We start from the raw sequence: 72,089 nt of genomic DNA on the forward strand, positions 1-72,089 counted from the left end.
TGAGGATGTGGGAAAAAGGCACATGCATACATTACTGGTGGGACTGCAAATTGGTGCAACCAATATGGAAAGCACTATGGAGTTTCCTTGGAAACTGGGAATGGAACCAGCATTTGACCCACCTATCCCACTCCTTTGTCTATACCCTAAAGATTTAAAAACAGCATACTACAGTTATTATGAAGCCACTTCAATGTTTACAGTAGCATAATTCACAATTGCTAAACTGTGAAATCAACTTAGATGCCCTTCAATAGATGAATGGATAAAGAAAATGCTGTACATATACACAAGGGAATATTACTCAACATGAGCATTTTCAGGTAAATGGGTGGAGGTGCAGAAAATCATGCTAAGTGAAGTAAGCCAATTAAAAAACAAAAAACAAACAAAAAAACAAAGGCCAAATGTCCTCTCTAATAAGTAGATGCTGACCCATAATGAGAGGTGAGGTATGGGGAGAATGAAGGAACTCTGATTGGGCAAAGGCACTAAAGTTAAGGGGAGGAGGCATAGAAGTAGAATAGATGGTGGAATGAGATGAACATCATTACCCTCGGTACATGTACAACTGCATATGTGGTACACATCTATATTGTGTACAACCAGAGATATAAAAAGTTTGCTCCATTTGTGTACAATGAATCAAAATGCATTCTGTTATCATTTATAACTAATTAGAAGAAATTTAAAACAATAAAAAATCAATAAAAAGGTAAGGAAAATATAAACACAATATTGGTGTGTTTTTTAAATTATGTGTTAAATATTTAATGTAGCTGAATATATGCACAAACATAAATATTATAAATAGAAGTAATTTCTGTCTTGAAGCTCTGGGTAGGCCAGGAGACAATGGAATACAATATTCTAGTGAAAGGACACACACACATACACACACATACACACACACACAAATTGCCTATATCCCTCACTTCCATCTAACCTACGAAGAGTATTTAAGCCTCACCCACATGGTCGTTGAGATTTATATGTTGTATGATTGTATATAGTAAATAAATATGAATGCAGTTTTCTCCTTTTAATCTTTCTGTTGTTATGTTGTTTTAGAAGATGTAACAGTGGATACTTCAAAGAAAAAATTGGAAATTAAATACAAAATTTAAATCTACAAAATTTCAGAAAAAAAAATAAAAGTTTCTGAAACCAAAAACACAATGTAAAAGAAAAAAAGGTTGTAGGGCATGGTCGCACACACCTGTAATCCCAGTTGCTCTGGAGGATGAGTCAGGAGGATTGAAATTTCAAAGCCAGCCTCAGGAAAACGTGAGGTGATAAACAACTCAGTGAGACCCTGTATCTAAATAACAAACAAAATAGGGCCAGAGATGTGGCTCAAAGGTCATGTGCCCCTGAGTTCAATCCCTGGAACCCTCAAAAAAAAAAAAAATTTGGCCCAAGTTATTCAGCAACCACCAAGGACTCAGCAGCTCCCCCTGTGAAACACCCCTCCTACAGTTCATTTTGACAGGGGAAAGGGAATCCTGTAGGTGTCTGCTATCCAGAATAGCCATTCTTTTGAATTTTTTGCTATACAAGTGTGGGTGATGGCCTGCTTCCATTTGTCACTGAGGATTGTGTTCATATAAGAAATTAGCAGATGAATGGATAAAGAAAATGTGGTACATATACACAAAGGAATATTAGGGGAACTCAGTGCTGTCCAATGTATTTCTGGCATGTATGATATGAAAGAAACCAGTGAAGTTGTTTAAGAAATTAGTCTTCAATGGCACTATAATTGAGCATAGCCACTTCCATAGAGAACCAAAGTTAACCACAAAAAATAGAACACATCCAAAATATATAATCAATAAAAGTTTAAATACTTTTTAAAATTATAAAGTATACAATAAGAAAGATGTTTAAACTAGACAAAGTATTTGGAATAGACATTTCACAAAATTATGTAAAAAGTAAATATGGTTTTGAAAAATGTTAAGCAAGAATATTAGTGGACAGAAAAGTGAATGTAACACCACTATATATATTAATAAAATAAAAATTTAAAAAATTATTAGTGCATTATTGTTATACATAATAGTTGGGCTCATTTTGATATAATCATACATGTATGAAATTTGATTTTCTCCGTTTCAAAACCCAGAGCCTCCTATTTCTCTCCTCTCCTCCTTCCTGGTGTCTCTCTTCCTCTACTGGTATTCCATCTTTTTAATCTGTAAATTATTTATTTTTTTCTTTTCAACCAAGGTATTTATTGGGGGGCTGCCCAAAGGAGAAGAAAAGGAGAGGCAGAGAGCAGAGAAAGGAGAAGAGGAGGGCAGAGAGAAGGAGAAAGAGAGCAAAGAGAGGAGAGAAAGAAGAGGAAGAGGGCAGAGAGCTGTAAATTTATTTTAGTAGGTGCTTTATACATATACATTAAAGTGGCATTAACTGTGGCATTCTTATATATGCACATAATATAATCTTGTGAAATTCATTCCACATTTCCTTTCCTTTTCTATTTCTCCTCAGTTTTCTTCATCCACTCCACTGTTCTTCTCTCTATCCTTGAAACTCTCCCCTCACCCATTCTTTGCTCTAGAGTCTAATATAAGCCAAAACATTTGACTCTTGTTGTGCTGTGTCTGGCTTATTTCACTTAGCATTTCCATTTACTCCTTTTCCATTTATTTACTGGAAAATGCCATAATTTTATTATTCTTTATGGCTGAGTAAAATCCCAGTTTGTATTATATACCATATTTTCTAATCTATTCATATGTCAGAGGGCTCCTTCTGTTTCCATGACTTTGTTATTGTGAATTGCACTGCTATAAAGGTTGCTGTGGCTTCATTACTATAATATGCTGATTTTAGTTCTTTTGAATAAATATCGTGGAATGAGATAGCTGGGTCATATGAACTTACTGTGAATTATTTCAAAATTATTACTGATGTTATAATTACATGGAAAATAATGATATCCTTAATTTAAAGTAAATGGTTTTGGAATGGTAGCACTTACCTGTAACCTCAGTGACTCAGGAGGCCAATGTAGGAGGATTGTAAGTTTGTGGCTTCCCTGTTTTTTTTTTTTTTTTGTTGTTGTTCTTTGTTTTGTTTTGTTTTGCTATAAGTTTGTGGCAAATAAGTGAGAAATGGCTGAAAAATTAAAAAAATAGAAAAAAATCCCTGAATATACAATTCCATGGTAGACTCTCTCAGGGTTCAACACCCTGGACCTAAATAAATGCATAAATAAATAATATAGAGCAAATGTAAATGCACAGGATTCTATTCACTATAATATAGACCCATGAATTTAGAGTTGTTGATTTTCTTTTCAGTTTGCAAGGATTTCACATAACAAAATATCAGAGAGCAAAGTACCCACAGAGCATGAATATGAACAGAAATATCTTTCCTGAACAAGTGCAGGCTTTATAATTTAATTGTATTTACACTGATGAGTGCACACAAAGAAAAATCAATTTGTGGGAGTTTATTTCATTGGTATTGAAATTGTATCTTCCTTGATAAGCTTGGCACAAAGCACATAGTTTGTCTCCCAAGTTCATTAAATTACAATTTTACTATATTCTGTGGTGTTATGCAGTTTTAGATAGTCTTGCTACTGAAATGTTCAAAATTGCTTTTCCAAACTACAGAATATTAACTTCCAATATTTACCCCCAAAATCTCATTTATTATAAAGTCAAAATAAAAGCACATGAAATGAATACAAATATACAATTTTTCCAAGATTCCTGAAGAATCATTTGAAAGGTATTAAAAATAAGCTGAAAACCTGGGCTTATAGCATTGATTATTTTCTCTACTAATTTAATAATACCATTAAAGCTTCCTCAATATGCATTTAAAAACAAGCAAAGTTGTATTTTTCCATAAGTATGCTTCAGAAAGTCTGGAAGGAAAAGTACAAAGCATTTCTAAGGTGTTCATCCTAACAAGACAAAATTAGCACCTGTAAGTCAATCAATCCCTGTAAGTCAATCAATCAATCATCAATCAGAAAGTAACCATATGTTCCCTCTTCAACCTTTAAATGCTTTTCTATCATGAATTTGATTGTTCCCTAAGTTCAGTTCTTTAAGAGACTCCTTATCCTCCCAGTATTCTGCATTTCAGATTCCAGAGGTAGAAATTTCTGCTTACTTGATCTTTATGTTTTGTAGAAGTTGTTTGTTGTTCTCCATTCAAGAGTCAAAATACTCTTTTTCTTAAGCACATGAAACTATTTGTGTTCTTTGATAATGAATTTATTAGTTATACTTAGTAAGAAGCTTACATATTACTTTTCTGTACCCACCTCTAAATTTCTAGGACCCAAAGTTATACATAATTACATTTTCAATTTGTATGACTGTTTATTTCCCCTTTGGATAAGTCTTTCTTTCTCAGGATCATCTCATTTATTAGTTATTTCTCATTACTTAAAATACTACCCCTAACCTTAATTTATCAAAACAATAAACATTCATTATGTCTCTTTCTTTTGGACTGGATTTCAAGAAAGCATTACCTATGTCTTGTAGCTTGGGATTACTCATAAGGCTGCATTCAGGAAGTCATCTAAAGGCACAACCCATGGAGGATGAACTTCAAAGTCACTCATGTGATTTTAGATGTCAGGTACCTGCCTAATGTTGACAGGTGATACCGTTCCTATCTGGAGTTCCCCAATGAACAACTGCAGAATGTCAGTCGATTTCCCTTAGAATGAGAGAATAAGAGAAAGTAATGGCTTCCAAAATGGAAGCCAAGGTGTTTGAACAACCTCAGAAATGTTATTCATCGCTTCTCACATATTTCTGTCTTACAGAATTGAGTTAATAGATTCAGGGAGAACTTAAGAGTAGGTATTCCTTAAGGGCATTAATACCAAGAGGTAGAAATCACATGGTAGAATTAGAGATTGCTCATCAAACCTCCAAAATTTAAACAGTAATTCCCTTTTCTGTAGTTTCATTTTGTATGATTTCATTTACTCATTCATGGTCCCAAAACAGCAAATAAAAAATTTCATAAACATTCAAAAGTTTTCAATTATGCACCATTCTGGTTGACATTATAAAAATCTCTTTGTCTAGGGTGCTCCTATTGCATAGGGTACTCACTCATTATCACTTAGAACTCTTCATTTCAGATTGCTGGCACAGTACCCCAGTGCTCAGGTTCCATAGACCATGATTTAGTAATGTTGCCAAAGTATAAGAGCAATGATGCTAGCAACTCAGACACACGAAAGGGAACCTTTAAAGTGCATTTATTTGCGAGGGGGTTGGGGAAAAGGTTACCAAGTATTTAACTCAGAGGCATTTGAATACTGATCTACATTCCCAGCCCTATTTTGTATTTTATTTAGAGACAGGGTCTCACTGAGTTGCTTAGTGCCTACCAGTTGCTGAGGCTGGTTTTGAGCTCTCAATTCTCCTGTCTCCATTTCCAGGGGCCACTGGGATTACAGGCATGTGCCACCGCACAAGTCTAAAGTGTATTTTTTTGTGTGTGAAAAGGAAGTCAGTTCTAATATAAATTGAGTTCCCAGATCCAGTTAAAGAATACATGCGACTTTCCAGCCAAATTCTTGACACCATCTGAAAGTGAACAATTTACTCACATGTTAACCCCCACCTTCAGCATTTATAACTCTAAAAAAGGCTTATTTTATGGTTTTAATAGTTTTGATAGGATAGTTTTGTGTGTGTTTTAAAACATTGTTGGAATTTCTCTTTTCCCCACATACAATTTTTTCTAAAAATAATATTTATACCAGATGTCTGTTAAAATTTTTTATTTAGGACCCTGGCAATATAATAGAAAATGTTGCAATAAGGAGTAGAGATTGAACTTAACTACTAACATGGTAAAGAAAATGGGGATTTATAGTTAATGAACTGGGGTTGGTGGATAAAACAAGATTCAAGATTCAATTATTAAGAGTGAGGAATTTCTTTAAACTGAATTCTTGCTAAAGGCAGAGCATAACCAAATGTCAAAATTAAGGACATTTTCGATAAATTGGCTTATCATCATTATTTGCTAAAAAAAAAGGACCAGAAAGCCTAACTAAATTTTGATCAAGGAGCAAGTATTCTCTACTTTAAGTGGCCACAGAACAGGAAAGCTGGCTAAAATGAATTGTAGAATGCTGGCAATAAACTCTACGGAGATTGAAGAGTTTCCCAAGATAATTTTTGAAGGAAAAGTTGTATTTTCTTTGCCTCTCCTAATGTAAAATGATTGGCCTCTTGCATCTTCAATTACAAAAGAGAAAATAAATTGTTCAGTGTTTCTATCCCCATTCTTAAAATTATAAAACGTGTTGTGACATTCTGATAGCAGTATATTCATTATCAAACTATGCATCCAATTAAGTTTATAATAATTACATTTTGTATGATTTTACTACATATGCAGATAACTTCATTAAATGGTCATTATTCTGAGGGAAGAAAATGGGATGGGCATTGGTAACTATACATTTCTGTTTGAGCTGAAATACTGATATTTTAATATCTTATTCAAAATGACACCTTTAATTTTTATCTAATGATTCTAAATAAAGAATAAATAGTTGTAAATTAAGATATTCTAACTATCTTGGGTATAACATTAGGGATATGACAATGTAAGTTGCTCTACTGTGTCCTATTGGTGAGTCAAATAAAAATAACTATAGTAATATTGCCATTAGCCACATGAGTTTAAGTGTTCTAAGAATTTGGAGATTTCTCTAATGTAAGGGGATATTTCTTATTTTTAATTTACACATGGTTGCAGTCTTGGAATTTTTATTTCATATTAAATTATCCAAAGAATCATAAAAATTATTAATATTTTTTGCTAAACATTTACAGATGACTGTCACTGTGCATAGCATCTGACAGGGAACACTGCTGCTGTAAGAGATCTAGTATTGCTGACTCTCCTCATAGGGAGACTATTATTTCTCTTCCATCATTTTGATGACTTAAATGCCCAGGGATTTCCAAAGAGAAGCTGGTATTGCCATACTTAATATTTAAGATTTCTGGAGGGTGCATGAAGATTCTAATAAGATGGCAGTTAATTGGAAAAGACCATTAAAATAAAACCAAGTGTTATTCAGTTGTACTATGGCCTAAATAGAAAGTATATATGGCTGCAGATATACAGTATAATATTTAAACATTCTGTTGATATTTTCTACTAGATGTTTATTACTTCAATATTCTTCCTGAATGAGTCTTTCACACCTTCATGTTAACTTACAAAACTTGTGATAAATTCTTACTCAATGTCTGCTAAACTGTAATATTTAAAATGAGAAATAGAGAGAGGGAAAAATAGCATAGTTTATTCATAGATTGTGCAATAAATATGTTGGCCCTATTTAATATAACTTTTCTCATTGAATGCTTATTAAAATTTTAATTAACTGTATCAAAACCTCTCATAATGAAAGATGTGATATATATATATATATCACATATATATTAATAATATATATAATAATATATATATATTATTACTGAGTATTGAACTCAAGGACACTCAACCACTGAGCCACATCCCCAGGCCTATTTTGTATTTTATTTAGAGACAGGGTTTTACTCAGTTGCTTAGTGCCTAGCAGGTGCTGAGGCTGGCTTTGAACTTGTGATCCTCTTGTCTCAACCTCCCAATCCCTTTGGATTACAGGTATGCACCACTGCACCAAGTGTGTTTTTATAATTTTTGACATGAAACTCTTTTAAAGTAATTATATATTATGCTTTTTAATTCTTACTTAATTTTCATATTATTTTTAGGAAACAATTTATTTTGGTAAGTAATTTCAGAAATATATTGGATTTTTTTCTTGTAAATGGTCACTGAGCACATGTCTAAATACTCCTTCATATATAACTAATTCAGTCCTTATATAAGTAGGTCATTCAGTTGATTAATTATGTAAAAATATAAATTACTAAATCCATGAAATATGTCTAAAATTTTATTTTAAAAGGCCATGGGACACCCAACTACTCTCTAAGAGGAGTAGTTCTAATACTAAAATAACTTTTATTTAATGGGTACTTATTCCATCTATTTATCAAACTAATCAGTGAAGACTTGGCAGTGGTTAATGAATCTTTAGTCAATTATTACTCGAGAACAAAATACTTAAATAATTGAAATGGGATAATTTGTTCAGATTCTCTCAAAGAAGTATTGTTTCCATGATCAAACTTTCTTCTCTTTTTGAACTTTACAGCCAGGTAAGATATAACTCTTAGAAACTTCTGGGAGACTTAAATTGATGTAAATTTCTAGCTTATAATTTTGCACAGATTTTGACATGGACCACAGATTCATGATTTTTATCTGACCAGCTCCACTTCCACCTCTCTCTACCAAGCGTGAACACATCTTATGTAGCATCATTAAAAACCACAGTGGATTAATCATATTAATTCTTTTGTTCTTTATGGTTTTAATGAAAGTCTGAGAAATAAAAAGAGCACCTCTCTCATCTCCTCACTCATATTGGGTTACAGGTTGTTTCACTCTTCTTAAAGAGGAAAAATTAACTAATCTTAAATAGGAGAAAATGGTGTTGTGCCCACACAGAGAAGATGTGAAGTAGAACCATAGTTGTGGTAATGTCCTGTCCCCAAATTCAGGTGTTAGGTCCTCTAACATTCTCTGCCTCCTAGAAATCATACTTTGAATATTAGATGTCTTCTGTATTTTCAAAACAAATTCTCAGACAAAAGTGTAACTTGATTTGAGGTTGTCAAGTGAAAGAATTTTGACTAAAAATGTATCCCTGCTACACCAGTTACTTTAATTTTAATTCTGGTTGCATCATTAGGTAGCACATTTAGTGCCTAAAATGTAGTAAATATGCACTAGTTGTCAAAGCATGATTCTGCAAGTTAGGTATGAATTGCAAAAGAATATTGTGAAATTTCCAGCATTTATACTAAACATGTAGCTTGGCATAAATAATAATGAGATAAACTGACATGAGTCTTCTGATGTGGTAAAGAATGTATCATTCAGGAAAAGTTCTAGAAAAAAAAAATGTATTGCTTCAAGTAGTTAAGACAAAATATTATACCCACAATATATAATAGTGCAAGAAATGCAGGCACTAATGCCAGGTTACTTGACACCAGCAGGAAGCAATTGAATGGATTCAAGATGTAGAATAGTGTACACAATAGTAATTGATTTAGTGTCTCAAAAAGTCAATATCAGTGAGATTGCTATAGATAAATACACAAAAGAATATAACTACCTAACAGCCAATGTGAAGTATGGAATTGATTAAGTACTTATTATTCTTTTTAGAAATCTATGAAGTAGAATTTTAAATAACCTGTAAAAGATAGATATGGCCTAGCTATTAGATAATATTTTAGAATGATAATTATGAGTTTATTATAATACTATAGAATTACTAATAATTATCTTGATTCTCTAAATTAATGTTAATGTTTTCACATCATTAGGTATTGAAAGAACTCACCAGCCCTCACAAAGTATGCTTATATTGGGCTTTAAAAAAAAAACAAAAACCACCATATAAAATAACAAAAGAAAGCAAGAGGAAGCACCCCAAAACCTAAAAGATGTCCAAATTTCTAGGAGCTTCCTCAAGGCTATTTTCTTCTCCCTGTCCCCCATAGGATATATTTAATTTCTTCAGTAGGAATAGACAAACTTTTGAAAATATTATTGGCTTAGGAAGAATATTCCAAAAATTTCAAAGTGAATCTTTTTGCAAGCTGCCTTACTGGTTATACCAGATGTAACCCATCAATAACCAATATGCCATGGTGCCACCATAGGAATTTCAAACTTTAAATGACATATTTTTAATCTCGACTTTACCTTAGTCAAGAACCAGTGCAAGTCTTTCAAAAGTTCCAGGATAGAATCACAGAGCTGTCTAAGTCCAGAGGTAAAATAACCATCTCACCCATTAGCAATATTTCCTAAGGTGTAAATATCTAAACATCTTTCTCCTGAGCACTTTTAATAATAAATTTGATTTAATACTAATTTTTATGCTGCATAATTGAAAATACAATAAGACTGAAGTAATTCTTAGAAAACAAAATTTACAAGGTCTGGGGATGTGGCTCAAGTGGTAGCGCACTCACCTGGGAGCGTGCGGCCCTGGTTCTATCCTTAGCACCACATACAAAGATGTTGTGTCCTCCGAAAACTAAAGAAAATAAATATTAAAAAAAAATCTATCTCTCTCTCCTCTCTCTCTTTAAAAAAAGAAAATTTACAATATTGATGGATGAGATCTAGAGAAAAAGATAATAAATATGATGATGTGTACACAAACTTTCTCCTTGAAAGTTGAGGAAAATGTGTTTGTGCACAGATGAGCCAGAGAAAAATAACAAGAAAGGAAAACCTTACAGTATGACTCATGGATTGGACATCTGGAGAAAATATTATTTGCAGAAAATATTCAAATTCAAAACTTAAAAATCCAAAATTTTCCCAAACAGAACAAGTTAACTATTATTCCCTATGTTGAAACTCGTAAAAATATTTCTTATACTACCATGAAGTTTCACAATGTGAGAATTTATCTTTTGATACATAAAATCACTTTTTATAAAAAAATACTGTAAGCTAAGACTCTACAATAATATGTTGAGAAATTTATGAATATCCTTTCTTACAAGAAAACAAGAGCAGGGATAACTAGATGTATAATTTAAATTTACAGAGGGGTACAGTTCTAGAGTAGATTGTAATTAAGGCCATCAGTCAAAATGTAGCAAGGAAGACCATCAGTCAAAATGCCCCAGGTAATTCATTAAATATCTTTATTCACTCTTTTGCAAATATTTATTAAATGCTCTCTTCCTGCCAGACACTGAGCTGGCATAAGACTTGGGGAGAAAAAAAAAATGGCACTACCTTTTTGAACTTAAGTGAGAAAATACACACATCTATAAAATTATTTCCAATTTTGAAAAGTAGTTCACAGGAAATAAACAAAGTCCAACAATATCATCAACAACAACAAAAACCCAGCTTCAGAAAATAAGTAGAGAAGACTCTTAGAAAGACAGAGTAGTCTTTGAGGCTGGGCCATTAAACAAAATCTCAATTTTGAGGTGTTAGCAAGGAAAAGGCAAAGAAAGACTTTGAGGAAATTGTGAACAATTTATGAAACAGTATAAAACTTGACAAACTTAAAGAATTAAGAGTCTTTGCCCCACCATAACCTAATCAATGATTCTAGAAAACTGAGAAACACATAGCTAAAACCACACAGGGACTATTGGACTGAAATGAAGAATTGGTTGATTTCTAAGAGACATAAAGATCTGTTGAATGACATGTAAAGTGAAATGACATAAGCAAATTTTCTCCATAACGAGAATTGCAGACGGGATGATTAATGGGGGATAAGGTAAATTAAGTAAGCAAGAATTAATTTTCACATTGATTTTCCTCAGACATCCCTTCCTACCTGTCCCTAAATTTTCTAATTTCAGTGGTGATGTCATCATTCTTCTTATTGAAACCCGGAAAATAAGCATTGTCTGTCTTTCTTATTCATTAAGGCAGTAGTAGTAAAGATAGAGAAAAGAAGTCATGTTGTATAGTATTTCAAAGGTAAAATCAATACACTTGGAGTGCTCTCAACATAGCACACAGGAAAATAAAGAGTCAGCTGGATGCTGTCTTTACCTTCAGTATGTGAGCAATCAGTGACTTCCTGGTGCTGTAAAATGTTAGTAATGCATGATACTTAATAGCTGCACAAACATGAGGAAAACTAAAATATTGTTTTTTAATTATAATGATGGTTGTGGGTTAATAGATTGATTTCTTTTAGAAATATTTGTAATAATTGAGGATCCCTAGGAATTTGCTCTGTGCATTATTGATTAGGCAACAAAACAATAAATAACTTCAAGTAAACTCATCTGGATTTGGAATGTGTCGGAAGAAAGAAAAAAAAAGGAAAGAAATTCAATTCGAAGCAAGATAATATAGAAAAAAAGCAGAACAAAAAACAAAAGGAAAGAAACAAGAGTGAAAACAAAACAAATAGAATTGAAAATTTATGCAGCAGAACAAGAACTTTATCATGATTTTAACCTTTCAAAAACCAAAAATAATTATTCTTTGGATTGTTTTCTTTAATTTAAGCAGACTCTAGCAATAAGTCTATTAGTATAACACTAAGAATTAAAACTAATTCTTGAATAAACTACCATTTTAAAAGGCCAACATTCTCAAATAATTATCCAACCATTTATTAAATTAGCAAGTCAGACTATGACTGAAATATTTCTTCAGAAACAACTGGTCATTTTTTTTAAACAATGGCACATTAACAAAGCCTGTAGGTGCCAAAGGCATTCCTTGACCTATTTGGTGATGCCGCAATATGGCATGTGGTACTGCAATGGGCAGATGCTTTCTGGCCCTGTCAGATTTCTGACAGTGGAGATTACCACATGGGGAGGGCTCTGGCATTGGCTGTAATGTCCCACAATGGAGGTGTTTTGGATGGAGGCCCACATTGCTGACTAGGGAACCTCAGTAATATGCAGTATTCCTTTCCTCTGTCTTCCTTTCTGGCAGCTGGCTGCGTGGTATGGGGTTGATTCCTCCCAGGACACTGGGCCCCGAAGTGTCTCATTGATTGTTTATACAGTCTTTATATCTCTAAGCTTCTTGGATGGTGATTCCATTCCTTCATTATTTTAGGAAAATGTTCAGTTATTTATGTTATCAAATATTTATACTTCCCTTTCCTTTTCATCTTTGAGCATTTCAATGACATATATGTTAGACATTCAGAGCGGTGCCACAGCTCTTAGATACCATCTTCAAACATTAATCACTTTATATTTCTTATTTGTGTTTGAATATGTCCAATTTCTCTTGTTAAATCTTCTACTTTGGGGCTGGGGATGTGGCTCAAGTGGTAGCATGCTCGCCTAGCATGCATGAGGCACTGGGTTTGATTCTTAGCACCACATAAAAATAAAATAAAGATATTGTGTCTACTTGTCTTTTAAAATTCAAATCCAAACAAATTATTTAAGTTTGGCAATTGATTTGTTTCATTCCACCATATTGCTTTTTTGCCTAAATAATTAATTTAAGGAAAATCTGTAATATTGTATTTGAAAGATAAATAGTCCTTTTTGTTCTTCCTTAGCCACATTTGTGAAAATATGGAGATAGGGTTGTGGAAATTACTATAATTGCCTCTAACATAAACATATTCTTTTAATATGAAAACATGAATTTTTGTGTAACCATATATCAGTACTTTATATTCAATTTTTTGTATATTTACATATATCCTATTTAGAAGGAAATCTCATATAGTCAGTCAACATATATACACACAAAAATCTTATTTATAATTCTAGTAAATAAGTATGACTTTATTTTATTTTTTAGTGATAACATTTATTGAATATTTTATTGTTTAAATTGTTAATTGGGATAAATGTTTTACTGTCACCTGATAGAAATGGTCATCTAGAAAATATTCATTCACGCTTAAATCCTAAAGTTGTTAAAAGGATATACAGGATTGAGAAGCTGAATAGCAAGAAAACACTACCTGCAAGTTAGCATTCCATTCTCTCATAAACATCGCTGTGTAGACAATCCAGCCATGAACTAGACACTAAGTAAACCACAAGGCAGCGGCTATGCAAATGAATAAAGTACTGGCTATGTTACAATGAAACCAAAATTGTTAACAGCCATTCTTCACCGTTTTTTAAATTTTTTTCTTTCAAATTGTATTTTTTTTTTCCTTAACACAGTATTTACAACGTGGGAAGTATTCAGCTTCACATCTATGGAGGTTACAGCTCATCAGGTTTACCTGATCTTCCCAGTCACCCAGAGCTTATTCACAGTAACATTGGTCAGACTGGCAAGATTCAGAAGTCACTAGCACATAGCCTGCCCTCTTGTTTCTTTTAGTTTCCTTTTTCTAATTCCACTTAGGCATAATATTAGATGTAGCAATTTCTCAATCAACTCTTTATAGTTTAAAAATTAATATACCATGTTAATTTCTAATGAAATATTGATAAATGAATAATTTTTTTAACCAATAAGATATTGAACATCCAATGCATACTATATGAATTGAATTGCAAGTTTTTCAATTAAAAATATAAGTTGGTTTTTCAGTTTTGAATTCTTGATTATTTATAAAAGCACTATATAAAAATACTTGATATGCTTCTTGCTCAGGATATTTCAAAACAATCCTTCCTGTTTCTACTATTTATTTATAAAAATCAAACAGAACGATCTGTCTTAAACAAAAATGGAAAGACCAATCAGTGTGTTAACTTTTTTGATCCATTCTAAATGTCCCAGTCAACACTCAGTAAAAAATATATTGACAATAGAAAAGCATACCAAGTTTATCTAATCAGAGTTTCACAGGACCTGGGATCCTTTAGAAATGAAGACTGCAGGCACAGAGAAAATTATCTGTTTTTATCCTTAGGTTATTTAAAGAATGGACATCCAGATAAAAATGTGATTGAACAAAAAGTGTAATAACTAAAGGTAATACAGACTGAGGAGTCCAACAAGGCCCAACTGTCCAGAAATTTCTTGAACTCTCTGTGCACCACTCCTCCTTCCTGGATAAAGGCAGGCCCTTCTGGAGAAAGATCATTTTACCTGGTGTCTCAGAACACACGCCTGAGAATTTCATCTTTATAGACAGGCAGGGAGAGGTTAGAGCAATACTTCTATTGTCTATGGCTGGCTTTCTAGGGGAAGCATTGAATTTTCTATGACCTTCCTTGGGGAAGAGGAATTCTGTTTCTAATGACAGGGGGAGAAGAAGGGTGAGAGAAAGGAGAACAGGAGAAGTCTGAGAGAGACTTAAATTGCTCATTAAGTCACTCATCTGATTCAGTGTGGTGAAGAAATAAAGATAAACACATGCAGGTTCATGTGAACAACCCACATAGTTGTCCTCATAGCTGACTTTCTGTAACTCTTACTAAGAAGTAACGCCTTTCATTTGGTGTCACAAACATTTAGTCACTATGAATTTGATGTTGTTTGATCTAGTTTTCAATATTACGATTACACTTTCTTAACTTTGCTAATATGTAGTCAGAACAGAAAATAATTTAATTAAGAAATATAAGGAAAATGATTCTTCTAAATAGTATTATTTAGAGACAAATGCATTCTTTAAGAGCAAAGTGTGACATAAAAAAAACTGAGATGATCTCTTAAAATTTTGTCTTTTTTTCCATTTTATTTACAGATTACATATTATCCTTTGCTTGTTTCAGTTGCTTGGGAAAAATACTTTCATTGAAATAGACTGTGTCTTAGGAAACTTGTCTTATTCTCTAAAAATAAATATAAAACTTCTGTCTTCAGATAAATACAGAAAATGTAAAATCCCTTGTTCAGTCTATTTCTAACTTATAAATATTATAAAAATGACTAAGTTATTTTGAATAGCCTGACATTAAGCAGAGTGCAAAAGTAAACCATAATCCATTTTTTGCAAACCATATATATGACTTCAATAACAAGGAAATAGGTTTCTCAGATGTGGCAGTTAAACACAGCAACCGTAACCAAAGGATCGTCTCTACACCATTACTCGCATGGAAACTGTGTTATTATCAATTTACACAACTGCATAATTTTAGAGCTTAAAATATTTAAAAGTGCTTCAGAATTGGTCCTTCATCAATGGGCAAAGATAAAGTTGCTTTTTTTTACTGGCTTCCCTTTTCTTTTCTGTCCTGACTAGCCATTTTTTTTTTTTTGGGGGGGGGTTCCTTCCCCATCTCAAAAAGACACCCCTCTTACCTTGTGCCCTCTCTGGACACAAATCTGCTATTTTTCGTTTCTCCTTTGCAGAAAAGTTCCTTGCTGAGCATTAAATGAGTTGTTCTTAAATATGTACTAAAGATTTCCATTGCTGAAAACTATTTCCACATCAATGATTCTTGAAGAATTAAATCAGATACAACCTCTGCATCAGCACAATATTTCAAGGTGGTGAGGGAGTACTGGTGCTGGATTTGTCCTCAGTTAATAACTTTATTAATGATGTGGATGATTGAACAAATATTATGAAAGGAAAAATTCCTCAGTATTAAATATGTAGATTCTGCAGAAACAAATAGGCTGGAAGGAGATGCCTGTAGGATGACCTAGAGAGGTCAAAAAGTTAATATTTATTCTACTTTTTAATAAAACAGGCCATTTAACTTATAAATGTAATCAGAAAAGAAAACCTAAACCATCAGAGTTATACCAAGTGTTAACGAAAAGGGAAAGATCATATGCTGCATTGTTACATAGTACATTAAAATATTCAGTATTTGATGAACATTTCCAAAGCAATGTCCTTTAGTTCATGAATAATCCAAATTAACCTAGTAGTTCATTTGTTCCTTGCTGAAAGGATGAATTATTTATGTAGAAAAGCATATATAAGCTTATACAAATAGCATGCATAATCTTTTCATTGTGAAGATATTTATAAAATTTATAACATTCTAATAATTTAAGATCTTATGAACTCTGCATCTTCATTAATTTTTCTCAATAATTGACATGCATGACTCAGTTTGCTATAAATTATCATCTAATACTGAAAAAGGAAAACCATTTCCTTTAAACTTCATCTGTCCTAAGCTGCATTTATAGGTTCTACATTAAAATTAATTCTCATTCTTTATACTTTGTTTTGAAACATTTTCTGATAGAATCATATCATTCTATCATCTATAAATTTTGGAAAAATTTGATCACTTACATCTCAGGTTTATAGTTTAATTCCTTTTATAATCCAATGTAAAAAATATTTTTACTATGTTACTATGTTTAAAAATTCAGTCTGCATCTATCTATACTATATGTGTACTGATACAGCTATATGTACACACCTGCTATTTATGGAAGAGAGAGAACTTTAAGAATAAATAAATTATAGTCCTTTTTTCACATAATATGATATTTATGGCACTTTTATTTTTTATCTTTAATCTAGTTAGTGACATTTAATTGTCTTTCATTAAATTTTACTTGAAAAAGGAAATGCATCATTTACAGTATCATAAAATAGGCAAAACACTAAATGCAATGTCTCAGAAGGTAATCATGAAGTTTTATTTCCTGTTTAGGGACAGTTAATTAAATCTGTTTCCAATAGTATTTTCCTCATAATCTAGTTTGAATGGAATCTGCAAACATTTTAACAAGGTTAATACAGGATTCTGCAGTGTATTCCAATTAGGTATTCATCTGAGTCTGTTTTTTTTTTTTTTTATATTTTTAGTCTCTGCAAAAGTATGAAAACATTTTAAAAATGATGGTGCTTTCCTAACTTTTCCTGCCTAGCCAAATAAATACTAAAAAATCCTCATTCTTTCCTCAGTAGCACTAAATAAAAGTACAGAATTCACTCTCTATTTTTTTTGTTTCAATTGTGTGTTATGATTAGAATTTGAAAAATTTGTAGTTATAATCTTTATTTTTAATAATTTCATTTAAAATTAATTGATAAAGCAAAATTTTATAATACCAAATAATCTCTCCTTATTCATTTATGAAAAACCTCCTCTAATCCATGTGGCACTACCCTCTCTTCTGTTATTAAATAACCCTCTCATGGTTTTGACACAAATTCATCCAGTTTTCTAAATGTTTATCTTCCTTCAACATTCCCATGATGAGATTGTTTACAGTGTCCAAACTGCTATAATGCTGTAATGTATTATCTCTCTCTCTCCACATCTCACAATGTAAGAAAAAAAAATTTTCCTCATCAAGAATAAAGTTAGCTTGTACCTTGATCTTAAAATTCCAGATGTAATTACTGGGATGTAATAGATTTATATTTTTACATGAGTGATAGATTTATACTTCTAACCTACCCTGTTTATTTGTTATAATAGCTTGAACTAATTAATATACAACTTTTCCTTAAACTTAAAATTGTTATATTGTTGGATGTCATACCGTCGTGTCTTCTTTCATTTTACAGTAACCACTATAAGACATGGCAGGATCTTTCCCTTTGCATTTTGTGCACTGTTAGTATCTACACAGTCTGACTTGAATGGGAAGGTCACAAACATTATTATCTTTAGAGAGTTTTGGAACAATTCAAGATAATAGTGTGGCTTTCATATTTTCCTGACCATAATCCCAACAATCTTCAAGTTCCATTTTAAAATTTCTTTGTTCTGCCTACATTAGCCCTCAACTGCCTTTATCTCTGCCTCTTTTTATAACTACAGTTCTAGGTAGGCACAGCTGAATCTCCTTGTGCATATCTGTAGATAAGACTAACTAGAATAATAGTTTCTACTTACTTGTTTTTCTGTTGTTATACAAATTAAATTTGGAACTCTTGACCAATAGAGTTAATATATGATTTTTTCCTGTACATTAAAGATGCTGATTGTTAGACAATTAATATGTTTTCATCAATTTATAATCATATGCTTCCCAGTATATTTGTTTGTTTGTTTATTTATTTTCACTAGTAGGGATTGAACCAAGGACCTCACATATGCTAGGAAAGTGCCCCACAATTGAGCTACGTCCCCAGCCCTTACCGGAGATTTTAAAAGACTTAAGCTGTAATGCTTTTGTATTCTAAGGAAAGAAATTGAGAGACAAATAGGTGAGAAATTGCAGGGGATATTATATGGAGAATGAATTGTGTCTGAAAGATTTTACCAAGTGATTTTAAAGGACTTAAGTCATAACACTTTTGTATTCTAAGGGAAAAAAAATGTGCAGAAAAATCTTTGTAGGGGATTATGTATGGAGACTGAACTATGTGAAATCTGAAAGACTGAATATCATGTCATTGCTTTGTCAAAGTAATTAAACAGGACTTTTAATGATATGACTTAGATCTTACAAACAAAATGCATAACTACTCAGTTTATCCTTATAAAATGACTTTGAAATCCTCTAACTCAAATACAATCTCATGAAATAAGTATTTGTAAAAGAACATGAATATGATTTATACCTTGATTATGAACAATAAAAAGAGAGAAAAGAACAAGGTTTTATTTCCAGTTTAAAACTCTGAAACCTATATAGATCATTTTTATTATTTCCAGGAATTTTCCCCTAGGACTCCTTTAGTAGTAAAATCAAAGTCAGAAGCATAGGCTCCCGTAAACACAGTTTAATTGTCTCCTCCTCCCCCCCTTCTTTTTTTCTGGATTTTCCTATTTTTTTCTAAACAGACCCATTCTTCACAGGCAGTAGATGGCTATGGACATGTCCCTTGTTTTGAATCAGAGGATCTTATGATGATGATAATTTTTTTTAACTATATGGTGAAAAATGTCTATAAAGATGTGCTATTATGACTGGGATATATAAGATGTCTCCCTATAGCTCCTGTGTTAATGCAGTAATGTTCAAAGGTGAAGTAACTGAACTGTAAAAGCTATAACAAATCAGTCCATCTTAGTTTGAATGGGCTGAGTGATGTCTCACCTTTGGCCCAGAGCAATGGAGTTGGCTATCTATTAACTAAGATCTCCAAAACCAACAACCCTAAATAATTATTTCCTTATTTGAGCTGTTCTTTTCAAGTATTTTGGCCACAGTGATGAAAAGCTGCCTGAAAAGTAGGACATGATGAAAAATAATGTAATAATATGATCTAACATGCTATTTGATAAGTGCTAAAATTCTTTAGGTTAGCACAGATTTATCCAGATCTTATACAATTAGTTGGCTTTGCTTTGATAATTAATAATGGAAAAATGATCCTGACACAGGAGAAAAGGTAGTTATTGTACAATGAATCTCTCATTTCAGTACTTCTATTTTCATCTTCATAATGGATTTCTTGTCACAGTAAACAGAAAAGAGGTCTTATAGAGAAACTGCCAATGTTTGGTCATTCAGATGATCAGTACTCTAAGTATCATTGGGCAAGCGGATGGAATGTATTTTTACAGTTAGCATTCATGAAAGTATATTTCTTATTTTTGTTTATTAAAGAAAAACGAAATAATTTGATGAAGCTACCACATTTTAGAGTTTTTAAAAGAACTTATTCATATAAACCATAACTTATATTATCTTTTTTAATAGGGACTTCCAAGTGTCTCACATTGCTTTAATTCAGGTGGCACCATTTTAGTATAATTCATTTCATTCCCTGTTGCATTTACAAGAATATACTCCTAGTAACAAATGATATATAGCATGTGGAACAGTGTGGAAAGATGTAGAATAGCCATAGGATAGTTGTTGGAATGTTTATCAATACCTCTATGATGTGTATGTTACAATTCCATTTTAACAAACTAGCAAAAATGAAGGTTGTAATTATAGGGAGATAATTTACATTATTCATGAAGAAGTCATGAAATCATAGTAAGTAGTGTGGTCTTTAGCCATTTAGTGAACTTTAGCCATCAGACAACCTTTGTGACAAATAATGCAAATAGGAATGACAAACAGAAAAGGGATAAAACAGATTCAGCACTGATTCAATCAACAGATATTGATAGAAACCATGTTAAAATTTTAAAACACATGATTACAATCATCATACATAAGTTATATGTATTTTTATAAAAATTACATGTTTCATGATTTCTTCTTAGTGGTTGAAAGATTGTATTGTATGTTTTGCTTATAAGAAAATGTAATATTTTATAAAATAATATCTACATAGAAAAAATGAGGATGTGAGCAGAATAAGCCCATTTGGGGAGATGGATTATTGAAGGAGACTCATGTTGGTGTAAGGGGCATCTTCTGCATATTCATATAACCAACACTTAAGTCTTTATTTCTTGGACATAAATGTAATCACCATTACCAACATTCATTTTGAAGGCCATAGGTTCAGGAAACCTATAAGCTCATAGAACATTAAGTATGTTAATAGCAAGAGGAATGTGGTTTTGAACGTGTTTGTGTAATATAAGTTTAGTATGGTCTCCCTGTTATCAAAGTTAGATTTTGGGAATCTGAGGCAGAGCTTGGTTGTTCTTCACTGAATTCTTCTTCTTCCTAGATACAACCTTGGGTACATTTCCAAATGACTGAGTCCTAATTCATGTGCACTGTTTCAAGGACTGATACATATAAATTTCTGAGTCCTCCTCCAGTTCTTCCTACATTTGCCAGTTGAATATGGAGAACTCACTGGCCCTAGACAAAAGTTGCAACTACAAAAATGAAGGCCAATTTTCTCGATTACCACATGGAAAAACTTACCTACTGACCAGGAATGACCTAAATGAATGTTGTTAATTAGAAATAAGTGTTAGCCTTTTAGCCACATAAGTAAGGATTATTTGTTATACCAGGTAGTATTATCCACACTGTTACAAGAGTCTGCTAAATAATAGTCCATTTCTTAAATTCAGATTGAACTGAGATACAGGCATGGGAATTAAACCTATTTTAAGAAGTGTGGTGTAGCATTCAGAGCTGATCGAATGAGCTTCCATAGACAAAAGATTAATGACCCTTATTCTCGTTCCAAAGCTCTGTTCCAGTTCTAAGCACACAGATAAGCGCTGAGCCAGATCTTCTACCCTGCAAGGGCTGAGGATGATTGATACGGCTTGCTGTTATGCCTGAAGTGATGACATTTACTGTGTCCTGCAGGCACATTGCATATTATGTAATTATGATAACTGAAGTCCACCAGACCCCAGTAAGCAAGTCTCTGGAATCTGTCCAAACAAATCTAAATCAAGAGTGATTCTAGCTGTATTGCAAAGGACCTTTGACTAGGGTCAATGCAAATGTGAATTAACCCTTGTTTTCTCAGAAGTTATGATCTACAGTGATGGCCTCCACTGGCAAGGACACTGCTGTCCATCCTTTTGAAACATGTTTTTCATAAAAGCATTCATCACTTTTTCATGAACTTGACCATCTTTGTTTTCTTATATAAGTTGTAGGTAAGTAAGCTTTGATTTCAGGTGATGTCAGTACCTGGTCTTTCCATGAGTTTCAAATTACTATTTAATTTGAAGGAAAAGAAGGCACTCACAGGCAAAGAAATTGCCATGTCTTGCATTAGAAGCAAATGGACTTAAAGTTCTTTGTAAATAATTAACAAAGTTATTTGGTTTATATTTTAATAAAGTGCTATGATAATGAAGAGTGGTTAATTTAACATTTCTGGTGTTTGTTAATATTATTAACAAGCAAAATAAATTCTTTATAAAACTGATATCAATAATGTGGATAATGAAAAGTGGTGAAATGGTTACTAATGTGTCAGATCTTGTTACTATGGAAGGGGAGTCATTTGCTTTAGAACACATAACTTTATTTTCTGCTCCTCACTTTAACTGTCTCTTATCAAGGTATAAATAAATGCCTTTGCCTATTTATCAGCAGTTTGTTTTTATATAATATGTTTTTAACATTCTCATAATTTATTTGAAAGAGTAGCTGGTTGACACTGGGTGCAAAATATTCTTGCAATTTTAACTTGTCTATTTTTTCCCCATTGGAATGGGAAGAATAAGGTTAAAACACACACATACTGAAAAAACTTTAAACAAAAAGCAGCAAAAACAACAAGTATAATTAATTATGGGACACAATCTCTAAATGGTATTCCATATAGATTTTCCACATGCTATTCAGATTTTTATGCAATAGTCAATCCATTAAAAATCACCTTGGAATATAAGCAAACAAAATAGAAACTAAATGAGATAGTCACAGAGAACACCAAAGATAGTAATTTAAGTTACGATCAAATAAAATTTTGTTCAGTGTATTTTTAGTTCATTGAGTTCTCTTTAGAATTGACTTCAGTTTATATATGCATTTGTATGTAGGAGTGAGGTATAGAATTAATTATCCCAAACAAAAGACATTCACTTCTTTAATATTTTTTTCATGTTAACATGAACATCTGTTATCTTCATTACTGATACTGCATTCAAAAAACACCACAATTACAGACCATTAACTCTATGCCTTATAATCAGCAAATTTTCACAGGTCTTATATATGCAGCTGTAATATATTTGTATTTCTCTCACACTTTCATTAACAAAGTGTCAAAATAATTTTTTAAATTTTATTTCTATTTATTTTAGTTTCCACAAACTACCTGTTAGACCACATTTTTTTAATCTACATTTGCTTTTCCTCTCATCTTCCTATTTTTTTTTTTGAAATTAAATAAAAAACACTGTTAAGAAACAGGAAATTCAGTTTTGTATCTTTTTTCTACAAGAAACAAAACAAAATTATTCATGCAGGCTGAATCACTCTGAAAGACAAAGGACCTGAGGCTTCTATTTTGTATTTATAGAGCACATGAGTAAAGAATAGTTATATCCTAAGGTATTGAATGCTCATTACACTAAGAAGACCAGTACACACACACACACATACACACACACACACACACACACACACACACACACACATATATGTCTTATTGATTGGTTTACTAAAATCCAGCTTCCTTCAACCTAATACTTTGTGGATGTACAATTTCATATATACATTTTGTAGTAATGTCTTAAGTGTGGTGCTACAATTGTAATAAAAGATAGTTTTACTCTATTTGGTTGTATTTGTATATTGGTATAACTGCTCATAGAAATCACTCTGAGGCATAAAGATAAATTGTAAGCAGGCTGGCATATAACTATTTTAAACTTTCTGAGGTTAGGGACTTGTGTTCTTAAATAAGTTCATTCTCTTTTATTAGTTGACCTTTAAGAACCCCAAAAAACTTTATTGGTGCATTGGGTAAAGCAGATAAGGGAAATATAAAGGTTATGGTTTATCTCACACAGGATAGCTCACGTGTGAGACAATGTGAAAATTTTCAGAGGTGAAATGATTTAATTGAGAGGTATAACCTAATTGGTGGATTAATTCACCAATAAGAATTAAATGGGTGGTCACTGCAGGAATATAGGGTGTGACTGGAGAAATTAGGTCCCTGGGGCATCCTTTAGGGTTCATGTTTTGTCCCTGGTAAGCGGAGATTTCTGTTTGTTGGTGCCATGCCCTAAGTAGCTGTTCTCCACCATGCCCTTCCACCACAGTGCTTTGCCTCATCTGGGACCCAGAGCTATATAATCAGGACCATGGACTGAACCTCTGAAACTCTTACCCAAAATAGTTTTCCTTTTCTACTTTGTTCTTGTCAGGTCATTTGTTCACAGCAACATTAAAGCTGACTAAAACAATAGATGACTTTTGTTCCATGCTAAGGAAAACCTCTCAGATAGGTCTGTGACTTCTTTTCTTCTTCCTCCCCAATCCATTCCACATAAAGCAGCCACTGTGATCATTTACAAACACATATTGCACAATGTAAACCCTGGCAGACTTCTGTAGGTTCTTAGTTTTAAGCAAAATATGCTAGCCCCTGAGAGAACAGGAGAACCTGGAAATATTGTAGATAGTCAGATACTTTTAACATAAATGAGGTAAGATAGAGTATACAAAGATGGGTAGAAAGGAGAGAATATGAATAAGGAAAGATACTACTACTCCAGGCCAATAACTTCCCAATTTTTGACAAATCTTTCTATCTTAGAGTTACTTTAAATTCGCTCATTTCTGAAAATTGCTTTATTTTGATTGAAGTTTACATACACTGTTTTCCTACACATTATATCATCTGATTATTTGAAACAAATGAAATATATTTTAAGAAACTTATAGGCTTATTCCAAAAGTTATATCGATAGAAGAGACAATGTCAGCTTGAGGAACCTGAAGAGAACAAAACCACCACAAATGAATTTCTTGTGATCTATGATAAAAGAACTGAGTTGATCAGGCAGAAATACTTCCCAAGCATCTTCCCATGCCCAGCCCTCACAAAGTTCCCATTAAAAGAAGAACCCAAGACCCAGGAGGGCACATCTGGCTCTCAAGATTGCCCCCATTATTCTCTCAGAATTCACATCTTCACATTTCCCCTTCAAATAAAACTGTTCTCTTTGCTAAAACCTGAGGCATCTTTAAATTCTTTTCTGTGACTTGTTAAGAACCATCTGATTAGAGGTTGCCTTGACCTCTGGAAAAGCCTCCTAGTGCTTCTTTATGGTGACAGTACCAGTATTTCATAATCAAATTTAAATTAACTCTTGTTTAAGTATTGGTATTATCCTATCAACTTTTCCATTTCAAAAGGATCTTTCACCAACAGTTTCTTTCTTCAGAAGAGAAAAAAAATTTCTCAACCATCTTTAACTTTCCTTTGGTACTTAGTCCTTGGGTACTGAAATCTTCAGGATAAAAAACAAAAAGTCAATTAAAATATTCATTTTCATTTTTAAAAAGTAAGTGACTCTTATGACTCCATAGCAAAACCTTTTGCAAATGACTAGTTTTTTAGGTTATTAAATTTTTGCATTGCAAACATTTGAAGGAATATCTAATTGAGTTGTCAGGGGCAGCTGAGTATAAATGAGCTTTTAAGTATATCACTCTATGATTTTTGTTATAATTCTGTAAATGATTCAAATAAATGAGTGATATTGTTATAATAAAATATTTCAACTCCCAATTACTTATTTCTGAGAACAAGATTTCTTGGTGTCTTGATCTATGAAAATATAGGAATGAAGTGCACTCTCCTGCATTCTCACAAGATTGCACTGTGGGGACTTTGTCTCAAAAGGAAAACAGCTTTAAGGGATGGATTTTCAAAACAGTGTTTCTTAAGTAGTTACATTTAAAAGGTATACAATGTTTATGTTTTGATTCAGAATTTAATAATTTAAAAACACAATTCAGGGCAGGGTATCTAACTCAGTGGCAGAGTGCTTCATACCACGTGTAAAGCACTGGGTTTGTGAAGCTAAGGAGCTCCACAGTAAAATAAAGGCATGCTCTCCATTACTGTCCATCTATAACTATAAACAACAACAACATCAACAACAAAACTCAATTCAAAGAGAAAAACATCCCATACTAAAAATCAATGTTAAAATATTTAGTCCATATAATCTATAAATTATTTTTGTAGTCTTTTTTAACTGAGAATTGAACCCATGTGCACCATACCACTCTACCACTGAACTACATCCTCAGACCTTTATTATATTATTATTATTATTTTTATTATTTTGAAACAGGGTATTATTGAATAGTGAAGGATGGTCTCTAACTTGCAATCTTCCTGTTTGAGCCTCCTGAGACTTTTGGATTATAAGCATATGCTACTGCACCCTGCTAATGAATTACATTTGTTTATAGGTAAAAACTAGGCAGAGAAAGTAGAAATGAAATTCAAATAAAAATGCAACATATTACATATGTTTATATATTTTGTGCATATATATGTATATCATGTATGCATAATATTGAATACAAATTAGCAGTGATACCTAGATTCTTTTGGAAACACTTCAAGGTACTGTAACAGAATTTTATTTTCAATTTTCATCATTTTAAATATGTTGGGAATGATATCCATTTGAAACTTTTTAAACTCATTATGAAAAAAAAAAATAGCTACCACAAGAACATATGTGAGGGCTGGGGATGTAGTTCAGTGGTTCAGTGCTTGCCTAGCATGCATGAAGCCCTAAGTTTAATCCCCAGCATGGGAAAAAATCTGAAAGGATTATATATATTATAAAGTATCATACTGGTGGAGGAGAGTGGTCCTCATTAATTAACAGAAGACAGTCTTCCCCCTTTCCTATTCTAAGCCCAATTTCTCAAGGGAATTTGCATTGTGTGTCCTGCCTATGTCCCTATGACATGCATGTGAAGCTTTTAACAAGCTACATGACCCTAATTCCTGAGTTACATACAACCCAGTGAGATCAGAAAAGACTACACCTAAATTTTGCTGTCTTGGTGAGAGTTTAGCTTTGCCACTGTTCTAGATATTTGACTTTTTCCTTGGATGATAACAAATAGCTAGAACTGATAGCTACTCCAAACACCATATAAATTTAAAATGAATTAAGAAAGAATTCATAGCAAATCAATGTGTCAAATCCTTTTATATGAAGACAAGTCATCACTTATTCTGAGAATGTGCACATAATATATATCTGATGGTTTGTATAAAAAGTGAGTATTCTTTATGTCTGTGTAATCTGTTTAGTGCATCACCTGTGACACAAATTAAAATTTATTTAAAAAATTACTCAACAATGAAATTGTTTGAGGGGATTTTCTGGGTTGGTAGGAACATCATTTTTAATTTTTCCCTCAATACATAGAGAATAAGGAGAGATTTGGGGGTAGGTATAAAATGGAGCACAGGTGGATTCAGAAGGGACATAGAGAAATGACTGTCTTATAGCTAGTTAAAGACTTTGATTTATTTGAAACTTACAAGATAATGCCTTGAAAGTGAGAGTTTTGGAAAGGTAATTTTTAACCTCTCTAATCTCAGTCTCTGTATGTCTAAAACATTGAACTATGCTCTGAAAAAATGAAAAAGAATGGTCTACATTGCTAAAGCCTGAGGTGAAACTGCTTCCCATCTCCTCAAATCTAGATATGCCTCCTGAGATGCAAATTAATACATCTATATTTCTATCTATCTATCTATCTATCTATCTGTCTATCTATCCATCTACCTAATAAATAGGTGAAGAGGGAGGATTTTCTTCCAAAGTAGAAATTGTTGAATTATAGGAAAATTGGATAATTTTTAAAGTGAATATGGAATTTGTTTAGAGAATATTATTAATAAATAGCAGACATTGGCATTATCATAACTTCTATAAGAGTTAAAAAACACATCATTGATGGGAAATGCTGTATATTGATGTCTAAATACTTCATAAGATGGTTTACACAAACAAACCCAATAATAAGGAAGGTCAGATTGCTAAATAGCGAAAAAAAAATGGTGAAAATATCCCTTTGCTTACACACAGATTAGATGAGGCTGTGTAAGGAAGATCCAAATCAGTAACCATGTAAACACTGTCTTAGTCCACCTCTCAAGGGACACTGAGATGAAAAGCAGTGTTTTAACAAGGAGTACACACTAGAGAGAGAATATGGCAATATAATTGATTGAGTCAATAACCGTGGCTGTTTTCTCCAGCTGCTGAAATTGAGAGGTGATATTTACCAAAGAATGAGAAGTGATATTTTCTCCTTCTTCCAAAAAAGGTGATCAGGGATTTGTGTCTTGGACATGGGATCCTAATCTGCATTAGGAAGAGAAAGTCAAAAGACCTTTGCAAACACAATAAAGTGATTTTAGAGCTAAAATTGCGGTAGGAGGAGTTGGCTTAAGAGGTTAATGAGCAGAGGCTGACTTCAAAGGATGGGAAATGGCTGGTCACAGAGGTCTGATTCTTTTTTCACTTTTCTTGCATTCTAAAGGCAGCAAGACCTCTGGAAGTGTTGGCTGTGGAAGGTTTCCAGTAGAAAATTGAATGGTTACATAGTGAGCACTACAAAATTGTTTGATGTTATAGCAATGAAAGAGTATATGCCTTGAATTCCAAATCTGCTTTCAAATAGCCCATGAAGGTGGGTGGATATGGTGTTAATCTCTGGAATAATAGCAACAGATAACAAAGAAAATGCTCTTGCTCCGTTTGTTTTAATTGTAAGCTTCTGGGATTTTTTATAACATAGAAAGGAAAAGAAAGGGTTTAAAATCTAGATCTAATTATTTTTAAAATAATTAAGTACAGACAGAGTCAAATCCAATTATATTCATAAGAATAAGTAATGTACACCTTTTTTTCACTTGAGCATTATGAAGAAAATGCTTAACTCTTAGCATTGACATTGCCAGCTTTTTCTTATACTGGCAATAATGACAAACTTAGAAATGATGGCTACATCTTGTCTTAGTCCATTTCATGTTTCTATAACAGAATGCCACAAACTGTATAATTTATAATGAACAGAACTTAGTTTCACAGTTCTGAAAACTAGAAGGAAGTCAAAGATCAATGGGCTGCATCTGGAGAAGGACTTCTTGCTTCATAGTAACAAGTAGAAGGCTTCCCATGGGGGTGAGAAAGAGGGAAAGGGAATGATAAGGAACCCACTCATTTGAAACCTTATTAATGCATTCATGAGGTCAAATACCTTATGAACTTGATACCTTTTAAAAGTATAACCTCTTAACGCTGGTTCCTTGGAGACTTAAGTTTCCAACACATGAAATCCGAGGAACACATTCAAATCATAGCACATATTAATTTCAAGAATCATTCCAAAGCCTGTCAGTGAAACCTTTTAAAAGTTGTTAGTGCTGATATTGCCAACATTGTATTTTCTTAGAAGAAATATATCCTTTCTGTTATTTGAAGTGCCTTTTTAAACAACTAAGAAGTATTTTCTCTAGCTCTATATTTTTAACAATTTTCTCATTGAGAACTTTTGAATGTAACACACTCTTCCTGCGTTTTTTCTTATATAATGTAGTTGTATAAAAGCAAAATGATCATTTTTCAGAAAGTTAAAAATTGGGTATTGATTTATGCCACATTTGTGTCTATATTAGATTGTGGAGAAAGCAATGCAGCATGCTACAGAGAGCATATTCTTTGGATATAAGCAGTACCAGTATTGGGATCCTGATCATATCACTTCCTTTTAACCATGTTCCCCAGATTATTAGGTTAATTGCTATGTACTTGAAACTTCACATTTCTAAGGGATAAATTAAATATGAATAAATTGAATATTAGATGAAGTTATATGTATGTATATTCTGGCAAAGGCCATATGATGGGTGGAATTTCAATCCCCAGCACATATGTAGGAAAGTATTAAAAAGTGGATAACTTTATAATAGTAATAGAAAATAAATTCTCCCAAATTATGAGACATATCACTATGGAAGATAGCTTAGAATATCCCCAAAGTTCTCAGCCTCTTTTCCCTGTATATTTCTCTGTCTTTTATAAATAACTAAACTGTATCTCTTTGGATTTTTTAAGCTTAACATTTTGATATTCCTTATCACAGAAACTAATGTATTTTCATTCACACAAAATATATTTCTGTGAGAATTTCATGAAAACACAGATTGATCTGATTTTCGATTGTTTTTATGATCTCTCTCTCCTTTATATATTAGGAATTATATTTACAAAACTTTTTGGGGTTTTGTATTTCTTTACTTGTTGAGTTTGTGTAGATTAAATGAATAAGCATTGGAAATAAGTAGAATCATACAATAGAAATGGTACTGCTATATTACACTGAACTTGTTTTAGTTGTAACCTTTAAAATAAGAAAACCATCCCCCACTTATATTGAATGTACCCTTCAATTTTTTCTTATTTTTTCTTTCTTTCTTTCCTTTTTTTTTTCTTTGTGTGTGTGTGTGTGTGGGGGGGGCAGATGTAGGGATTGAAACCAGAGTGTTGCATACGCTAGGCAAATGCTCTAATATTTAGCTACACCCTTGCCCTTTACCCTGAAATTTTTAATATTTGCTTCTTTTTAGTACTGATTACAAGAATAGTTGTTAGTCTGGAACATCAACATCCTTACTGCTCCATCTTTGCAATTTGTCCTCCTTGGGGAACAGGAAATTTTCAAATTGCATAGAGCACATTTGAATTTTCTAGTATCCCTTGAACCTGATGACCCTTTTCAATGGGAAACTGTCAATGCTTTTGCAGATGCTACATAAGGGTCTCTCCAAACTGGGATAGACACTGATGTACTATTGCTAAGATGTGATCCCAAATGTTAAATTTTAATCAACATTAAAACCAAGTTATGAGTATTCCAGATTGCATAATTCTAATAGAATAAGTGACATTTTAGATACCTAGATACATAGAGTACAATCTATGTATAATCTATAAATTAGAATGGGTTTAATTTAAAAATTAAGTTGTTAATGTGCTTGTCATTACATTGTGCTTATTATGTTTCGGGAGTCATCATGGTAAACATTGCTCTTATCATTTACATATTCCTCCCTGAAACACATACAATGCACACCTATACATTTTCCTGAAAAGAATTTTGTCCTCAAATGGGTATAATCAATTATTGTATTTTCAAAAAGTTTTGTATTTGAATAGATTGAATAGATAATTTTTAACTTGTTGGTGGATGGTTGTTCTTCCATTGATGCACAGAATATCCAGGGTAGAGGTACTTTGGAATTTTTCTATTTCTCGGCAATAGCCGTGAGATCATTGTAAAAGTGAACACATCTGCATTAAGCATCTATGTAATTTACTAAATGTTGTTTAAACAACAAATATTCTTCTCCTATTTGGCCAATGTTTCTCTTATAAAATTTAAAATTTATCTTTAAAATTAAATAAAAACCTACATAGCCTTAATTTATATGCAGCTCTTTAAAATATATATAATCACGTACTTCCCTGTGATTTGAAAAATGCATTTTTAAAAGCTTCTATTTATGCTATTAACCCTATGAATTCCTTTGGTTGGCCATATGAGTTTCACATTGTGAAAGTTTTTAAGGATATATGTGTAGCATAAGCAAAATTTCAAGGCCATTTAAATGAACATAGAGGGAAAAAATGGTAATAAAATGTAGTTATCTCTTTTGAAGAATGAAATCAATTTTTATTTGGTAAAATTAATTATATTTTGAGTTGATTCTGTGACAATCAGGAAATAAAGCTATAGTTTTCTAAGGGAATGTATTTTTCATACTAATTCAAATACATCAACTATTCAAACCAGTTTTAATATTATTTATTTAATGTTTTCACATTTTAGTTTTAAGTTAATGATAAAATGAAGTAAGAGAAAATACCGTGTCTGAATTATTAAATTGAGAAAGCTTAAAATAAAGTGAGGTTATGTTTAACTTGCAAATGCACAGTTAAATTAAGTTCCATAGAGTCACATCATATATATGGGACCTTACTTCTAAATTAAGCTAGTAAATAAACAATTTATTTGATAAAATACATATTTGAATCAGCTTTTTTTTCAGCTGTGACTTAAAGATTCAAGCAGAACAATTGTCAAGAGGGAAAATTTTATTTGAGGGCTCATTGTTTCAGTGGTTTCAGTCCATATAAGGCCAGCTCCACTCTTCAGGGCTTGAGGTGAAGCAGAACATCATGGCAGAAGAGTGTGGTAGAGGGAAGCAGCTCACATGATGATCAAGAAGCAGAAAGGGAAGTCTCCACTTGCCAGATTTCAATATATACCCCAAACCACACCCAAATTCCCATCCCATTCATCCACACCCTACCATTACCATTACCACTCAGTTGATCCCTATTAGGGGATTAATTAACTGATTGGGTTAAGACTGTTACATCTCAATCATTTCTCCTCTGAATCTTCTTTCATTGTTTCACACCTATGCTTTTTTGGGGACACTTCACACCCAAACCAAAACAAGTCATTCTTAAAAAATCTCTATAAAATATGCTGTATAAGAAATTATATGTCCTGCATTTGAAAGTGATCATGGTCTGCTAATGCTCTGGTCATTGATAGTGCAGGGAGAAGAATGGCTGGAAGACATTGTCCCCATGTTTGGAGGGTCTACCCATCCCTTCCAAACCCTGTAGCTTTCCCACATTCTGGTTAAGAAAAAAATTAAATTAAATTAAAAAATTGATATACTTTTCTTAGGAAATCTTATATTTATTTTCTTCCTATACTAGAATACTTTTGTTTTATTTTTTAGATAATAATTATTTACGAAGTTGTTTTGATTTTAGAATCATATTGCACTAATTGTTCTTCAAGGTTAGAGTTGACTAAGATATAAGAGATACAAACAAAAGTCAGATTTGATTCTACAACACAGAGAAAATTTCAGGTGACCATTTTATCTGTTTTATTTATTCTTGGGAAAATACAAAATTTTCATAACTTTAAATTATTTATTCCTTCTTCCCCTCCTCCTGTCATTCATTATTCTTTATTTCTCTTGTTTTGTTTTTAGTGACTTTCATTGCATCTTTGCTAAGTTAAATATATATACAAATGAGAACTCATTACATAGGGCATTTCATTATTCTATTTATAAATCTCATAATTGCATATATATACAAATAAAATAAGGATATTGAACACATTATCAATCAGTACTAAGAGGGTATTTATTTAACACAATTTATTTTAAGTAGGACTATAAATATTTAAAATTTTTGCATTATTTCATAATATATTCTTTTATGTATAAAGATGGATTAGATAAAAATACCCTTAGTCTAATTAAGTTCAAAATTGAGGTTTTATTTCTAAATAAAATACATTATATAAGTTTTGTTGAAAAAGTTTGCTGTGGAGAAACATTTTATAGTGAATCTGCAAAATGTGTACTGATTGTTTTACACTCCTTCATACCTTCTATGTGATATAAAATACTTTCTTCACTCATCACTGTTATTTCTTTTTGGAAAAATATCTCATTACTTCTATGATTTTTCTTTTTAACTTTAAATAACATAAATAACATCATGGTGACATTTAAATGAATCAATAATTTTTTTTAGATAATAAAAAGGGTCTTGTTTTTTGTCAGATGTTGAGCAATATGTAAGTTCCAGAATTTAGAAGATACATTCTAAAGATGTCTACAGTCAATCCCTTCCCATTATATATTCACCTTTAATTTTAACAATTAAAAATTAAGTCTGTTTGTCCTTCTCTTAAATGAAGGCTACACTTTTAACTTCTTGTCTTCATAAAAACACAATGATAAGGATATGGTACATGCCTCAGCTCTGTCCATATAAGGCTAAGAGGCTTGGCAGATTCTGTATTAACTTTGGGGAAATCCATTATTCATTGTGTAAGAAATCTCACATTCCCAACACTGCAATGTTTTAGGAAGCCTTGTCAGTACATAATCAAAGCTTAGAGAACCATTAATTTATTATAATTGTATTATTTGGTAGTTGTGCAGATCTATCTATCATGTTGGTTAGCAAGACTGCTTCTCTGGAGCCTTGAAAGAAGAGCCTTCTAGATTAATTAGAGTAGTTGGAAGCATTATTTCCCTTCCAACTGTATCTGTGTGGTTCCTACTTGTTAAATCCAGGAAGCTAGTGGAATCTTTTCCATGTTTCTGGTCTCTACTTTAACATCTGGGGAATAAAATCTATGCTCTCTTCATGCATGAATACACTACAATGACTGCTGTATGATTGTATGTTTATATACACACATAAATAGAAATAGAAATATATTTATATATATATATATATATATATATATATATATATATATATATATATATATAAATGGCATAATGAATCCTACTATTATGCATAATTATAATACACCAATACAAAATTTTTAAAGGAAGTCATGTGATTATAATGTGATTATATTAGAATTATTTGGATTATTCAAAACAATTTTCCTAATGTAATGAAATTTGCAAAGTCCTATGTGTGATGTTACACACTCAGAGAGGTGTAACAATAGTGGGTGAAAGGCAGAGGAGCCATGTTTCTGCATATGGCAGCCACAGAGCCCTGGGCTGGTCTATCATCTTGGTGACTGGATGAAGATTACTTTACCCTTGCTGGATTGGCCTTGCTCTGTGATTCAGTTTTCCTCATAAGCCACCCAGTCTGCTATTGGCACTACCAAGGTGGTAAACACAGTGAGTAGGGCTTTTAATATTTATTGTTTCTCATTTTCTTCTCCCTTTCTTCATTGGTAGCCATCATGATGTCATCATAAAATCATCACAATTACCAACAACAGTGTGTGTAGTGTATAGTAAGAACAGTGGGCTTTGCAGGGGAGCCCATAATCTATAGAAATCATATGTAGTTGAAAAGCAATCAAATATTAGCTATCTCAGGGGCTGCATTAGATATTTATAAATAATCTGGATATTATGTATTAGATTCAGAATTTAATATCAAGTATATTTGAGCAAAAATTCAAGGTTTTCCTCTTACACTTTACAAAATAGTTTTTGGTTGAATTATAATAAAATAGTGGTAAGTGCTATGATTCCAAAAACTGTTATCTTTATGTATATGCTAGATTGTATTTTAAGTAATGTACTTGGTGAATATTGTAGCTTAATAGATTTAAAGTGGAAGATGAACCACACATCAACACTGACCATATGAAAAAAAAATGTATACAGAACAACTCTAAAAAAAAAAAATCCCTGTGTTTTATATATAATCTTCCATGTGAGAATCATGGACTATCTAGTTGTCAATATTCTTTACATTATGGCACCCTGAATTTAGTAATTTCTTTGCAGGTTTGCCTTCATTATTGTGCAAGGAAGTCTTTAAAGTTAGAAATTGAAGATTTAAAATTTGGAATTGAACACTCTAATCATTGTATTCATTTTGCTTAACTAAATACCTGCAATTCATAAGGCATTTGATCATTCAACAAATATTTCAGAAAGTAAACATTTTTCATGGCTCTTCATTAGGCATTGAAATTTCCTTCATCAAACCTGTAGTCTTCTCCTTCAATTAACCTAAACTGTCATGGGCAAACACCCTTACAATGGATTTTTGAAGTAAAAGGGTATGATTGTCACAGCAATAAAAAACTGATTTTTTTTATGCAACAAGGAACAGTGATATCTATAATCATGAGTTAGGTACTGGGTTTTCCTGATTTAAAGCTTTTCAAAGACTTTTAAGTTCTCATGAAAAAAGAAAATATCCATGACATTCATTCACTGATGCATTATACATTTATCAAACCTTGTAACACCTGTTGTGGTCCCCCAAAAAAATTCTTAAAAAAGAAATAATGTTAATAAACAGTTTTAGACCTCCATAAGATTATGGTTTGCTAGCCATAAAATATAGAAGTAAGCAAATGTTTGAATAACAAGAAAATAAACACACTTTGAAAAAATTAATTCTATTTAAATATTATTAATACATTAAAAACGTATACAGGTAGTAAAAACATATACATACACACACACAATAAATTGTTAAGTCTTTCAAGGGAAATAAAATGTTGATAGGTAAGATAGTAAGATAGTTGTTGGGTTAATGAGCTATCAGTGTGACACTCTGGATTGAAAAACAGAGGTTTCCCTGAGAAAGTGCATTTAAGCCAAGATGTGATCCCAACATTCATTCTAGATCTGTATTCCATGACATAGTTCTTGTAACCAATGCAAAATTCCTTGGCAGTGAACAGACCTGCAATATGCCAACAGTATATAAACATCAAGTTTGTCCAGGAAGGCAGTGACCACAGAGGAGAGTGGCCTGACATGAAGTCAGAAATTTTGAGTACGTGTTTATGTATTTGTTCATCTGACATGGGAGCTTCATGTGAGCAAGGATTTAGGTTTCTTCACCCACTGTTTTCTACAGTTACAACATGATAGAGGCATGCATATTCTAAATAGTACACAAACATTTTTGATTGACTGATGAATGAATTTTTGTTTGGAAAACTTTACAAAGATATTAAAAATATATAGAATTTTAATGTCAATTTATGGTTTTGGATATTGTTGTGTTTCTGTTTCCTAATATACAAAATAAATCTCATTAAACTCTTGCTGAAAGTAAACAAAATTTCACAGAAAAAACAATGATAAAAATCAGCAAGTTGCTAAAGTCATGAAGGGATTGTATGCATTATTGTAAATATAAATAAAATTGTGGACTTTTGGAAAAAGGTAACATGATAATGAGATGAATTTTCATAAAAGGAAGCTCATTACCATTTATTCATTGAAATAGCTTGTTAGTTCAATTATTTATTTTCATCAATAGATACTTGCCACATTTATGAATGTAGCTCCAAAAAACAAAACTACGACTTGTCCAAAAATATTTCTAAATTTTACATTATTTCAAAAAATGTTATATATTTATTTTTAAGATTATTATTAGTAACACATGGGGATGAAACTATTCTAAGATTATTGTTTTGGGGATTTAACACTTTCTTTTATTACATCAAATAAAACAACTTCAGAAAATAAATTATTAAAGTTATTTGAGGCATTGTCATTTTTAAAATTATATAAATGTTATTGAATTAAATGTTTTAAAAGTACTTTCAAAATTTACTATTACCTTCTATTAACACTGAAAATTAATTCTTATGAACAGTATTTTATTTTAATACTATCTTTTGATGCTTTCCACTTGTGCTATCTCATTTTAATTATAATCATAACTCTGCCAAAGTAAACCTATAGGAGCACAGGTTCAGAGGATTTTAGTATCATTCATTTTTTTATAACACCAAATCTTTCTTACTTTTGGTTTCAAAAATACAATTAGACTATAATATAATAGTATATATTTTCTCATTACATTTTGCTTTCAAATGTCTCTTTATTGTGTTATAAATGTCAAATGTTATATTTATCTATATGTTTGGGATCATACATCTGATAGAATTCAAAAACACTAACGACGGCTAGTGACATTTAATAGATATAACCAGTGTATTTTCAGAAACCATTAAAAGACCAATATGATCATATTGGATGCTGTATTTCATAAAATAAAATCTTGGCTATGAGTTTTTCTGAATAGTACTAAGATGTAGATATTATTGAAGGTACTTGACAAAAAGATATTTATATAATGTTCAATATATATCAAATTATTTTTAAAAATTATATACCAATTCAATTTACTTAACAATTTGCATAGAAAAGTTATATATAAACATGATTTTTAAATGAAATCAATGATAAAATAAATATCATTACTAAAAAGTATATGAAAAATGTGATTAATGTGGAACCAAAAATATATAAAATATATAGTACCTATTGTTTTCCATGCTATGAAAGTGCAATAAAAAAAAAAAAACAATCAAATAAAAAAAAATCACCCCTCTTACACACAGGAAAGTCCCAAACAGATTAACTTTATTTGAATTTATGAAAATTTAAGGCACTTGTATTCAATCATTAATAAACACATTTACTAATTATTTTCAATCAGTATTTTCAAACTGTATTCTATATTTAAATGCCTCTTATATTTAATTTTTTATTCATATTAGGATGTTCACAAAACTTAATGTTTTAAAGTAAAATTTAAACCTTTGACCATCATTTATAGTTATTTTTTATTAAGCTGATAATAATTCTTGCAGAATTCTTTTCATAAAACCAGGTAAATCATTGCTTAATATATTTTGTCCAACAGATTCTCAGAGCACTGATTTGAAAGAGGAAGGGTCAATATGAATCAAATAACTCAACTTTAGGATGAGATCTAGAAAAGTCAAATCCTAGTACAAAAATTCTTTCCATTATTCTTCAGTGTTCCAAGGCTTGATTAGCTCCTGAGGGTGAGTCACACAAACACTACCTGGATTCCCACAAATGCATATTGCTATTGTATATTTGAACATCTACAGAAATACCTGGGGTACCAGGTATTTCTCAGAGTCGCAGAATTAGGTAGAATGGCAGAAACTTTGGAAATACAACAAATGTCACAGAAAGAAATAATTTCTTATCGGATAAATAATGATATGGATTGTGCAGTCAATCTTCTGAGCAAAGGGCTGATTTTGTTACATAATTCTCATCTGAGGCTCTGTTAAATTGAAGGACTGTTTTCTTTGCCACCTTCTCCATGCTCTAGATGTTAATCTTACCCTCATTCACACAATCCATAGTAAGTCTTCAGAAACAAGATGACTAATATTAAAGACTATGATGGGAAGATTTACCTCAAATCTGACTCTTGATGAATTTGGGCATGAGTAACAAGTGCCATCCGTTGTCCAAAATTTTCTGACTTATGTAGAATATATGTGCTAAGGGATTTAGGATTTAAATGTGCAGAAAAAGGCTATTACTATTATGAATTCCTTTAAGACAAGATACTTTGAATTCCAAGTCTGCCATATTCTTGGCTTTCAACTCTTGGAAAATACCTAACTGCTCTAAACAAGTTGTTTCATCTTTAAGTTCATGATTCCTCTCTGAAGAGCAATTTTAATCATATAGGATTGTTTCCAAGTAGAATTTAATATTTGTATTGTAAAGAAAATTAATTTACCTCAAATGATGAACTAGCTATGTGATTTTTTAAAAGTGCTTTCAGTATACTGTAATATCTGAACTATCTTGTTAGAGTGTTTAAGGTTTGACAGTATGTTGCTATGGATCAGGTTACATTATGCTTTTCTTATCCTTTATTTCAAGTTACTGTATCATGTTCTTCCAGCATTAGAATCAAGGGAGTGTTTGTAGCAAAAAAGTGTTATCTTCAAGGGCTTGTTTTCAGTCCTGGGGGATAATGCAGGTAGAATGGTTAGTAAGAGTCAAGTTTTTCAGGTCACTTGCACATGTTCCTGCCTCATAATCATCAATAACAATAAAATTTTTCTTCTCCTTCTTCATTCATTTTTAATAGTCCCCACCCCAAAGCAAACTACAACAATAAGACAATCCCTTCAAACAAGAAAACAGCTTCTAAAAATCTAGGTTAGTTTGAGAATGTGTTTTTCAAACACTGGCACAACAATTTAGTAAGAAACTCATGCCAGCTAATTCAACCTTTCATCTGAAGATTGACTACTATAAGGGCTGCTTCCAGCACCTGTGGCAGATGGTCAGTGGAGGAGAAACTGTCCCAGTCAGCATCTCTCCATTTTTAAATCCCCACATACAAGGCACAGATGGCAGGGGGAGTGACACTCAAAGCAGCAAGGGCTCTGAAAATAGACCTCAGTTGACCAGAGACCTGCTATTAAAGATATGCTTGCCTTGTTTGTAAAAGAGCCAAAATTCAAACTCTATCATGGATAGTCAAAACACAGAGTAAAGAAGAGCATAAAGTCTAAAATGTGCACTGGGAAAAAAAGGTGTTATAGACACAATTATCTTATTAATGCCCAATACCAAGATGTTTTAATAGTTTAATATTTTAATCTCTATTGTAACATATAGAAAATTTACCATGAGTAATATAAAGAAATGCTGATTCTTAAGTATCTCCTCCCTTCTTTGAATCTGGTTTCAAGAATCCTTGCAGGTAAAAGGGAAATAGAAGTTTTTTTTTCCATATTACCCACCTCCAAACTTCTTTTTTTATCAATTGGAGATCACACAGAATGGAGTAATTATGTAAGCATGTTGAATTTATTCTGCCAACAATTGTTAGGATTGGCTACTGACATTTAAAATGTAGGAAATGTCTACATAAAATGCATTTCTGGCAACTGTATTCCATTTGGCATTAACCTGCTTGCTGGCTGGCTGTGACCCCAGCGGAGGTGCATTCCTTCTGCAGTTTGCCTTGATATTAGACCCTTTCTGTTGTCCTACACCTGGGCTGCTTCACTCATGAATGTCACCTGCTTGGACTCTAGTAGAATTCATCTGAAACACAGGACTCTCCAACCCTGACATGTTTCAGATCATCTGGAATGTTTTGAAATAGATTGCTCTGCCAGATCCTGTTTCGCATGCATACATTTCATTTGGGGGTTCAAAAACTTGGATTTCTAAAAAGGTACTAACTTTTCTTCTTTCTTTCCCTCTCTCTGTTTCTCTTACATATCTCCAAAATTAGATGATGACATTTTTAGTTGGTTTTTCTTAAAATAAGTACAGCTTAATTATTTATCCATATAGCAAGTGGAGTAATATCCTAGGCTCCGGAGCCACAGAGCTTATAATAGAATTCTGGCATCTCTCATAAAGTTGTACTGTCTTTGGTGATGAAATGATCCCACCTAATATCATTGTTGTTAAAGTCACACAGTAGTTGTAGTAAAGTCCTTAGAACCATGCTGTTGTATAGTCAGCATAATAGAAAAATATGTATTGATAGATATTTCATTAATACATACACATCACAATATATTTTAAGAGCTTATTACTGTTTTGTAATTCCAATATATAACACTTTATTTAACTGATTGTCTATATATTGCTGTATATTTTATTGCTATATTAAAGAAGCAAGTCAACATGATTAGTCCTTTATGACTTATAAAGACAAAGATGTTTGTACAATTGTTCTATGATTTTATTTGATAAGTCTTAAAAGAAGTAAATATATTTTTTCATAGTATATTGGGTTGAACCCAAAACCTCACACAGTATAAGTATGTGTTCTACCACTGAGATATACCACCAGCATTTTTTTAAATAATTTTACTTTGAGATGAGTTGTTGCTACATTACACAAGTAGGACTTGACTTTGCAGTCCTCCTTCCCTCAGCCTCATGATTAGCAGAGATTACAGGCATGCACAAAAAAAAATGAGAATGTATACTATAATTGCACTCACTGCACTATATAAAAAACAGTTTGTAATCCCAACAAAATATGTAAATGAAGTTATTTGTATATTTAGAAGTGTATTAGTCATCTTTCTGTCAATGTGACCAAAATACATGATAAGAACAATGGAGAGAAGAGAAAGTTTATTTCAGTTCACACTTTGACAGATTTACATTACGAGTGGCTGAATCCATTGCTCTGGGCCCAAAGTGAGGCAGAGCATAGTGGTGGAAAGGCATGATGGAGGAACTCTGCTGGACCCATGACAGCCAGGAGGCAAAAAGAAAGAGGTGGAAGAGGATACAGGGAAGAACAACCATTACAGGGCATACCCCAAGTCACTCACCTCCTCCATTCATGTCCCACCTGCTATAGTCCTCACCCATCTACAAGTTTAAACTAGGATGGACTAAATGCATTACATCTCTCACAAATTCAATAATTTCATGTATGAATATTCTTTCATTAATATAATAACATTTGGGGCATTGCATATCCAAACCATAATAAGGAAGCATACTTGAGTATTTTAAAGGGCAATTTGTTTGATTTTCTATTCAGTTTCACAATATGTGATAAATATAAGAACTAAATCCAAACATCATTTAATAAATATTATAAGCTCTCTGTATAATACTATACAGATAAACATGCGTATATATATTTTTACAAAGATATTTTATAGAGTAAATAGTGTTATAACAAATAGTCCGTAGGATAATAGTTACAGTATCTTAAAAGGGAACTTGAGGGCTGGGTTTGTAGTTCAGTGGTAGAGTGCTTGCCTAGTATATATGAGGCACTGGGTTCAATTAATAGCACCAAATATAAATAAATTAAATAAATGTTATCGACAACTAAAAAAAATTAAAAAGGGAACTTGATATGGTCTGTATTTTAAAAGATAGATAAAAATAGTGAAGAATACACACATACACAATAATTGGTAAAATAGAGTAAAAAGGCATTTAACTATGTGACTATTTTTAAATATATTCATATACATTGTAAGAAAAAAAATAATAATATTACTAGAGCTTAGTAAGATCTATACATTAACAAAATGAATGATGATTCCCAAAACATAAGCAAGTAATAATGTATAAGAAAAAGAAAATGTAACATTAAAATATGAGAAAAAGTTTCATGTATTTCGGAGGAAAAAGAGCTATATCTGATTTATGCAACTAGGAAATACATTAAACTGATAACAATAAATGAATGCCGGCAAGTAGAGTAGTAACACAGTTTGGATGGAACCTGAATCATCAGAAACTATTAAACAAAAACAATTTGAAAAAATATGCCAAAAATGGTAAACAGTATGTTCTATAATTCTTTTTGTAGAAATATATTTTAAAAAGAATGTCTGAAATATCCAGAGATATTTATAATTTTATGGGAGAAAGATATTATATTTTAAAATCAACCTATATAATGGTTTCAAAATAATAAAAATTCATGGAAAGTAATTGTATTGAAATAATAAATAGAACCTGGAAAATGTAAAAATAAACTTATAATATTTTAGCTTATATTAAAAATAAAGTATAGGCTTAAGGGAAAAATCTGGATAAAACACACAAAAAGTGTTAGCATTGGCTATATTTTGTTAGAGGGACTATTAGTAATGCTCTGCATTTCTAACGTTCTTATTATTGCAGGACAATAAGCATGAAAGTTTACAGGTAACAGAATACTTTCTTTTACCATTACATAGTAACTAGTGTTCTACAATAGGAAGCCCCTAGCAGTTTTCTGATTGCTTGTTTTCTCTCTTTGTGAAACAGTAAAAAATAATAAAGAATTGTTGGATTAGAAAAAGGGCATTGAAGGGAAGGAAGCAGGGCTGAGAATAGGAAATACAGTAGAATGAATCTGACATAACTTTCCTATGTTTATATTTGAATACACAACCAATTTAACTCCACATCATGTACAACCACAAGAATAGGATCCTAAATTAGAATAAGTTGTATGGCAATGTATGCTTAATATTCAAAATTCACTTTACTATCATGTACATCTAAAAAGAAAAAATAAAAAAGGAAGAAAAATAATTGCTAGACTTATGTTATACTTATATGATGTAAACTAAGTATGTCATTTATTTGTAAGTTCTTGTGTTGTTTAACTTTATATGTGTGCTACTTTTGTTTCTTCACATAAACACTAAACTCTTTAACCTGAGATAAAAGGAGGTTAAGGATTTTTTCCATATTCACCCATGGGTCAAATATGGTAGGATTTGAAGGATACGTTAAATCAGAATAGATATGGTGAAATCACACAAATTATATCTAGATAGATAGATAGATAGATAGACAGAGAGACAGACAGATAGATATCTCTGATGTAAACTAATTCTCCAAATATATGGCAAGTGTCAGAATTGTGCTTTTATATATATTTTCTTCTAACAACTTTGCAAGGTAATTATTATCTTACCATGTAAAAAGGAATAGAATCTTCACAGGTTAAATTACTTTCTTAATGAATACATTTACTTAACCTTTGGCTTGGAATTCAAATATCTTTCAAACATGCAAACTATGAGTATTCATGAATCTGATCTAAATTAACTGAGTTGGTGACTACAGGAGCAGCATATAGCTATAAAATATGTTAAATTCTGAAATGATGGCACTGGCAATAGGGAAGAAAAAAAAATGGAAATTGTATGAGACACACTGAAGTGATATTCAATCATGAGACACATTATTTTTTTTTCTCAGAAATCTCAATTTCAGCAAATGGAACTGTCATATTTATTCAGTCAAAATAGAATATTAAACAAACACATAAACCGTAAAAATTCAAAAAGTCTGTCCTCATTTATTTTATTTGATAACTCATATGTTCTAACTGAAAATCTTAATATTCTATTTCCAAACTACTGGCTAATCTTATTATGTGATTCACAAATGTACTTGACAAAGACTTGAGCAGCTAAATTTTGGATTACATTATGCACCATTACATCATGGTAAATGAGGGATATAGTCATCCAAATATCTCAATCAGCTTTGCCTAAAAAACACTATGTCACCTTAAAATCTCCCTATGCACATTACTATATAATATATATTTAAGGTTTTAATTTTGTAGGAGAAAGCATCATGTGCATTGTAGACCTTGATGTGTGCATCCCTGAGCTTAGATTTTGAAACTTAGTCTCTGTCAGTACATTTCAACATAGTTGACAGATTTCTAATTTGGGAGCCTTCACTTTCTTGCTTTCTTCACTGACTATTACAAATTTTTAGAAGATAATTTGACATTGTGTGAATGTAGGAAAGTCTTTGGCTGTGAAGAACAAGGCATTGAAATATCACAAATCTGAGACTGATTCTAAGGGTAGGATGATGGCGTTCTGTGTTCAGAGAGGAGTCTATAGACTCTGCCTGGACATGTGTGCAACCAGATGTTCTCATCTGCTTATCCATCAGCTTGGTCTTTACAACAAATTTCCATGGACTGGATGACTTAACATAAATGTTTTAAGTATAACAACACCATGCCAAGATAGTTTGGTTCTAATGTGGACCTTTTTCTTGCTTTGAAGATGAGTGTTACTCTAGTGTCTTCATAGGGCCTTTCTTTCTTGGTCCATGGAGAGAGAGAAAGCCCTGGTCTCTTTTTCTTTTCAGGATACCAACATTATTGGGTTAGGATTTCATTTTTCATCACTTATATTACTCTTAATTACTTCCATAAGGAACCTCATTAAACAAAGTGTCCCATTGAGTTTCCAAGCTTCAATATAAGAATTTATATTCAGTACACACTAAATTTCAAATGCAAAATCATTATAGTATGTTTTCAATATAGATCGGACATTTTGGACCTCCACCATTCCAGACTTATAATTGGAAAAATCCACAAGGTCAGAGATTAGATCCCCTAAGATGCCAATACATCTAGGATTTTTGCATGGTTTCCATCTCCATATCCTCTATGGATTCATTCAGGATTCCTAACACTGGTCTCTGTAGATCTTAAAAATTGTCATTGGTTTCTCACTGAAGATAAAATGGTTTTGTAAATCTTGAGTGTTCAACATGATCTAATTCCTCCTGTTTGCTTTTGTACCCCACTAATGCTGCCCATACTCAACTATCACATTTACACATTTAGCTATTAGTCGATTATCTCTTTGGCTAGGCCTGTACTTTCTGATTTCGTTAATTCCACACTGAACTTCTCTCTCACTCAGTTCTCAGAATGACTATTTCTTATTATACTTTTGCTAGTTTATGTGGTGTTGTTCTCGCATATTAAAATGAGTGAATATATAACATCTGGTTTATTAATTTTTATTGTGTATGCTTATTGTAGAAAGTCTAACATATAATAGATATTCAACTAATAGTTGAATGAATGGAAAATGGATTATTTAGCAAGTGGATTCTATAGTATTTGATAATTAATTTGATGTAGTGAATAATTAAGTAGCTTAAAAATAGTCTAATTCATTTAGACTCTTAAGTCTAAATGAATTTAGCCCTAATGAAGATTGCTGAGGAAACTTGAGAGTCTAAAGTATAATATTTTTTCACTGGAAATTTTTAGGAGATAGGCGTGAATTGGTGAAGTGGGTAGAAGTTTTTTAAAACATAAGCAAGACAGAATTTATCTTAGTCAAGATTCCTTTGTTAAAATCCTCTAGTAATTAAGTAAAGTACACTTATTATTATGTTCCAGGCATTCAATTAAGCCATCTGATAATAATTGCATTGTCTCAGAATGATATTGATTTTAATTATGCTATCTCATAATGATTATTGGTTTTGTAGTTCTTGCAAGGATAAGGAAAAGAGAGTTCATAGGGATAAAATCATTGTTCCAGGTTTGAGATCTGGAATGGGTAATACAATGTCCTGAATTTAAGGTCCTTCTGACAAAATATTTTGTAGTCTTCAACTCTATGCTACTCTGGCAGGAGGAGAGGAATTGAGTAAGATAATAAGGTTAATCCAGAAGCATTACTTTCTAGTATTAAAATAATATGAATACACTTTAGAATTTTCAAAGTTCTCCTGAGTTATCTTCTGTGATCCTCAAAACATCTCTGTTAGATAAGGGGGTATTGTAGCTATGGTAAGGATCCAGAGTCCAACTCTTTTATTCTAGTTCCTCTACCTATCACCACTGTTGATTAAAAAAAAATTACAGACTTTAAATGAACGTGGCTTCTGTTGAGATTTTCAGCTCTGCCATTCCCTGTTTACTTGAAATACATTAATATAAAAATGGGAGTATCCTTTTGACATAAAGAGTGATACTAGAGAAAGTATATATGAGAATCACTATGGGAACATGAAGATATTTATATCCATCAACTCTATGCTAAATAATCCCATAAGAATTTTTGAAGCTGGGCATTATTACACATGCCTATAATCAAAGAGGTTAGGTTTGCTGAGGTAGGGGGTTGCAGTTCAAAACCAACATCAGCAACTTAGCAAGGCTGTAAGCAACCTATGAGAACCTATATCAAAACTAAAAAAGAATCAAAAGGGATGGAGATGAAGCACAGTAGTTTCATATCCCTGGGTACAATCTTTGGTTCTAAAAAAAAATTGAGATGTGAAAAAACTCAAAAGTGTAAAAATTGAGATTTTCATGGAGTCAAATCTTTAGAAGTAATTGTGAAGATTTGTGATAGGCTTATTTTGTTCCTGTTCTGTGCTCCCCTTTTGAGTTCCATATCCAACTTGACATTTGACATTGTCTTTAAAATCAAAATGAGTCAGAGGAATAACCAAAGGAAAACACATACACACACACACACACACACACACACACACTCTCTCAATTGTAAGTTTTTTCCCAATTTTGATATCCAATTTTGTCCTTTTTATTCATTTGCCCATTGACATGTAATTACAAATGTAATGCTAACAGAAAGTAGAATAAATATTGGATTTTGTATTATTGAATGTGTGAAACTAATAAGATTACTATTTTGCATTAATTAAAAAGTTACTTGTTGAACACACTTCATGTTAAACAATGTGAATATGGTGGAAATACAAAGTTCAGTAAAAAGCAATCCATAACCTCAAGGGCCTTATCATTTCCCTGAAACAAAATTACACCAAAGTACAGGAGGTATTAGGAAAGTAATCTATTTTGGGTACAGTTGGTGCAAAAAATAGGTTAGAATTGCAGTGGGGAAAAGTATTGAGGGTAGAAAAAATGACTATAAAAGTCTAATTAGTTATTTATATAATTAATACACCACTTCTTAGAAATATGACTTTAGTATTTTATTGTATTATATATATATAATTGGCTGTAATGGGCTTTATACATAATAAAGGTAGGGACAAAAAAAGGAGTTGAGGTGGCATAAGAGCTGGAAATCCTCAGAGAACTCTGCAGGTAACAGCGACAGGAATTTGTGACATGTCAAAGTTGGGGCAGAGGACAAAACAAACAAACAAAATAAACAAATGTAAAGAATCAAGCCACATAAGCAAAAGAAATCAGGCTCCAAATAGTACCAATTTGTAGAATTCGATTTGTGGAAGAAAGTTTCTTGCCTCAAAAATGCTATGACTTTGTAACAGGGCTGGGGCTTTCCAGGAAACTGAAACAGGATGGAGGTCCCCCAACTTCAACCCGGATTCTTATAATCAGGTCAGAAAGATTTCAGACAAATCTCTCAGAGTTATAGACATGTTTATTAGAAGGGATGGGGAAGTGGGAAAGGGGTGAGTCTTATGGGAGAGTGTGGGCCCTCTCAGAGCAGAGAGAGACAGCATGCCTCTCCTGAACTTATTTTATGGGGGATCCCAGAGAGGTTTTCAGACAGTATCACCCAGGTCCACCTCTTCATTTTTTGACTGACAATAGAATGATATTAGACTTTCAAGTCCCCAGGGCCATGATTACTCTAGGTCACGTTCACCCATTTTGACCACTTCTACTTGGAACCTTTTCTTACAGAATTCATGATGAAGGTGTGTTACCTCCCTGAGTTCCAGGATCTGACCTATGTTGAGATCACAAAAGTCCTCCCCTTCTGTGAAAATTATGTTCTTCTTATTGACATTATTTTAGGCCTCCTTTTTTTCCTTCAGATTACAGGTAGTTTGTTGAAGAATGTGATAGATCCTATTCACTTAAATCAGGCAGGACTACAGATAAATTGATTCTTAGGAAAGAAAGCATGTGGGAGTCAGGACAGTGGGCTCATTTTGTAGAATTACTGCTTAACCTCATGTTGCCCCTGCCTCTTGCTGTCTGTGATCTATCAGTGTAAGAAGCAAGTTGAGAGTGAAAAGCTACAATTTGATGGAAAGATTAATGTTTACATTTTAATCACTAACTCCACTTTGCTGCCACTGAAGAGGCACTAATGAAGAACGCCTTTTCTTCACTGGAGTTCAGAACTAATATTGAGCCAAAAGAAGAATCAGTAGATAGAGTTTGAAATATCAGGCATGAGAGGAGAGTGTAAGTATAAAATCACTTCGAAATTTTAAATCCTAAGATTAGGCAGAATCATCTTCCCAGACCCATGATGAATAGGGCTATTCTCTTTATTTGGAATCCTTTTCTCAAAGGGAACAAAAAAATGAATTTTTAGTTGACTTTATACAGTTGTTTGCCCCTAAATATATCAGTTAGATAAACCATGCACCCTTCCCACGTGCAATAATGGCTAGGGGGATGATCAGAGAAAATTTCCAATATGGCAGATTATGTCTAAATTTCTATGCAATCACTTTATTTTTATGTCACTTTATCTATAAGGAACATAATATTTAACTAAAAATATCCTTTAGATATCCTTTGATCCTTCAGATTGTTGATTATCTCTCTGAATCTTTGATTCTCTTGGTTTAATATGCAGAATTGTTCTAGGAGAGTTGTCACAACTTTAAGTCTTCATAGAAAAAAATCCATAAATCTAAAGAAATACATGTTATCTTTTTTGTGTACTCTATTTAAAGTATGTTAATGTAATCTTTCCCAGAATACCTTGTGAGATGTATTCTAATGTCTAAATTTCATCCTCCTAATTTCAAATAACAGGGACTGGAGTTACCACAGATGATGGAGACTCAACAAATTATCCATTGGAGCTCTTGGGGAAAACCATGCCTTCTGAGCTCAGTGTTATTCTCTGTCCATTTATAAAAAATTAAGAAAACTTTAATGTTCTTGTGGAAAAGAAGGTAAAGTTTGAAATAATTTTCATCAAATAATCTTTTGCTCTCTACCTCATCTAACTTCTTATGTTAGAGATTCAAGCTTTTGAACTGACTGAAATACAATAAATACAATTAATTTATGGACAGAGTCAAATGCTACATCCATTGACTATTTTTTTATGAGAATGCAAAGCACTAATATAATTCCACTTTAGTTTATGATGAATTATTCCAAAATAAATGAAAACTGAAATATTATCAAAATCAATTTAACTAACTAAACAAATAGAATCTGTTTTGCCAAGTAATGTTGCCTATACAAAATTTAATTATTTGATCATTTTTTTCCTTTAATGAACAACTATTTATTTATTTTTCTTCAGGCAGTCAACTGAAACAAACATGAACTATAAAATATACTTATTTGTAATAAGTCAAAATAAAGATGCATATCTCAAATTCTGTATATTCTACATAAACAATTAGAAGAAACCCCGTACACATTAGAGTGAAATGAGACACACCTAAGTTATTAACACTGTAATATTATGCTGAATTATAATACTCAAAAAAAAGTTTGTTCTCCCTACCTCCCACCTTCAAGAATATATATATATATATATATATATATATATATATATATATATACACAAATAATTTTGATTTAAACAATAAACAAAGCTTCTGTACAATGTGGTTAATTTAATTGGTATGTTTTAAACAGGATATTGTAAATGTTCAGAATACCATGTGGTTAGGTCATTACCACAGGTCTGTGATTCTTAATTATCCATATGAAGGCCAAATGAATCAGTAGTCAAATGGGGGCAATTATCACATTTACAGAAGAACATGACTCTCTGGATGGAGTTTTCTGTAAGCCTCATTTGCTGTTACAAAGTCAGCAGTAGAGCATTTCAATACAAAGGAGAATTGAATCATGCAATGTAAGCCAAATGCCATCAGTTCAGGGGATGGAGACAACATGGTAGAAAGTCACATTTTTTTTTAAGTTTATTTTGGCAGTTTTCTGGATATAGAAAATATGGAACTTATAATCAGAATAAAAATAATTTTATTCTTAAAAGCTCACTTTGGGGAACAAAAGTTCCTGGTGCTATAGAATCCACATCTATCCATGATTCTATTAGGCTATAGAAAATGAAGAAGGCTTATTAGGGCTGCCAATTGTAAATTGTTCTCTTTTTCATCTCGGAACACAAAATATATATTACTGAGAAGATTTTCCCTTCTTGAGCAGCTGTAAATATGCAGCTCACATGTCCTAAATATACAGGTGAATAAACTCTCTGGCAATTGACATAGGTGAATACAGTGAGAAATCAAAGAGAAATATAGGTGTTTTCTCCTAATAATTATGCATTGCTATTAATCAAGAGTAATGACTTTTAGCAGCACTGTCTTGTAGCAGTTACAGAAATTAGAGATATAATTGATTCCTTAAGGCTTTAGATGTCCACAAACTTCTCATGTGTTAGTATATTAAATGCCTAAATACAGGCAGTGATAATTCTTTTTTTTTTCTTTTTTTTTTTTTTTTTGTTATATGACCCAGCAGTGGTTTGAATTGAGAAGCAGTGGTTTGAATTGAGAAGCAAGTAACATGCCTGGGAATGGCCCAAGATTCATGTTTTAAAATGCCTCTTTTTCCTTGAAAGAGCTGAACTTTTTAAAACAACCACAACACAGACACTGGTTGGTTAATCTTATGCCATGTAAAGGACCCAAATCAAATCCATGTATTAGCTGTCCTTAATGGATTTTGCATTACTCACTCAAGGTCAAACCACTTAAAAATGGCAGACCTGGGATTAAAGCCTCTTGTTTCAAACCTTCCCTTATATTTAAAGAATTTTGACATAACTTTGACATAACTTTGACATAACATCTTTTGAGTGCTTCACATATGCTAAGGAATTATAGATTATTACACATTGGATTAATTCAGCTAACTTCACTACAATAATAAGAAAAATATATTAATCTTATCTTTAGATAAATCTGGAGTGATTATAGTCACTTTCAAAGATGCTAAGGTGTACCGCATGACTTGCTGCCCGCTTCCCAGTATGGGGCCGCACATGTGGCCAGGATGGCTCCTGGCTATCAGCCAGGAGGCGGTGCTGTGGGTGGTGATGGAAAACTCGGACCGCCTCCAGGATAGGTCCAGGACTATTCCACCCTCATGGACAGTTTGTGCTTTCCCTTACAGACTATGGGATGGGTGTACACCTGAACTTGCTCCACCCCTCTGACCTTTATCCTGATTGGCTCCTGTGCAGTATATAAGCTGTGTGTACTTCCTCAATAAATGAGATCCTGTGTCTCCCTGGCATCTCTGATTGTCCTCCTGTGAGGGAGGGCTGGGTGCGGGCTGGGTGCGGGCCGCCAGTCGACCTTTACCTTTCTTGGTTTGTCCTGGTCTGGGCGTACTTTCCCCATTTCTCCCTCTGGTCAGAAGGAAACAGGGTGGGGGGGGGGGCTGGGGAAAGCTAAAAACCCTGAGAGTAAGGTATGTGATTGTACAACCAGAGTGACATTTGTTTTAATATCAACTCCATGCATATTTTACTATCTTGCCTTCTAGCAATTATGTCCTGTTACTTCACCACAATTCTGCCTACTCTATTGAACTTTCCTGATACTAAGTGCTTTTGCTAAAATAGGTAGAGAGGGTTCTTCTAAAACATAATTCAAGAAAAGGTAAAAAAATAATTCATTATTTTATTCACAGTACTAATAATTAAAACTCTATAAAGCACAATGGAAAAAGGCCTTGATTAGATCACATGGTTATAGGAAAGAGGGACACTAAAATAATTATAATCTAAATCTAAATGTATTCATTATAACTAGGAACAATTGAAACTCACCATTAAAGCACTAACAGGGAGCATTTATAGCAAAAAAAAAAAAAATATTTGAGATGAGATTGAGGACTAACAGGGAGCATTTATAGCAAAAAAAATATTTGAGATGAGATTGAGGAATAGGAAATTATACAAGACAGACAAGGGAAAGGAGGGAGACATTGGAAAAGTAAAGAGATTATTAATCAAAATTTGGAGTAATTTGGAATCAGTGTGGTAAGCAGTGCATGAAAATAAGGCAAAGCTAGTTGCTAATAAAAAATTGTTATACTATTTGATAAAGTTTAGTTTTTACTCATGTAATCAGTCACTTCTTTTTCCAATCATCTCTTTCGTATGTATTTCCTGAACTCTTTCTAGGAGATGAAACAATAGGACAAATCTTGGAGTAGTCATGAATGCTATGAGGATTTATTGGGATGAGGGAGAGGAAGACTTTTCATGTGTACAGGGAAATGTCCAGTTCAGAGGACCTTAGAGGGGACCTAGGAACATGTTCTTGTGCATTAATGTCTCTCATTTTTAAAATTAATTGGCTATTTTTATAGTAGTTTTAGCTTTACCTAAGAACTCAGCTGATGGTATAGAGAGTGCCATGCATCCCCTCTCTGCCACTCTTCACCCAAATAGTTACCTTATTAACAAGCCTGCATTAATGTAATACATTTAGCTGTAACTGGTGAACAACAATGATACATTACAGTTAATGAAAGTCCATAGTGTTTAGTAGAGTACATGAGTTTTATTCTATACCTCTACATCATGTATCCACAAAATTTTGCGGAGTCTTACAGCCCACCTCCCAAAACTGCTGTGCTTCACCTATATATTCTCTTTCTTGACCCCAGCAAATACAGATCTTTTTTATATCACTGTATTTTATCTTTCTTGAATTTTATAGTTTCAATCATAGTATGCATCCCTTACATATTAACTTATTTTACTTAGCAATGTACATTTAAATTACCACCACCCATTGTTTATTGATTATGTAATTAATAAATTTTCTATCTAATTTTCTGGATATACCACAATTTATTTAACCACCCATCTGGTGGCAGACACTTGGCTTCTTTCAGATTTGACAACTATGAATGAAGCTGTGATGAAAATTCAAGTGCAGGTTTGCATGTTGACATAAGAGTATGATAGTTGCAACAATAGTTAAAACTATATTTACACTTATGAGAAACTTCCAAGTTCTTTTCCAAACAGGTTGCAGCATTCTGAATACCCAGTAGCAGTGAATGAAAATTCCTGTTACTGTGCATATTCATTAGCAACTTTACTGTCCATTATAGGATTTTAGCCATAAAAATATGCATGCAGTGATAGCTCATTTTTGTTTTAATTTGTGACTCTCTATTGACATATAATGAGGAGTGTGTATTAATTGGTTATTAGTCATTTATAGATAGTCTTTGCTAAGATGATCATTTTAAAGTTGACTTGTTTGCTTTGTAAGTCATGTGTTATTTGTATATATGGATAACAGTCTATTATCAGATATGTGTTTTGCCCAGTGGGGTATTTTTTTTCTTACTATTAACAGTATCATTTTGCAGAGAGGGGATAAAAGGGATTTTCCTGAACCCCAAATTACCCCCTTTACTTTTCCTTTCATTGGTATTCCTTTTGATATTACCTACAAATTCATCACTGAACCCTAGGTCTGTTAGATTTTTTTTCCTGTGCATGCTATCTTTTAGAAGTCTTATAGATTTGCAGTTCATATTTGGGTATGTTACTCATGTTGTGGTGATTACAGTGAACAATGTAAAGATTGTGCCTAGACTGTTTTCTTATCTAGATATGCAGATGTTCCAGCAAATGTTGAAAAAAAACAAACAAAAAAATGATTATTCTTTCTACATTGAACTGGCTTGGCGCCTTTGTCTTGACTATATATATATATATATATATATATATATATATATATATATATTTGTGTATTTATTTCTAGACATTCTGTTCTGCTTACTGAACTGCTAATTTTTTTGCAAATAGCATCCTGTCTTGAATATTGTAGATTTAAAATGAACCTTTGTTGAATCTTTAGTATTTTCTACATAAATAATTATGGTGCTTGTAACAATTTGTTACTGTTGTTGTTTTTGTCCATCCTAGTCTGTATACTTTTATATTTCCTTTTCTTTATTTATTGCATTTGCCTTTTCAGTTTAATGTTGAGAAGAATGATTAGCATAAGCATTTTCTTTTTCCACTGAGAATGATATTAGGATAGATTTCTGATGGTATTCTTTATCAAGTTGGGAAGCACCCTGTTAATCTCAGGTCACTGAGAGATTTTATTATGATGAGTATTGGTTTTTTATAACTATCTTTTCTGTACCTATTGATATAATCTTATTTTTTTTCTTCTTTAGCCTGTTGATATGATAGATTACATCAATTAAATTCTGCATTTGAATGAAATTTAAATAGCTGTAATAAATCCTACTTGGCTGTGGTGTGCATTCCCTTTAAAAATTTTGGGGGCTTAGTATGCTAAGGTGGTTTTGTGAATTTTTGCATCTATGTTTATGTAGAAAAGTGGGCCATAATTTTTGTTTGATATTGATTATAGAATGACAGTAGATTCATAGAGTGACTTAGGAAGTGCCTTCTTATGTTGCTATTTTCTGAAATTCATCATATTGTTGGCGATTAATGTCATTTATTACATCTAGTATTCACCAGTGAAATCACCTGGAATTAGTGATTTTACATTGGAAAGCCATTTCAATATCTTTAGTAGCACATATAGGAATATGCAAACTGATTCCTATAGTGACCTAATTTTTAAAGAATATTGCCATTTTACTTTTCCAGACCTCTTTCTCTGATGTAGGCTTGCACATTCTAATCCCTTAATTGGAATTGGAAGGAACTGGGAAATTTTCAATCTCAATTAAGAGAAATGGAACTTGATAGTATGGATAAAATGGGGTATGGCTATTGGTTAATTAATCATTCAGTGAAGTTATCAATGGCTGTCTATAGTATGGATAGTTTCCCTGATTATTCAGCTCCACAGTATGTCAAGAAACTTGGCCTCCTGGTTCTACTGATATGCGGGTATTGAGGGGAAACACGATTTTGTATATAACCTGTAGGAAATATTTCTCACATTGAGCTGTGCATAATGAAAGGGAAGGATTAATTCCTCAATGAAGATATGTAAAAACTGAAGTTCTACTAATTTGAAAGGTACAGTACTATAGTATGTAAAGTAGTTCTGACACTATTTTTAAGGGAATAATATAGAATTGACTTTCTCTAAATCCTTACGATTGGAGCATCCCTTTCTAGTGCTATTTCGACCATATAATTGCAATCATATAACCTGATCATAAATTTCTCATCACAACTAACAATCCTAAATTAATATCAATAGTGTTAATTGAAAGCTTAAATTATAGAAACAATATTATATAATTGCTTAATATAGAAAGACTCTCAACAAGTATAAAGAAATGATATAGAAAAAGAATGTTTACAATGGTATAAGACTTATGAAAATATTATCAACTAATGTTGGAGTATATAATATTTAAATTGTGTTATAAATAATTTTTTTCTGTGGATAAAATAAAGTTGTAGAGACTTTTGTGATGATGTTTTCATAGTTTTTATTTATTTATAGAAAAAGCTCAATAATTCTTGTAAAAGAGTCACATTTCATAATCCCTGGACCTGTGGCTGATTTTGAGGCTATGTATGAGATTCACACATACTGAAAACTATGTCTTCTTTGGCTTAGAAACTTATTTCACTGAGGTTTTTTTTTCAAGTATAGTTATAATTTTTGCCTTTGATAATTCTTTAACTTTAGTACTAATAGCTATATGAAGTTAATTTTATTTCTATCATGTGCTGTATTTTCTATCTTTTCATTTCAAATCTATATGGGGCATTTTTTGGTAAATGTCTTGTAAGGAGCATATTCTTCATCATCCTTTTTTATCATGTGTTTTCAAACTCCCTAATCTTTTTTTTATTATTATTTTTAATCAATGCCGGGGATTGAATTCAAGATTTTTGCATGTGCTAGGCAAATGCTCTACCATTTGATGTCATTATCCTGCAGCAATTTGTTTTAAAACACCCTTCTATGTTCTCTTGTTGACTAACTACTTTTTAAAAATTTCTTTTTTTTTTCTGGTATCACCAAGAAATTTTCTTCTTCTTTACTTTAATGTTTCTCTTTCACATTTTTTTAATTGACTGATATGACAGTGACATTTAACTCAGCTACATCCTTCAGTTTACCTAGGCTTATGCCCTTGAATGTAGATAGTGTTTAGACATTACTGAAATGCATTACTTTTGGAATATGAAAATTCCAGTTCTATGATAGTCACAACATCATATAATTTGACATTTCCTAATCTGATCCCATAAGTACCTCCATCTTATTCCACAAATTATTCCAGTGTGACATCTAGTGTCAGTTTTTCATTAAGAGCAGTACTGATTGACAAAATGTTGATGAATTAGAGTAGTTTTTCACATTAATTTCTCCTACCAAAAAAACTGGAGGACAGCTTCTCAGTTCCTCTCACTGATACATCTAGTGGAATATCCTCATCACTAAAATCTAATCTATATTTCTGTTACCCATGACATAATATGCCGGGTTTCTGTTCTCGAGACTAAAAGGCTCAGGGTCACTCCATTTAAACTGGACTAATTGGTCTGCATGAAATAACCACACAAGAGACACAAATACCTTTTCCTTTGGGATCCCTGTGACCTTAAGAGTCCACAGGAACTTGAGAGCATGTGCTGACCCCTTTTGTTGAGGAGAAGCTATTCAAATGAGGCAAGAGGTCAAGTTTCAGGGAGCTGAGTCTATCTTCATGATGTCCACTGTCAGCAGGTTGATTGACATCTGGGTAGGCCACACCCAAGGGCACAGTAAGAGAAGGGGACATACACAAGGCACTTCCATAGAAGATTCTATCATAAACAGGGCAGAGGGTTATTTCACCCATGGGGCTGTAGCAAGACACACCCATGCACAAGACACCGGACTATCAAACCCAAGAAGGGTGGGGAAAGCTCTCCCTTTCTGTGACTGAGCCTCTCAGCACCTAGCCTGGGAGTGTGACTCAGTCACGTGTAAGATTGGTCTCCCATAATAATATAGTAAAACATTCTAATTACATAAAAATATTAGCTTCTGGATCACTGATATTTTGTTGAATATTTTATTATATAACACTTCAAAAACTTTTTTTAGTTGTAGATGAACACAATATCTTTATTTTTATTTATTTATTTTTATGTGGTGCTGAGGATCAAACCCAGGGCCTCACACATGCAAGACAAGTACTCTACCACTGAGCTACAACACCAGCTCTCTAATATAGCTTTTGTGCCTTTCTTTTCTATTGTGAAAATTGTGTACATACTATAAATTATATATAGGGGTAAAATTTATATTATCATATATTCCTAGAAGCACATTACAAGTCAATAGGGTGTCATATCTTTATAATAAATATTGGCTAATTGCTTCATGATTTGGTTGAATTGCTAATTTGTAGCTCTACAAAAACTGTGTGAATTCCCATTTTTGTTCATGCTTAGGAATCCTGTTATTTCTATACCTTTATAGATTATCATTCCAATCATCTGGCCACTTATTTTTTGTTTTTTTCTCATTTAATAATTGTGTGCTTTATTTTAACATGATTGATAAAACCATAGACCTTCAAATTATTTATAGCTACAACCTGTTAGTAACTTAATTTAAGATTCATACTTCCAAGGACACTAATCTAATATTCTACCTCATTTCTTTCTGAATCACAACTCAAACACTATTGAATTCTTCTGGTATCAATAATCCATCAAACCTATCATTTTATATCTTACTTCATTTTCCACAATGCCCCCGTTTTTGCACAGATCTGATTCTATGCTTCAATATTATAATCACTTTGTTGTACATGCTTTGTTTCTTCTCTTGTTATGTTGTACTGTATTGAAAGACACCCACACCTGATTATTTTCAACATTTCACCTGCTCTACCTATTTCTAGTCAGCTTTATGATTGGTCATGATGAAGATTTTGAGGATGATTATTTTCATTCTAAGTTCACAATCACCCAACTTGAGCTTCATCCAGAAACCTTCCATGTTTTTTTTGGTTCATCAATATATAACAACAGGAAGGATTATTTAAGATACTTATGAATCAAAATTTCTCTTTATATCTTTTGCATTTTGAAAACTATTACAATATTTAGCTTTTATAACATAACACTTCTGTAATATTAATGGCTTAAAATAATGAATTCCTCTCACTTCAAGATTCTTTAGGTTGAATGAGAAATATTTTAAGCTTGGGTTCTCTCACTTTCCCTTCATCCAGACTTTCTAAAAATCATGCCATAGTTTCGATGGATGATCAGAAATGACCTCATTCACATTCTTAGTCATCAGAAAGCTGAATAAAGCTGGGGTACTTTATTTCTCTTCCTCATATCCTCTTAATACTTCTGCAGCCTAACTAGGATTCATTCATTATGACCTTGGGGTTTCATGTGGTTCAGTGATAATCCTCAAAAATTTAGCTCTTTCCAAGTCTCAGCTTGCATTGTATTTACATATTTCCCAAAAGTCATATGCCTACCTATACCCAAGAGTCATATGCCTACCTATACCCAAGGAAAAATAAACTCATCTCTTGAAGGGATAATAATGAATACCAATGTAAAAGGGCAGTGATTCAGAGGCAAGGTTTATTTATTATTCAGCTTTCAGGGAATCTACATTTGTTCTTCATTTCATCCTGCACCATTTCTTAATACATAGTTAAAATATGGAAGATTTTAAAAATATTCATTATTCCTAACTATCTACATGATATATATTTTCATATATTTGTGTATTTAAAAATTTCTCAAGAATTTTCATACTTTTATTACAAAAATCTTGCATATTATTTGTTGGATTTATCTCAAAATATGTAATATTTTAATACTTTGTAAAAATACAATGAAAAATTATCTACCAACCTAGATTGCTATATAAGAATATGTATTCCATGTGTATAGACAACTAGGTTGACAGTTTGTATTTTTTGAAATACTTTAAAAGTTAATTTTAGAAGTAAGTCGAGATCTTAGGTAATGTGCTATGACCGCAGAACAGACTTCAACATTGAATGGTTGAATGAAGCCCTCCCACATTACAAGAATAATTTTCTGTAATTAATATCAGTTTACCAGTAAATGATGATCTATCTTCAAAATTCAGAAACTAGTATTTAACCAAAGATGAGGGCACTGTATCCAATCAATTAACATACAAAAGTGACTATCACAATAAGATAACTAAGTAAAAGAAGTCCTACACACTATTAGTAGTAGATTGCATTTTTAAAGGTACATCTTATAGATTTTGTTGGATTTCAACTACAACATGACATATTTTAATAAATTGTAAAGCAAATTTTATTTATATGCTTCATTTCAGAACATTATGTTATATAGGATATTCACTATATATTATTATATATAAAGGTTTTATCTAATATTGACATATGTACTTTTTGAACTAAGTTTTTAAATCTTAGATATGCATCCATGGTGGATTTGGAACTAGCAAACACTAAAATCACAAAGCAGCAAAGAGTGATGATGGTGAAGCTTGATAAATTATAATTTGGTTGGAATCAAATATACCCGTAGTGCAGAAAAGATAATCTGGGTATTAAGGCATTCAATAATGTTTATTTAAATGAATGAATGACTCAATTTTAAATTCATATGTGACTTATCTCCACTTTGTAAATCTTGGGCCAAAAATCACAAGATCTTATAAAGAGTCTAAGGGAAAAAGAGATATAGGACTTAATTAATTATTAAAAAAAAATGTAGTAGCCTATGCAAGTGTTTATTGTTATTTCACCTTTACCTACTTTTTTTAGTCTGAATTTATATTTTTGGGGGGTTACTAGAGATTAAATTCAGGGGCACTCAGCCACTGAGCCACATTCCCAACCCTATTTTTTTTTTTTTTTTAATTTAGAGACAGGGTCTCAGTGAGTTGCTTAGCACTTTGCTTTTTTCTAAGGCTGACTTTGAATTTGATCTTCCTGCCTCAGCCTCCTGAGCCACTGGGATTACAGTCATACCTGGATGCATACATCTATTGTTTATGAATTAGATATGTTTATTATATGATTGAGTGCATTAACATGTCATTGTTTGTGCTGGAAAATAAATAATTTCCTTGTGTCATTTTTAAGATTAAATAATTTGGGGCTGCAGTTGTAGGTCAGTTGTAGAGTGCTTGCCTAACATGTGTGAGGCACTGGGTTTCTCTCCTCAATACCACATAAAAGATAAATTAATTAGCTAATTAAAAAAGATATTAAAAATACAATAACATTAAAACTGTCCTTAGTGAAAGCTGAAATAGTGGTATAATTCACACAGTATTTTTCAACGTGAATTCCTGTTACCCAATAGAAATAAATAGCTGTGAATTATTTATGGCTAATATTGGGTATCGATCGTTGAGTTGTCAGTGAACCAGTTTCTGTGATTATCCATGACTTAGAATGTGTGATATTTCTTTGTGTATAACAACAACAAAATCACAAATACCATGCACAATCATTATGTCTCAGTATTGAAGTTATATGAAGAAATTGACATTCATTTGAAAACATTTTTTAAAGAAAAGAAAAGCATGCTACTGGATGAACATAAATTCCTAATATTGATGTTTATATGTATGTTTAATTAAAAAATTACCAAGCATACAGTTATTTTTAGACTCACATATCAGAAATATTTTTGCAATATATTTCTTATAAAATATATAATGAATAAAACATAGTACTCAAATACATGGATTCTGGATCTAAATAAATCTGCATATAAAATTTTGTATCTGCAATAGGAAAATTATGTGACTGCAATGAAATGCCATCAGCTTTACATATTTTTGGTCTCCTTGTAAAGTTTGGTAATTAATATTTCTGACTTCATGGATTTTTAAAAATTATTTAAACCTTGAAACCCTGGCATATTTGTGAAGAATCAATGAGTACAAAGTACATAGAAGCTCAACTGATAAATACTAGTTAATAATCACCAAACTCAGCTTAACTATTATGCACTTGATATTATTATTATGATTAAAAGATTTTATTTTGCCTCAAAAAAGTAAAATAAAACCTTTCTCCATGCCATAAATGTAAATGTTTTGTGCATTGTAGAACAATATTTGTGTTCAATTTTCTGATGCATTAAGCCAAATCCTATGTGTCTATTATTAAAGATGAGGATGGATATCAGAGTACTTAGATTAGGAGCTCTGATGGTGATGAATGGATACTATTATGATTTCATATTCTGTAACCCTAATCAGGTTACTTAACATGTATTATCCCCATTTTCTCATTTACAAAACTGGAATGTTTGTATTTTGATAGATAAGAACATGTTAATTATGTTGAAATAACAATATTAAAAATAAATGTGCATAAAATAAAACTTAAGGTGAGAAAAACAAAAAAAAAGGAATTAGTAGGGATAGGGTATTGAATTTCTTTTTGCAAATAGAGGAAATACACTCCTTTCTAACCTCAGTTTAGAACGAACATGCATTTATTTCATACAATTGGAAATGCTGCAATCAGATGGCTTCTGTCTTCTATGGGAAGAAAGAGACACACACATCCATGTCAGAAAACAATTGCGGTTTTCAATATTTTATGGTTTTTAAGCCACCTAAGTTGCAGTAATTTGTTATGGTAGCCCTAGAAAATTAATACAATAACACATTGATTTATAAAAAGACTTCACCAGGCTAATGATATTCCTTTTGACAAATTGTGTGAGAAAAAGTTATACACATACAGAAAAATTAACCTCAGTCTTTATCTTGTACAATAAATAAAATTATTGAATGGATACAGAAACACAAAAAGTAAAATAACAAATATCCTAGAGGAGGAGGTTGTTTCTTTACAACTTTGGTGTAAGGTAAGATTTCTTAGGATATAAAAATCCTAAACTGTAAAAGAATAAATAAAGCCTCATTGAAATTTAAAATTTCTGTTTTAAGTCAAATTTGGGAAAATGATAAAGAAAGGCATAGAATTTGTAAAATGACTGACATCTGCATACCTTACAAGGATTTGAATGTAAAATAAATTAAACAAATAAACACAACTGTCCTGTGATAACTTAATAAGAAAACAAACAATGTAATTGATACCACACAGACTTTCAGCTACTTCTGGATCACTAGACTGAAATCTACGAAAAAAGGCAAGCTCATGGACAGTTAACATAAGAGCATGACCTGTCTTGGTTTGAGAATGGAAGGAAGATAGAGCTCATTTTCAAGGTAAGGAGAGCTCATAGGAAGTTTCTATTGCTAAAGGGAGAGGGGGCAGGAAGGAAGTACACGCCCTATGTATTTCAGATACATGAGGTCTGCACCTATCACTGCTTCTGAGAAAGATTTGCCTTATTTAGGGATCCATTCCCTCTAATGAAAAAAAGAAAGACAAAATAAAGCAAAATCTTATCCTAAGTGAAAGTTGAAAACCCCTGTGTCACCCAGAATACAGGTGAAGACCTATTGGAGCAGGGGTAAGGAAAAAAATAATAAAGTCTCTATTCCTGAGATAGGGGAATTTTATCTTTCTTGGCACAGAACATTACAGATCATCCACTGCTCTTTGTACCACCACTTTTATAGTGACAAACAGACAATAATATATGTTGTATGGCTTATATATAATTTTTTTTAAATTTTATTGTTGGTTGTTCAAAACATTACATAGTTCTTGATATATCATATTTCACACTTTGATTCAAGTGGGTTATGAACTCCCATTTTTTACCCTGTATACAGATTGCAGAATCACATCGGTTACACATCCACTGATTTACATATTGCCATACTAGTGTCTGTTGTATTCTGCTGCCTTTCCTATCCTCTACTATCCCCCCTCCCCTACCCTACCCTCCCCTCTTCTCTCTCTACCTCATCTACTGTAATTCATCTCTCCCCCTTGTTTTTTTCCCTTTCCCCTCACTTCCTCTTGTATGTAATTTTGTATAACCCTGAGGGTCTCCTTCCATTTCCATGCAATTTCCCTTCTCTCTCCCTTTCCCTCCCACCTCTCATCCCTGTTTAATGTTAATCTTCTCCTCATGCTCTTCCTCCCTACTCTGTTCTTAGTTACTCTCCTTATATCAAAGAAGACATTTGGGATTTGTTTTTTAGGGATTGGCTAGCTTCACTTAGCATAATCTGCTCTAATGCCATCCATTTCCCTGCAAATTCTATGATTTTGTCATTTTTCAATGCAGAGTAATACTCCATTGTGTATAAATGCCACATTTTTTTATCCATTCGTCTATTGAAGGGCATCTAGGTTGGTTCCACAGTCTTGCTATTATGAATTGTGCTGCTATGAACATAGATGTAGCAGTGTCCCTGTAGTATGCTCTTTTTAGTTCTTTAGGGAATAGACCAAGAAGGGGAATAGCTGGGTCAAATGATGGTTCCATTCCCAGCTTTCCAAGAAATCTCCGTACTGCTTTCCAAATTGGCCACACCAATTTGCAGTCCCACCAGCAATGTACAAGTGTACCTTTTTCCCCACATCCTCTCCAGCACTTGTTATTGTTTGACTTCCTAATGGCTGCCAATCTTACTGGAGTGAGATGGTACCTTAGGGTGGTTTTGATTTGCATTTCTCTGACTGCTAGAGATAGTGAGCATTTTTTCATGTACTTGTTGATTGATTGTATGTCCTCCTCTGAGAAGTGTCTATTCAGGTCCTTGGCCCATTTGTTGATTGGGTTATTTGTTTTCTTGTTTAATTTTTTGAGTTCTTTGTATACTCTGGATATTAGGGCTCTATCTGAAGTGTGAGGAGTAAAGATTTGTTCCCAGGATGGAGGCTCCCTATTTACCTCTCTTATTGTTTCTTTTGCTGAGAAAAACTTTTTAGTTTGAGTAAGTCCCATTTGTTGATTCTAGTTATTAACTCTTGTGCTATGGGTGTCCTATTGAGGAATTTGGATCCCGACCCCACAGTATGTACATTGTAGCCAACTTTTTCTTCTATCAGACTTTGTGTCTCTGATTTGATAACAAGCTCCTTGATCCATTTTGAGTTAACTTTTGTGCATGGCGAGAGAAAGTGATTCAGTTTCATTTTGTTGCATATGGATTTCCAGTTTTCCCAGCACCATTTGTTGAAGATGCTATCCTTCCTCCATTGCATGCTTTTAGCCCCTTTATCAAATATAAAATAGTTGTAATATTGTGGATTGGTTTCTGTGTCCTCTATACTGTACCATTGGTCCACCCGCCTGTTTTTATGGAAATGTCAGTTAATAAATAAGGTTTATTATTTATAAACTAGTGGGTATTTTTCCTTAAGACATTAATAATATTTCATATATTTTATTTATTATGATACCACAGACAATCTAGGATAAGAAATTGAATTCCATTAAAAATGTGAATTGTTGGAATAAATTCATTTAAACTGATTATGGAAATGACATTCAATAGGATATCTGTATTAATGATCTTAAGTATGTTCTACTATCAATTAAATTAATTTTATTTTTGACAATCTCAAATGGCCTTATAGGCAAAATAATGCAATATTCATAATTTTTAAAACTTATACTAGAAATATTTTAGAAGAAATTCATATTAAGTATCAGTGAATGAAATGTAAATATCAACATATAAAGATGCCCTCATATAAATAAAACTCTTGTTTACATTAAATCGTTTTCTCAAATTGAGTTGCTGTTCCATAGTAAAATAGTATAAAGTGAAAGAACAACAAAAGATAATTTAAGAAGTAAGATCAGGTCTTAATTCAGGAAAAAATAATTAACAAAGATTTAGAATCATTTATGAAATTATTGAGAAACATTGTTTATTATTTGAATATTGTTAATTTTTAGTAAGTTATTATTTTTGGATTTAGAAATGTCCTTTTATTAGAACATGTGAAAGTAGATAATTAAAATATTTAAATATAATAATATTTGAAATATTTTGAATCTATATGGTGAGCATATGAGTGAAAACTGATGTTTCAGAATATGTTTAATTAGCTGGGCATGATGTCACACTACTGTAATCTCAGTAGTTCAAGCAGCCAAGGCAAAAGGATCACAAGTTCAAAGTCAGCCTGAGAAATTTAGCAAGACTCTGTCTCAAAATAAAAATAAATAAATAAATAAAAAGGACTGGGATGTTATTCAGTGGTTAAGTGTGCCTGGGTCAAACCTTACATACAAAAAAAAAAAAAAAAAAAAAAAAAAAAAAAAAAAAAAAAAAAAATGTGTAATTGAAATAGACTGGTTGAAAATTTTTCCTAACAAGGTTTTTGTTTGTTTTTTATCCATGATTCCTTGTCCTTGGAATTTATTTTTATAGATGTTATATATGCTTTATGAATTATGTATGAGATTGTATTTTTCCTTATGGCATGTTGAAATATTTTGCAGAAAATTATTATGCATTTTCAGAAGGTATACCAGAACTAATGTTAGGTAGTTAAAAAAGTATGTACAGAACAATGTAAAAATTCTTGTGTTTAACTAGAGAATATATACATGCTCACTGTATTAATTTTCCACCTTTTATTAAAAATTTCAAAATAAAAAGTTGAAGAGATTTTCCCATCCAAAAGCTCTGTAGAAACACAGATTGGACTTTCTGCTTTCTGGCTGTGAACACATTCTTTAAGATGGTTAATCTGAGATTTGTGCAGCTGACTGCAAATCTTGCAGGTTGATATATCAGCTTGAGAATCTAAAGTACACATTTGTTATATTCCACTAAAGAGCATTTCCAATTTACTTAAATTCTGATACTCATAAATCTAAAGATAAACACTAAAATTGCATTTTATGTTAAATGTTTTCTATTATTCCCAGAATAGATCCTTTGGGATTAAAAAAAATGCCCATGTGTATGTATGTAACATACATATTCAAGAACACATATATATTTACAATTAAGCAAACATTCTTCTAACATTTTGAATGAGAGAAGAAAGATCATATAATAAAGATAGATATTATTGCTTTAATGAAGAAATTGTAGTTTAGAAACTTGAAAGTGACAGATCTCTCTGCTGAAATACTTCATGAAACTCATGAATCACTTCTTAGGTGCTTCCAAAATCCTATTAAAAATTGAAAAGGTGTAAAGGAAAAAAAATAGTTTCCATCCCAAACTGCAAAAAGGGATTAAACTGCATCACATTGACATCCAGACTTTCAATCAGGAGGGTGGATGATATATTTAGTACTGAGAGCTCACTTCCTTATGTTTAATTTAATATTTCTGTTCTTGTCATGTCAAATTCCAAAGAAAGCAAGAATCTGGTGTTGAAAGTGCTTAATGTGAACAAGATGATTACACAAAGGTTCAAATTGAAGCATAAATTTTGAGAGGCATGCATGATTATATGTTTACTACTGAATTTTGGGGGGATCTTTATGCTAAATAACTAAGATAATTATGATGTTGATTTTTAATTTTTACAATTCATATCAATGCATTATCATGAATTTATGCTTTTACATAGAATTTTTATAAGCACAGTTATGTACATGTGCATATTTATGTTTGTCTATGTGTATGTATACATATATAAATGAATGTTTTTGTGGGTTTCATGTAGTAATGATATGTGTTTATCTACTTTGTATATGCATGTATGCACACTGTGTGTATACTTATGCATGATTGTCTTTTTTTAATCATTATTTCATTGTGTCAACACAAGAGAACAGAAGTCATTTTAAGCATGTAAAATACAGTAATTTAAAATAGGACTTTGTTTACAAAGGTAGTTTCAAGCTCAGAAATCATCAGAAGGGAATTCAGAGAAAAGCAACAGAGTTGCAGGTGTAGCTCAGTGGTGAAGTGCTTGCTTAGCATTTGGTAGGCCCTGGGTTCAATCCCCAGTAACCCAACAATAACAACAGAGATAAGCCACAGTAGAAAGCCACTCCTATAGGCTTGAAAGGAAATGGTAGGGTTACTGCTGCAATTTTAAAAATAAAATCAAGTCAGAGACAAAATTAGTACTGTTCTGACCATTCATAAACTTGAATTCAATAGTGTTTGCAAGGACAATATGTTTCATTGAGTAAAATGAGGAAATACTAAAACAATACAGTGCTCTCTTAGGATAGCATATGTGGGGGTGGACAATATTCCCTAATTATTCTGTAGGTACAGCTGGTAGCCATTGGTTTGGTATCCATTTGGATGCTCGAAAAGGTACACAATGGGCAAAGAAAGGGTTTTACTGCTTTTTATAGTTATATTAAGGTATCTTTTAAATTTTGGATTGGAAGTGTTGACATGAAATACAAACTCTGTTTTAAAGGAAATAAGAAAATAATTTAATTATTTAAATAATTTACTCTGAGCCAAAAATGAGTCACTACACCCCCAAAATAACAGGTTAAAGTTATTATCTGAGTAAAATGTATGGATTTTTATAGTGATAGAATCAAGATAAGCTTAATACATTGACCAAATACAATGGTGGGTAATTTGATGATGTGCTACAGGAAAGAGAAATCTCTTCTGTAGATTTCAGACATTATCTTAAATCATTCTTAGCTTGAGGATTGGTGGTTGGAGGCCTGATAAGCTCAGTAATATATTGTTAGACTATGAGGATATTAAGTCAGACACAGAGGCTGAATGTAAATGGCTATTAAAACGACGAAGACAGTTCAAAATAACTTTGGCTCTTGGTCTGCAATATTCCATCTCTCCACACTCTGATGTTATACTCAGCCAAGATCAGTCTGTAGGATCTTCAATGTAGATATGGATTCTTCAGAGAATTTTAGTTCCTCAGGAACAACAAGGAATATCTGGGTACTGGCAAGAGACAGTTATGGCTTCCCGCCTTTGTGCAAAAAAGCTCATCATCCTTTCTGAGATTCCTTAAGAAGCAGTTTTTTGTTTTTTTTTTTCTAAAGTCCTTGGGCATGGTGGTCCTGCATTGTGAATGCTGGAGCCAGAGAAAAAACTCAATAGCAGCCGGTGTAGATAATGAGTGGGAGGGGGGTAGTGAGTGTGGTGTTGAGGATGTAAAAAGTAAGCAAAGCTGAATTTTAGTTAAAACACTGAAAACAGGTTTTATTCCTGAAAGCCAGGGAAAGAATGGAGAGTCATTCTGATTTGCACAGAGGAAACTTAAAGGAAGAAAAAATTATGCGGGAGGAAAAGAATCAGAGAAGTGAAAATTACTAAAGATTGGCCCCTGCAAATGCAATTAGGCAAGTAATGTCTGGTAGCTAGTAATTATCCAACTTAGAATTGTCTCCTCCCACAGACACTAGGAGACAGAGGTTCTTTTCTTCTTGATGACTGCATTTCAAAGGAATGGCTTTTTATGACCTTGAGAAAAATGGAAGGTACTCACACATCTCAAAGATGAAAAAGAGGATTCACAATTGAAAGCCTTTTTATTAAAGGCTGGAAGAAAGGGAGGTTAGGAGTGACATCAGCCTTAGCTAGGACAAATGGTAGATACTTTTGACAGCCTTGAACTTTACTAGACAGAAATTGAAAAGGGTTCTCCCAGGGACACAGCCCCCAGGCTATGAGAAAACTTGTTCAATTAGATTAAGTCTATTAAGAACAGAAGTTTACATCTGGCCATTTCCACCACTGTGTGATCTCAGCTTCTCTGCATATGCAGCTATGTTGTGAATAAAGTGAATTCCATGTCTGAGAGCCCAGAGTTAACCTATTCTCTTGTGGTAGTAGCACTGAAGAAATTTCCTGATGGCTAAAGAGGAATTTAAAAATATGAGGATGATAATGCTGTCAGAATTATGGCAGTGAGAGAAGGCAAACACATTCCATAAAGAGAAGTCACTCACCCATCACTAGGAAAAGGGCAACTTAATCAATTGCTCTTCAGGAAGTGATTCTGCACTGGTGTTTACCCCTGGCAAATGGTCAAACCCTAAGCTAGTGCAGTAGCCAGATCATGATCTTGAGAGAAGATCCATGTACTGTGCTATGGACATGCACAAAAATAATCCCATTAAGCAAGCCACCACAATAACTGTTGAAAACACTGATGGGAAATCATAAAATACATGGACTTTGCCCTCAGATCAGTGAGATTCTAGCTGTGGAAGCTGTAAGTGAGTATTCTGGTGGAGTTCAACTGCATTGACTGTTCATGCTCTGTGAACTACTGCCGCTATCTAGAACTCAAAACTCCTTTTTACCAAACTTTTGAGCTTCTCTTTTTAAAAGCCTTTGATAGAAGAACATGTTATTATTAACCATGCCCAATGAAGAAAGATATATTTATATATCTTGAGCTGGTACTTTTCACATATAAAACAACCAGATGTATCACTTGAAATTCAAAGGGATTTCAAAATATGTTAAATTATCACTCTTTTCTCATTACTAGTAGGTTACTTTTAAAAATAAGTTAGTTTTAATAATCTTATTGCATGTGTTCATTTTATTTTAAGTGGATTAATAAAAATATTTAAAAATATATTAAATTTGATTTCTGAAAATATAGAGAAATACCATTGTAAACTTTTTATTCCAAGTTATTTGATCCTGTGCTTTTCTACAAGTGATTAATTATTAAGCAATTCACTTTAAACTCATTCAATTTGTTTCTATTTTTCTTTCTTAGTGCTTATGTTCTCCTGTTTGTTCACTGTCTGTTCTTACCTTTCCATTTTCATTTTCATTGTTCACTTAGGGAGAGGGTATACCTCCAGATCTCCCTGCTTAGTTTTTAGAGCAGCATTCCTCTATTCTTTTTTTTTTTTTTTTTTGGCCTCACATATCCTTTGTACCAGTGACTCTCCACCTAGTGTAATTTGTCCCCTTTGAAGGAAAAATTTGACAATATTTGGAAATATTTTTCCTTTCCATTACTATTGGGTATGCTACTGAGATCAAGTTAGTCAGGGATTCTGTTAAATTCTATTTTTCCCAGGACAGTCTGTATAAACAATGAAATTTCTTGCTCAAAATGTCAGTAGTTTCTTTTCTACACTGAGATAAGACTGGGATTAATTTTCTTTTTTTTTTTTTATGGAATTATACTCTTTATAGTACTTTGTAATTTGCTTTTTATTTATTTATTTTTTTTATTTTTTTTTTCTAATTTATTTTTTTAAATTTTTTTTATTGGTCGTTCATAACATTACATAGTTCTTAATACATCATATTACATGGTTTGATTCAAGTGGATTATGAACTCCCGCTTTTACCCCGTATACAAATTGCTGTATCACATCAGTTACCCTTCCATTGATTGACATATTGCCTTTCTAGTGTCTGATGTATTCTGCTGTCTGTCCTATTCTCTACTATCCCCCCTCCCCTCCCCTCCCCTCCCCTCCCCTTATCTCTCTCTACCCCTTCTACTGTAAATCATTTCTTCCATTTGTATTATCTTGTCTTACCCCTCCTTTCCTCTTATATGACATTTTGTATAACCCTGAGGATCGCCTTCTATTTCCATGCAATTTCCCTTCTCACTCCCTTTCCCTCCCACCTCTCATCCCTGTTTACTGTAAATATTCTTCTCAAGCTCTTCGTCCCTACCCTGTCCTTGTTTACTCCCCTTATATCAAAGGAGTCATTTGGTATTTGTTTTTTAAAGATTGACTAGCTTCACTTAGCATAATCTGCTCTAATGCCATCCATTTCCCTCCAAATTCTATGATTTTGTCATTTTTTAATGCAGAGTAATACTCCATAGTGTATAAATGCCACATTTTTTTTATCCATTCATCTATTGAAGGGCATCTAGGCTGGTTCCACAGTCTTGCTATCGTGAATTGAGCTGCTATGAACATCGATGTAGCAGTGTCCCTGTAGCATGCTCTTGTTAGGGCTTTAGGGAATAGACCGAGAAGGGGAATAGCTGGGTCAAATGGTGGTTCCATTCCCAGCTTTCCGAGAAATCTCCATACTGCTTTCCAAATTGGCTGCACCAATTTGCAGTCCCACCAGCAATGAACAAGAGTGCCCTTTTCCCCGCATCCTCTCCAGCACTTATTGTTGTTTGACTTCCTAATGGCTGCCAGTCTTACTGGAGTGAGATGGTATCTTAGGGTGGTTTTGATTTGCATTTCTCTGACTGCTAGCAATGGTGAGCATTTTTTCATGTACTTGTTGATTGATTGTATGTCCTCCTCTGAGAAGTGTCTGTTCAGGTCCTTGGCCCATTTATTGATTGGGTTATTTGTTATCTTATTGTCTAATTTTTTGAGTTCTTTGTATATTCTGGTTATTAGGGCTCTATCTGAAGTGTGTGGAGTAAAGATTTGTTCCCAGGATGTAGGCTCCCTGTTTATCTCTCTTATTGTTTCTTTTGCTGAGAAAAAACTTTTTAGTTTGAGTAAGTCCCATTTGTTGATTCTATTTGTTAACTCTAGCGCTATGGGTGTCCTATTGAGGAATTTATTAATTTTCTTATCATCAGTAAAATTATACCTCTAGAATTACAAGTAATTGGGTTTAAAGAAATTTAAAAACAGTTTTTGCTTTATCTACATTCAGGTGTGTTCCTGTAGAAGCCATTTTTGATATCTCATCAAAGAACTCTATTTACTAACTATTGATATATATTTTCTTTGATTAAAAAAATTTTTGATACTAAATTGTCATAGAAGTCATGTCAATAAGACAGAGCTGTAATTAACTAATTGGCCCACATAAAAATTGTTTATGGTAATAGAGATTACCATATTTATTTAAGGGTACAGATTTTGAATTAACATCAAGTTCCAAGTCAAAGTGCACATTATATGCATTATATGAATTATAAAGC

The 72,089-nt window shown here is 32.4% G+C and overlaps 1 non-coding gene across 1 annotated transcript; it reads left to right on the forward strand.

Moving 5' to 3' along the window:
• Positions 1–32,365: 32,365 nt before the first annotated feature.
• Positions 32,366–32,499, forward strand: LOC113186247 (small nucleolar RNA SNORA71). Its single transcript, XR_003301253.1, has one exon. It is a non-coding gene; the product is annotated as a small nucleolar RNA SNORA71 (small nucleolar RNA).
• Positions 32,500–72,089: the final 39,590 nt, after the last annotated feature.

This window comes from Urocitellus parryii, chromosome 1 (assembly GCF_045843805.1).
Source record: "Urocitellus parryii isolate mUroPar1 chromosome 1, mUroPar1.hap1, whole genome shotgun sequence".
Lineage (NCBI taxonomy): Eukaryota > Metazoa > Chordata > Mammalia > Rodentia > Sciuridae > Urocitellus > Urocitellus parryii.